Here is a 72,089-nt window from a genome sequence, read left to right on the forward strand (position 1 = left end):
CTAACTATTACACCCTTATTCTTCTAGTGCACAGAAAAGTATGTCACTTGAGTGAATTTTCACGCATTATTTGATAGAGAAATTATTTTTTGATTGGTTGAATGTGGTTATTTGCCAGTATATCTTAATGTGGGTATTTATTCAGTTTTTAGGATTTTAATTTGATGTTGGTGCTTAATTTATAGTTTTTGAAATTATTTGAAGGATACGTTTGGTGAATTCGGTTTTTAGGATGCTTTTAAGGTTAAAATAATGTTAACATGGTGATATTTCGGCATATCTAGACGTTTTTCAAGTGTCTGTAGTCATTGGTTTGGCGAACAAGTCACTCAAAGACAATGAATAAAAACATGTTGAGCAATATTTAGGTGATTCTTATGAAATACAAAACCTAACAGATCAATAAGAAGATATAAAGCTAGGCTAATTGATAAATGAATTTAACAACTTAATGTAAATAAAGCTTTCTTAAATCAAAGCTTGAGTGAGAATGTATTCATAAAGCAACAAGAGGGTTTTGAAGATAAAGCAACAATTCAATATATTTGCAAGCTTGATAAGATACTCTATGAATTAAAACAAGCTTTGAGAGTTTGGTTTGAGAAGTTGAAAGAGGCCTCAGAAATATGAGAGTTTAAGAACTCCACATCCGATGCTTATTCATTTCTCAGAGAGATAATACTTTAAGTACACTCTTAGGCTATGTATGATTAGGGCCCTAAAAAGATTATTCCGATAATCTATCTTTTAATCTGGTCATTACCTTTTTGATTCAGCAAGTAATAAAAGATTCTGGTAATTTTTTATTACTTAAGTAATATGACAGGTGATGGGGCGTTTGGTTTTGAGAATGTTTTATTACTAAAAATATAGGATTACCAATGAGATAGATTACTGAGAATGTTAATTACTTCACGTTTGGCTAGATTGGTGGGTATAAATAATTAATACGTTTGATTGGAGGAATAAAAGAATTATGAGAGAAACTTTTGCTGAATTGCACTTCCTTTTCAATATATTTGATAATCTAGCTAAAACACCATAGCTACAAAAAAATTAAAAGTTAACAATATAACCCTAACAACCCAAGATGCTTGACAGCCATTAACCACCACCGTCAGCCGTCACTAAAAGTCACCGGACAATGCACGACCAACTAGATATGGTTGACTGTGCGCTGATCTGACCAGAAACGGCCAGATCGGCACACAGCCAACTAGTCGTGCGTCGTTTCGACAATCATCTTAGGTGGCTGTGTGTTATGTAAATAGTTTTTAGTATAAAGGCATTACTGTTAAAAATTTTTATTACTTAAGGGTAAAATTGTAACAAAATTAGGATTAATTTTATGTAAAGTGAAGGGTATTTCTATCTCAAAAAATAATTTATCAGGGTATAGAAGTAATCTCAATCAGTTGGTCTATTTGTTATTTGGTTGACATACGAGGCCATTTCTATTCGAAATTTTTAATAATTAAGAGTAAAATTAGAGCAAATTTAGGATTACCCTAGTAATAAAAAAATAACACTCTTTCAATCAGTAATTGAACTACCCCCAGGTTTACGTATAATAACCACTATTGGTATTTGAAGATTACTAGAATTTTTTTTTTGCTTTACAACCAAACATGGTAATTCTCATATTAAAAGATATATTACCAGAATAATCTTTTATGAACCTGAACCAAACCCACCCATAAGATGTTATGTGATTATCGACTTAGAGGGTGTTATTTTAAGATTACTCTGGTAATCCTATTTTTGTTCCAATTTTACCTTTACTGAATAAAAATTTCAAACACAAATGCTCTCATTTTGATGTCAAATAACAAATAACCAAACTGTTGGATGATTTCTTTAACCTCGTTAATAAATTATTTGGGGCAAATAAAAACGAGAACGAGAACGATAGCGATAGCATGACAATAACGATAACGATAATAATAATATATTCATATATAATCTTGTAAATGACATTTCAATAAAATAATATCCAAGTATTTTGTAATTACTGCCAACCAAACAAATTAATTATTTAGACAACCCACATGAACTAAACACAATAATAATTTATACCCATTAATCTTTAAGGTTATCCATCTCACTAGTAATCGTATCTTTTTGGTAATAAAACATTGTCGGAACCAAATGCCCCATTAGTATATGTTGATGGTACCTTAATTACTAGAAATAAAAGCAAGATAGTAGGTAATGTAATCTAGTTATTAACTATGAGTTTTGCATTAGAAAAGATAGGCTCACTATTCTTCTTTCTAAATATAGAAGCATAAAAATTATAGTATACTCTACACTTGTTTCAAACTAAATATATTTCGTAAAATTGTTTAAAGAGTCCTTTAAACTTAACGGAATGGGTTAGATTGTGTTCTTTAAAGCTTTGACAGGATGATCAATAAACATCTAGACAACACCAAGCAACCAAAGCATAAAGTAAAGCAAACCAAGTATTTTTATATGGTTTGGCTAAAAACCATTTTAGCCTACATCTATGAGACCAAGTCTAGTTCAATCAAATCCACTATAACAACAAGCCAAATGTCAATATAAAGCTGAAATTAAATACATCAAAAAGTAAACACTCACTGTTTGCAAAATTTAACTCCACATTCTTGATTGAACAATTGCCCAGCTACGACCTGATTGGATCCAAGCAACCACTTGGATAGCTCAAGCTCTTCTTGAACTTGGACAACCGAAAATACCTTTCAGCTTATGAGCTTGAACTTCTTTCAAGCTTTAACAAAGGAACCACACTTCACAATACTCAACAACAAGATATTAGATTGCCAAGGAATTATCAACAAAATAGAACTTGACTGAATATACTATGTAAAATATTCAGAGAACAAAAGACGAAAATATTCAGGTTTGAGGAGCAAGGAAGAAGAAGATGATATTAAATATCAATTCTCAACGAATCTCAACAGTACATGTAGCCAACACCTTTTAACAACCTAATGGAACTCCCCTGCAAATCAGTGAATCACAGCAACACACCACACACAACAAAAGAATATGCACAAAATAGAGAAAATGGCAGATTGCATTAATTGGAACTGAGAGAACATAAACAGAAACAATTGAAATAACAGACAGATTCCCAGCAATTCGAGGAGCTAGGGACCTCCCAATCAGACCTACGAATATAATTCTTGATAACCCCTGCCTCCCTCTTTCCCTCCCTTTTATAAGCTAATTATTCTATCCCATAACTAATTGACAGCTACGTGTCCATTTCCATAAGAACCTTCCCATGCACTAACCACTCTCATTGCACACCTCACCATCCCTTAACAAACTCACACTCAACGTACCCTTACTCATATTCCTTCCCCTGCCCTTGGATTTATAGACCTTGCGTATGGGAGGTCTAACAATACCCCCACCCCCCGAAGTGCCACCTTGTCCCCAAGGTGGAATTGAGGAAATTGGCTGTTGATGACATCAAAAGACTCCCAGGTGGCATCGAAAATAGACAGATCCTGCCATCAGATGAGAACCTCTGTGGAACCATCCAAAAGAGTCTGCATATCTAGCACTTCCTCAGGCTGAACCTGAAGTTCCAGATCATCTGTGAGACAAGAAGGCAGAGGTTGTACAGGAACTAACCTATGCAGGGAGTGCTTCAACTGGGATACGTGAAAAACTGGGTGAATATGGGCTGTTGTGGGCAGTTCTAATTTGTATGCCACCTGACCAATTTTCTCCAAAACTCGGAAAGGGCCATAAAATTGGGGACTCATTTTTTCATTCAACCGTGTGGCGAGAGCTTTAAATTTATAAGGCTGAAGCCTAAGATATACATAGTCTCCTAGAGAAAACTGGATATCCCTTCGGTGGCGGTCTGCTTGGTCTTTCATGTGAACTTGTGCTACTTCCAAGTTATGTTTAAGGTCTTGAAGGATGGCATTTCGCTCACGGATCTGATGGTTTACTTCATCAACCTAAGAGGGGTAATCGGTGAACTTAAGGAGAGTCGAAGGGTCACTACCGTACAAGGCTTTAAAAGGGGTCATCTTAGTGGATCTATGATACGTCGTGTTGTACCGAAATTCAGCCCATGATAACCAGTTTGGCCATTGACGGGGCTGTGAGCTGCAGAAACAGCGAAGATATGCCTCTAAGCACCTATTCACCGCTTCGCTTTGGCCATCCGTTTGAGGGTGGTAAGTGGAGCTGAACTTCAAAGCTGTCCTTGATACTGTAAAAATCTCTTGCCAAAAATGACTCATGAAATTTCTGTCCCTGTCCGAAATGATGGTCTGAGGAAAACCATAAAGCTTCACTATCTCTTTTATGAACACTAACGCTACCTCCTTAGCGGTATAAGGGTGTGACAATAGTAAAAAATGGCCATATTTAGTCAATCGATCCACTACAACCAGAATGATGTCAAATCCGTTGGCCCTTGGAAGGCCTCCAATAAAGTCCATTGTCAAGTCATCAAATGCCTGAGTGGGAATAGGAAGTGGCTAAAGTAGCCCTGCTGGTTTCAAAGCCGAGTGTTTATTAACTTGACAGATGGTGCAAGTTTTAACAAAATCCTGGACATCCTTCTTCATGCCCACCCAATAAGCCACATTGGCAACCCTTTTGTATGTCTGAAAAAATCTAGAGTGGCCTCCTGAGTGACTGGAATGAAATTCAGTTAGTAACTTCTGAACAAACCGAGAATCTTTAGGCAAAACTAACCTGTCCTTGTACAAGAGGCAGCCTTGGCAGAGTTTATAGTTAGGTCGGCTGTTGGGTTCCAAAATCAACTCTTGGATCAACTGCTTAAGCTTGGGATCCTGGTGGGCTTCACTTGCCAAGTCCTCATACTCTGCAAACTAAATCTTCGACAATGAAGATAATTCTGGTTCCTCATCTCGTCGGGATAATGCATCGGCAAACTTATTCGTGGTTCCCGGCTAACACTGAATGTCAAACGAAAACCCTATCAATTTGGACAACCATTTTTGCTGTTCCGGGGTATTAATCCGCTGATCCTTGAGAAATTAAAGGCTTCTCTGATCTGTTTGAATGATAAACTTCCTACCCAATAAATAAGGACTTCATTTGTGCACAACGAAAACAACAGCCATTAACTCTCTTTCAGAGACTGATTTTTGTTTAGCTTGAGGGGAGAAAGCCTTACTTAAGTAAGCCATGGGTTGTTTTTGTTAAACCAATACAGCTCCCATACCGTGGCCTGAGGCATCTGTGTGTATTTCGAATGGAGAGTTGAAATCCGGAGCTGCCAGAACTGGGACTGAAGTCATAGCCTCCTTTAAGGCGTGAAAGGCCTACTGAGCCTCCTGATCCCAATTAAAACAGTTTTTCTTCAGTAGTCTCGTAAGTGGTTGGGCTATGCTGCCGTACCCCTTAACAATTCTGCGATAATACCCTGTTAATCTTAAAAATCTGCAAAGACTTTTCACATTGGTGGGTGTGGGCCAGGAAACCATAATAGCAATTTTTTGGGGGTCTGCCTCCACCCCATGAGCCAAAATTAAGTGCCCTAGGTATTCCAGCTTTTGTTGCCCGAATAAGCATTTTTTTTAAGTTCACCACCAGTTCATTGTCGTCCAAAATGTGAAAAGCTTGCCGAGGGTGTCGAATGTGGGATTCCAAGTCGGGACTGCATATTAGAATATCGTCAAAGAAAACCAGTACGAACTTACGCAGAACTTGCTTAAAAATGCTGTTCATAAGTGACTGAAATGTTGAAGGAGCGTTGGTCAAACCAAACGGCATCACCAAGAACTCGTAATGCCCCTCATGTGTTCGGAAGGCTGTTTTGGGAATGTCTTCGTCTTTGATCCTAATCTGATGATATCTTGACCGAAGGTCCAGCTTAGAGAAGATGGTTGCCCCTACCAATTCATCCAACAATTCCTCGATGGTGGGGATTGGAAACTTGTCGGGAACTGTTATTTCGTTGAGGGCCCTGTAATCCATGCAGAACCTCCAACTCCTATCCTTTTTCTTGACTAACAACACCGAGTTGGCAAACGGACTGGTACTTGGTCGGATGATACGGGCGGCTAACATTTCCTCCACCAATTTTTCAATTTCATTTTTCTGGAAGTAGGGATACTTGTAGGGTCTGATGTTAGGGGTTTGGGCACCTTTTTTAAGGTTTATGGCATGGTCATGGGTACGGTGTGGAGGAAGTTTGAAGGGCTGGTCAAAAAGGTTCTTAGACTCATCTAAGATTGCCTGAACTTGCGGACTGACATCTTCACTTGGGTTCATTAGCTTCCCTTCAATCGAACAACATTCCACCAGAAATCCTCCCCCAGTGCTATTGATGGACTGTAACATTGATTTCAGGGAGACAACTGACTTTACCAGAGACGGATCCCCTTGTAAACTGACTCTGACCCCATCCACTTCAAACCTCATGGTCAACTTCTGCCAATTGGCACATACGTACCCTAAGGAACTCAACCACTTAATGCCCAATATTACATCAGCTCCTCCCACCTGAAAAGGAAAGAAATCCTGCCTAATTTGAATCCCTTGCACATCCAGAGGAACCTGTCGGCATACCCCTACCCCTTTCACTATGACTCCATTACCCACCATCACCCCAAATCGTTTCCCCTTTTCCATCGCAATTCCCAGCCTCTCTACCAACTCTTGTGAAATAAAGTTGTGTGATGCTCCACTGTCAACCAACACCACTACATCAGTATTCCCAATTTGCCCTTTTACCTTCAAGGTGTGATCTGATGATATACCCACGATGGAGTTCATGGACAGAGCCAAGTCGTCACCTTCTGGGTTGGGATTTTCGTCATTTTCCAGTGGAGTTTCACCCTTCTCAGCTTCATCGTCCTCCAATGCCAACAGGATCTGCAATGATTTACTCCGATAGCGATGATTTGGGCTGAATTTTTCATCGTATCGAAAGCAAAGCCATCTTTCTCGTTTGTACTGGATATCGGCTTCAGACAACCGCCAAAAATTCCCTCCCGATCCCCCTCGGAAGCTCGCGACTCTAGTTTTCGGTGCTCTCTCTCTCCTATCGGGTGCGTGAGATGACGCGACTTGGCTGGATTCTGGTGGTTTTATTGAGTTGGGCCACCAAGTGGGTTGGGTCGGATCCAGGCTATTGGATATCCTTGCTGGGTTGGACCACCACGCGGACCGGGTTGGATCTGGCCTACTGGATACCCGTGTGTAATTCTCCTTGGCTACTTGGGCTCTAAAGGGTTTGGGCCGCCACTTATCCATTACCCAATTTTTTTCCTCCACACGATGGGCCTGCTCAATAACCTCTTGGAGGGAGTTGGGCCTCAACACTCTCAACTCCGCTCTAATTTCTTCCCTAAGCCCATTGATGAAAACTCCCATTAACAATTCTTCACCCAAATCTTTCAAAATTGCTGTAAGGGCTTCAAAGTCTTCCCTATATTCAGTCACGATGGAGTTTTGTTTCAGTGCCACCAGCGCCTCATGTGCAGACCCTTGGAACGACGATCGGAATCTCTGATGGTCCATATTTGTTAATAGCAAAGTAACGGTTTGCGCAAAAGGTCCATCCAAAAGGGTCTTCTCCACTGAAAATTGGAAGCTCCAGCTTCCGGGCTTTCCTCTCCTCTTTCCCACTTTCCCTGATTGTTTCTTGTCCTTGCTCTCGACCATCATCGGAACCCGTATTCTCGAAAGATGACTGGGACTTCTCTTTTTCGCAGTAACATTTCTCCTCCCTCTCATCTCTCAACCTCAACAATTCTCTCATCTCGGCCAAGTATTCTTTAAGGCTACCCACATTAGTCTTAACTGAACTCATATCCTCCTATACTAACTTCATCTCTTTTTCCATATTGTCCATCCTATTATCCATCTTCGATTTGACCATTCCCCAGCGTGAAATCTGTTGGCAACCTAGCTCTGATACCAAACTGATGGAACTCCCCTGCAAATCAGTGAATCACAGCAACACACCACACACAACAAAAGACTATGCACAAAATAGAGAAAATGACAGATTGCATTAATTGGAACTAAGAGAACATAAATAGAAACAATTTAAATAACAGACAAATTCCCAGCAATTCGAGGGGCTGGGGACCTCCCAATCAGACCTATGAATATAATTCTTGATATCCCCTGCCTCCCTCATTCCCTCCCTTTTATAAGCTAATTAGTCTATCCCATAACTAATGGACAGCTACGTGTCCATTTCCATAACAACCTCCCCACACCTCACCATCCCTTAACAAACTCACACTCAATGTACCCTTACTCCTATTCCTTCCCCTGCCCTTGGATTTATAGACCTTGCGTATGGGAGGTCTAACACAACCTCAATCACTTTTTAACAAACCCATCATGAAGAGAATGACACCTATCAATGAATGAAATATCTAAACGAGTAAAGTGAGAGAAACATCCGTACTGTGAAATATGATTAATAAAATGTTTACACATAAGAACAAATATGCACACATATTTGTTCAATACAATCAGATGAAAAATAAAATGTGAACACAAATAGCAATATGTGAAAACATGTGCAAACAATTAAAACAACCATGATTGTGCATAATCAACCAAAAGTGCAAACATCAGAATAAATGTGCACACAATCTTCATAAGTTGACAAAAACACTTACAATCTCCCCCATTTGTCAAACTTATGAACAAAGCACAATTTAAACGTTTTATCAACACAAACATCTCTCAACCTTTATCAACACCACAAACACAAAGATATGAGAGAAACACAAAACACACAAACATATCTCTAAGTAATATCAACATCACTAGCAAAAAGATATGAAAGCAACCCAAAGCAATATAAAGCAACCCAAAAAAAATTCAATTCAGAAGAAACATAACCAAGTTCAGTAGAAAACAATAAATAGTTCGACAACAACATAAATTTAAACACATAGAAAAATCCCTTTGAGTGAAAACTCCCCTTGAGAAATGCATTCTACCATTTTCAAGAAAATTTTAAAATCCTGAAACTGCTCCCCCTCTTTGTTCATAAGGTTTGAATCAAACCTTAATGATGACTTGATCTTCAGAGAGAAAACTTTGCTCTCATAGCTGGTCTCTTGATTCTTGTAGCTCTGTTAGAAACATAGCACTATTAAAGGGTAGAGTCAGGGACTGAAGCTTCACCAGGTTCAATGGGATCTGATGTAGGAGGAATTAGAGAGACAAGAGCTGGATGAGCTGGAGCAGGATCTTCTTCATGAGAGACTGGAGTAGACAGAGGATCATCCTTCTTCTTTTTCAACATGCCTTCAAGGTTGTCCATTCTTAAATGCAGTAGAGCCATGTGAGTTTCAAAACTGGACTGCAAATTACCCATCTGCTTGATCATCTGTTGATGCATGTCACCAACAATTTTTCTAGATTCTGCAAGTCACTAAACAGCTTGGATTTCCATGAGTTAGTCTTAAAAGAACTTGCAGGAGTTGATGATGGAACTGCCCTTGAAGTGGAAGGGGCTGACATAGACTGAGTTCTAAAAGAGGTTGAAGAAATCAATTTGAGCTTTAAGAAGGTCTCATTGGCATGCCTTTTTGGTTTATAAGGAGCAACAACCTAATAAATAAGGCAAGGGAATGGCAAGGCTTGAGAGGTACTTCGAGATTCAGCAGCATCTCTAATGTGATTATAAATCAAAGAGGCAAGATGTATTCTCTTACTAGTGCCTATACCAAAAATCAATTGACCCTTCTCTAACCTAACCGATGAATTGTGCAAAGAAGGAGACTAGTTGGTCAAGGTAATTTTGAACAAAACCTTGTAAAAAGGTGTCAAGGGATTCGGCTGAATGAACCCACACTAAGGCCAATTACTGATAGACTCTCTAGACAGAGAAAACACCATATAATACAAACTAAAGTTTGCAAATCATCTAGATTTCTACAAGAACCAACTCAAGCACATTTCCAACATCAACGTCAAAGTTAATCCAATTTCCCCTCACAAAAATCTGGTTGCAATGAGGTCCAGGTTTGTCAATTTCCTTACTAAAATTTGCATAGAACTCTTGAACAAGAGTGTGAGAATGAATCACAAGACCTTCAACAGACTACCCAACTTTTATTTGACAGCAAGGACAAAACCTCAGGAAAATCATCTCATTTGAAATGAGCTTCACAAATGATAGGTCTTGAAATAATGTGCTTCTTAAAATGAGAAAAAGCCTTAGAATAAACAAAAGTGGTATGTTTTACAAAACCTGAAGATGCAGACTTTTCAGCCACTTTCTTTTTCTTCTTTGCTTCAGATGGCTTCGAATGCTTTTTGGAGACTTTTGGTTTTACTTGAGAAGACTTCGAAAGTTTCTGTTTCTCGGCTGGTGGCTCTTCAGGTGAAGAGGACGTCGCATTTTGTGAATCAGCCAATGAAGGGGATTGCTCGTCTTGGTCAGACGAAGACAAAGAAGAATTGGGTTTATCTTCAGACGAATTTTGTTGAAGTCGAGCTCTGCGAGCAAGGCGTGATGCTTGTCTTTTAGAGAAGAACTTCCGGGATTCATGATGAAATCAACAATGTCAGATTGACAAGCAAAAGAGATTGAACCAACAATGAGCTTAAAATGGCACAGAGAAAAATTGGAAGAAAACGAATGTAAGCACATATAAAGAAACAAACCCTAGAAAAAATAGAAATTTCACTGAAGTGAGAAAACATTTAATCAGATGTGCACACATTATGACCAGATGTGAGCACACAGTTGAAATAATTTTGAAAATGTGAAGACATTCACAAGCATGTTAGCATATATATATAAACCTTGATTCTCAACAGTTATTGGGTTCTTGACAGTTTTTAAGCTGTCATTTAGCCCCTATTAAAAAAAGGAGGTTTTTAACTGTTAAGGATTTAGTCAAATTTTAATCAAATCCTTGATAATTTTTAAATTGTCAAGGATTTAGTTTTTATTTTTTAAATTTTAACCAAATTCTTGACAGTCTTAAAACTGTCAAGATTTATTTATTTATTTTTGTAATTAGTTTATTTTCTTAATTATTACCAATTAAATTATCGAATAGAACTTAATTAGTTTATTATTTAATCTCCATTGATAGCATCATGCATCACAATTTATTTTTTGTAATTAGTTTATTGATTATGATTAATTTGGAGAAAATCAACTTAAATTTCTCTATATATAATGTTACATATCTCTTTATACTAGATTATAACACTATTAGAAAAAACCCTTTCTTGACGGGTAATAATTGTCAAGAAGGGGGTTTCTTGACAATTCTTCACCCGTCATTAAAGCCAGTGTCAAGAAAGGGTGGTGACTATTTTTGAACTGTCAAGAAATTCTTGACAGTTATTACCCGTCAAGGATTTAACCGAATTTTAACCAGTCATTCACAATCTTTGAACTATCGAGATTTTAACCAAAACAAAAAAAATAATAATAATCAAATTTTATTAATAATAATTTTCTATCATTGATAGTCTTAAAATTGTCAAAGATTTTTTTCGTAAATATTTTTATTTTGTAATTTATTATCAATTAAATAATAGAATAATACAATGAAATTCTTCTTAATATTCCTCAACCAACAACAATTATCAAAATTCATAAATAAATTTAAATATTCAACAATCTTTGAATCATACTAATTAAGTAAACGAATTCAACAATAATAGTATATCATTCAACAAAAGTTTAATACATTTTTTTTCCCTCATTGACGCCTTGACATTAATGAAAACATCTATAACTAAAAAAAGTTTGATATATACATTGCCCATTCTCCTCTAACTTCATCGATCTCCGCATCTGGGTATATTTCTTTCCTCAAGAACGGTAAAAGATTAAACATAGATCCAAAAGCACACAATTCAGTGTTTTCCTCAAACATAGCAAACATAATGACATTATTATTTAATCAGAACTTAAACAATCTAAAGCAATACCAATCCAGCCTTAGCTTGGACTAAGCAACCATAGCTGAAACAGGTTGGTTTCAAATCGGGCAACCCCAGAATTCTACTAATTACTCTTCCAAGCCCAACCTAGGGAACTGCATTCCAATTTGAATATTTTCTTTATGTACAAATTAGGACAAGCTTTCTCCGGCCTTAACACATCATAATACAAAAATCAATCCATTAGGTGAAAAGGGATAAAACAGTTACGGACCAAGAGGGTGATGGGAAGAATAAGTATGATCTGAATGTGTAGTTTATAGATCACCATCACAGTCAACCAAAGTGTAAAGTTCCAAGACCATTAAGTTCAGAATGACAAAAGACATGCCTTTTTCAGTGCAAGGCCATCTCTCTCAGGAACAATTTCATGTATTGCAACCAACACTTCTACCGGAGTTAAAGGTGAACCCTGTCATAAACAATTATGAATTCTTAGCAATTGTCGATTCCAAGACAATAGAAAAGGTGAAATAGCATGTTATAATAAATAGCAATTTAAAACCCGCCATTAACAATTATGACCTCTTAGCAATTTTCCTGAAGGCAAAATGACGTGAAAACATTATAACATTTAATAATTCCGCACAAAGAAAAAACTACAAGATCACCAAAATGAACTAAAGCAAGCAAAAGAGAAATAGCGAGAAATCCAAAGCACATAAAATTGGCTTGGAACTCTCACTGCCACTATCGCATGACAGATCAAAGCAAGCAATTTGTTCACAATGTCCAAACATAAGTTAACTAAGCATCCATGCTTCTAATGGAAGTCAAGACACTCCTTACATATTGTCTAAAACTTTAGGCTGAATTTGAATCTGTGACTTAAATCAATCAAAATTTACCTCCTATCAGAAAATCAGCTAGAGTGGCTTTATTTTTCCTTTGAGAAGGATTACGTCACAAAGCAATGTGACAACCACTTATAATAAGTAGGCAAAAACAAGTGGATCCCTGAACGTCTTAACAATTCCAACAGAACCCAAACAGCAAATTATGAAGTCACATCAAGAGAATTCATGTACACCTGTAGTTTGCGAGCAAGTGCCATCTGGAACTTTTCTAATGGAAGGCCAACAAGGCGAGGGAAAATAGGTAGCACCTGAGATCATAAAATTATTAGACCTGTGATAGTATCATTGAATTTGACACCCGTAAATTAGAAACGAAACAATATTCAGTAATGCTACTTTATGCAATTAACATAAGTTATTCCAATGCAAATACAATCAAATTAGTAACATGGAAATCAGATCATATTAGAGACAACTAACAGATATCCTTCCATATTTCTCACTAAATGTCCTAGTGTTTTTTACTACCAAACTTCATAAATTACTACCAAATGTATCAATTTTAGTTTTCAGTTGACTAACACATTTAATCCAAGCTTAATATTTCAAAAATATTTTTTTCTTATAGTACACCAAATAGTCAATAGAACATATAGGATTCATTTGGTTGCCAATTGGGAATACTACTTTTAGTATTCCCAAAAAAGTTAAACAGTAAAATACCAAAAAACCAGAGTTTTTGGGAATACTACTCTCAATATTATTCAACTTTTTTAAACCCCTTAAATTTGTTAATTTAATTAAATACCCCTAAATATTTTTTTAAAAATTGCAAAAAACACCCCAGTCATCCACATTTACCAGATTCCGGCCACCACTACCGGAAAATGGCTGAAATCTGGTAGGATGGTGCACTACCGGCTGAATCTGGCCGGTAGTACGCTGATCTAGCCTTTTCCAGCCAGATCCACGGTAGATCTGGCCGGAAAAGGCCAGATCTTTGGCCGTAATAGTCTGTAACGACGGCCAACAAACGGTCGTCGTTGACCATCAACGACGACCGTTTGTTGGCCGTCGTTGACGAGCAAATACGGCCAGATCTAGCCGTAGATCTAGCCTTTGCCGGCCAGATCCACGGTGGATCTGGCCGAAAAAGGCCATATCGACGCACGACCGGCAAGATCTAGTCGGTCATGCGCCGATACGGCGACTCCGACCACCCTCCGGTGGTGGTGGCCGGCTGTCCGTATTTGAGGGTGGGTTGTGGGTGTTTTTGTTAACTTTTAATGTTTTATTATAGGGGGTATTTTGTAAAAAAATAAACATAAGGGGTATTTTATAATTTATATATCCTACATCGTAATACCCGCCGAATTCAACTTTTTTTTAACTTTTTTCAAAAAACTTTTTCCAAAAACCCAAAATTTTGAACCAAACGAAGCCATACTTTTCTTATAGGAATTACCATGAAATATGGAAGAAAAGTCAACAGAACATATAGTATAACCATACCATCAGATGTGTGATCTTCCACATAATCAAACAAACCAATAACAACTTCCACCAAATAAGTAGACATTATTGGTGATTCTTGGTATGAAACTGTTTTTTGATGCCCATCCACTTTCTCCTAACTTCAATATTAACAGTTTAGGACAATAGACTACATTAAGATGAAAACATGAACAGGAGAGAAGTACCTCAGAGAATATTTTATGGAAAGAACCAGAGAAATGAGTTTGATAAGCATATCTAAACCTCTCTGCACCACTAGTATATATAGTCTACATTCTCCGAGCCTCTACTTCACCCTTCCATTAATCATAAGGATAAAAAAAAAAATGATTCAGTTAATTTGAAAACCTTTAGTGTGACACAAGAATCAAAATGCATACATTTTGAAATCTTTAATATGTAAAAGTTAAGTGCCTCCTGTAAAAACACCGAACAATACTAAAGACAGACTGAAGATACCTAATGACTATAGAATCACAAACTAGAAGTGAAAGAATACATAAGTAAATGAAAAGAAAGAGAGGGAGAAAGAAGAAAAAGAGTAGTTACCATGTCATACTGAGCCCTCTTCTTAGAATCTTGCAGAATCTACAATATACCAGAATGAGCAAATCATCATAAAGAGAATTGGGGCTAGTTGGACCATGTCAGAACAAGATCAGTTATATTTTTAGTAGGAAGAACAGAAGTTAACAATCGTGATGCTAATGGACAGAGAAAGTACAACTATCAGACTATATAACATCAGAAGATAAAAATAAAAATAATTATTATTGTACTTCACAATCCAACCAAAGCTACAAACCTCATAAGCATCTCTTTGTTAGCATGTGATCGGGTTTACGCAGCGAAAAAATACAGTTTCGAAACAAATAAAGACCCGATGCTATGCATAATCCCAAATTTGGGTATAGATTATAATGTTTATAAATTTTGCATCACAACAATATGATAAATCCATACAAGGATTCAGAATGTTTATACACGTTTGGAGGCTCCTCCGAATATCTCTGATTACGCTCACGAACACTGTTCACTTGCTATTGTTCATCGACACTGTTTACCGGATACTGTTTATCAACACTGTTCATCGATACTATTCACATGATTCTTCGCTAATCGATTCAAAGTAGGATCGCACTCATGAAAATCCACATGAAGACAATCCGCAGAACCCTTGATTATTTTGCTAGAACAATCAAAAGGCTTCAAGAATAAAAAAAGAAGAAAAAGAAAATTTTTCTTTTCACTCAAGAGTGAAACGTGAGAGAGAGAGAGAGAGAGAGAGAGAGAGAGAGAGAGAGAGAGAGGGTGGCTAGGGTTTTTTATTGTTGAATAATTCTTATTTGTTTTGATTTTAAGTTGCACTTATATAGTGCAACAATTAAAACCCTATTCCACTTAGGAATAGCCATGGGCTCCAACCCTAGTTCACCCTTGCAACCAAACACACCCTTTATGGTATTTTAATTAATTAATTATTATTATAATTAAAATAAATTAATATATAATAATATATTAACATTTAATTATTAATAATAATAATTCATACATAGATACATATAATTAAATATAATCTCACTAATTTAATTTTAATATTAAAATTAAATACATGCAACAATCTCAGCAAATTTAATTGTACTGTGAGATTACCAAAATACCCTTTCATCCTGAAAGATGAAAATACCATTCTCACAAATTGATTCTTAAATTATCTTCTAAGTTTGTAACCCGTAGGCTCCTCATCATATCGGCAGCGTGTAGTATCGTGATTAACAGCAATTAATCGTCTCACTACATACAGACCAAGATTGGCCCCTAGTAAGGCATCATGGTCACCCGATAGATTCAGATTCAGCAAAACCGCAGCCTGTCAACGGTACAGTTACCTTTGTTAGAGTAGATGCCTTAGAGCCAATCAATTATTGTAGAATTGACTCTTTGTAATAATGTTCATTAATCAATAATAAAAGGCATTTTATTCTATATTGCGTAAATCATTATTATTGCAATATGTATTGATATATGTCCTTAGAATGGTAGAACCGTGACGAGGGTATCAAGTGTTTCAAATCTTGATAGTGAGAACCCCCCCCCCCCCCCCCCCCCCCCCCTATGAGCACATATGGTAGTATTCTAGAAACGTCGTAGCCCTAGTATTATTCTGAAGTAAGGGCCACGATAAACGGTAAGGCTATCATTGTGTTAAACGACCCTGTCGAAAGGCAGTGACTGATCTCACTTGTCAGGTTGTTTGGTGGCAACCTGGTGCAACACATGGGTGCTGCTGTAGGCAAATACACCGCAGCAAGTTCACTGGACTAACCCACCAGAGGATTCCATATGGATGGTAACCCCAGTGTCTATGGAACAAATCCTCTAACAAATGGTGGTGCATGTGATCCTTAGACTTGAGATCACCAGAGCGCCTTGTACAGCGATTGGTGTAGTTTGACACTAGCCTAATGCCGTTCTATTCAGAGCTATCAATACGGTAGTGATTGACTGCATCGAGGAGTGTATCAAGACTATGGTGGATAGACAGAGGATTCATCACCCCAGGTACGGGAGAGTTATCTCACGGCGCAATTCAGTATATGGCAATGACACTAAACTGTGGCCATAGTGGGATTGAGTTGTTGCTCTATCCAGTTTATAATACAGGTATTAGTCAGAAATTGAATACATAATTCGAGAGTAACGAAGGTTGACACTATTTCTGCTTCGTCTCGTCGAGATAATGCATGATGAAAGGATCAAATGTTACGGTAACCATATCGTGATAGGTAGCTACTTTGCTGAATCCGAATCATCAGCTGGTTATGATGCCTTGTAGAGGCCATCTTGGTCTGTGATTAGTGAGACGATAATTTGTGTTAATCGCGATATTATACACTACCGGTATGATGAGGAGCCTATGGGTCACACAATAGAAAATAATTTAGACTAGGAAGTAAAAATGGCGTTTTCGTCTTTTTAGGTGAAAGGTATTTTGGTAATTTCATAGTGCAATTAAATTTGTTGAGGTCGTAGCCTTTTATTTAATTGTTAGAAAGTTTAATAAGTGAAATTACAGTTAAATATGTATTAGCATATATTTAAATAAATTATCATTATTGTTAATGTTAATATATATATATATATATAATATATATATATATATATATATTAATATATTATATATATATATATATATATTATATATATTATATATATATATATATATATATCTAATTGGGAGTGTTTGGAAACATGGGGTGTTTGGGTTGGAGCCCAAGCCATTCAATGGGAATAGGGCAATTAAAAGATCACCATAAAAGAAAAAAGGTTTCATTGAAAAAGTTAGGAGATATTCATTCATTACTTTTCATTGAAAACAAAAAACCTCAGCCCAAATACTCTCTCCCACGGCACTTTTAGTTTTGATTGAAAAATCAAATACTCCTCATTTCTTCTTTGTTCTTAATGATATAAGAGGATCTAGCAACCCTCTTTAGTTCATTGCGATTATCTTCGTGTGGACTACATCGGTTCGATCCTATACTTGGGTCGGTAGCAAATACATTCGAGACAAAGTTAGAGGAGCCTCCAAACATGCGTATGATTCCTTAAACCTTGAAAAGATTTTTTTGTAGATTAATATATATATTGTATAAACTGTGATTTTTGTACCCGAATCTTGGTTCTAAGGAACGATCCAGTAGTTTATGTTTTTGTTTTCCGCTGCGTAACTAGGTCATTCACTAACAGTGGTATCAGAGCCTCGAGGATCAAATTTTACAATTTGTTGTATGAACTATAACATGTATGTGGTTGATATCATGTTATTTTTGAAAATCGGTAAAATCTGAAAAAACTACTTTGGATGAATGATTCAAATGATAAATTGGTTTAATAATGTTTGATGGACGTTATATGGTTGGTTGATGTCTTGGTTGAACGTGTGTGCGTTCGATTTGATTTGGATTTGTTATTACACAAAAACTACAAAAAACGCGAACTGATCATATGGGGATTTCCAGGTTTTGCCGCGACGATGTGCTGCTGCCCCAATATTGTGCTTTTCGTGAATGGACCGAAATGCATTTTTTTTTTTTTTTTAATAACCTATAAAGCCAATGATCATTCTGCACATTTTAAGAGGGTAATTAATAAAATAACTCACTCGATTCAAAAAATTGATTGTTTTTGAAATGAATGCTATGTATTGTTGTGATATTGCATGGTGCACGGTACATGAGCTTATGACTATGGTGAATGTTCTAAATTATTTTGGGTATGTATGGTTGTAAATTTATTAAATAAGGCCTGCGTGTCCTACCTTTTCCTCTTTCTCAATGTATATTCTCTTCTCATCTCATTCCCCGAATGTAAATCGAGGTTTCTAATGTTTTGATGTAAAATTAGTTTAAGATTAATTTTATTGTAAATTTAGAATGATGTTTTTGCAATGTACTTGAAGACGGAACAAAGGACTAGGCAACCATACTTGAAGACTCAAGATGTTTATTACAGGACTCTAGGTGACCCACCGATTCCTCTAGGCTCAAGGAAATCAGTTTTAGTTGGGCTTGTACCGGCACGTTTAATATGTGTTTAGAATGCAGCTAGGTTGAATGTTGAATAACATGCCAAACAATGTCATTCTAACAAAGATAATAATCTGGTGAGACATTAAATAACAAACCCTCAATTATAGTAATTAAGTCACGTAATGCTCCATCACCATGGTTTTAATCAAACCACTATTCGTTGAACCTTGTTCGCCAAAGCGAAGGGTACACTTCTACCAGTGGGAGGTTAAAATGCATTGGAGTTTTCCTTAATGGTGATGGGTCGGTTAAAATGACGGTTTTGCTTGTTTGCCAAAGCGAAGGTTGATAAACACGTCATAGGCATAGTAGAGCAATACACATATGTGTGTACGTGGTGACATGTAGTATCCACTCTACGATACTGAGAATCAAACTGAGGACAATGGTTGGAGCCATTGGATTGTGTGATGGCTTGTTGGCTTTTTCACATTTGAGGTTGATGTAGGAGCTATCAACTGGTGTGGATTAAGTTTGTTGGCCTACCTAATCAACTCATTTTGGCTTGTTGTCAAAGCGAAGGTTTGAAATGGGCAGGAGGGATCTCGGTCCACTAGGAAAGTCAACGGGCTTTCCCGAGTTAATAGTGAGGTTATTGACTTGAGTAAAATGTGGGAGCATCGTTTAATAAAGGACCATATTAAATAATAATGAACTTTATATAACTTTATTTTTTTGCAATGTTATATTCACCAAAATGAGCATTATAAACCTGCGACGATAATCGAGAAAGAAACAGGTTGAATGGATCCAATTTCTCAACTGGTATCATAATCTTTGGATTATACTTAAGTCAGAAAAGAAATTGTATATCCTTGAAAAGCCATATATGGCTGAGCTGATCCTGATCCTGTGCCACTTAGGAAGTAAATGATACTTATCAAAAGTTCCTTGATGATGCTGATAGCGTTCAATGCTTGATGTTAGCATCGATGAATCCTATGCTGCAAAAGTAGCATGAGAATAGGATGCTTCTTCCATTTTCTAACCTCAGGAGCTTTCGAAACAATGCTCGACATGAGAGGTACAAGGTGTCAAAAGCACTGTTTGGGAGTCATCTGATGAGGGAGCCCAAGTTGGTCCTCATGTGCTCAAGATGATCAAGCACATAGAGAGGCTTGAGAATTTGGGATGTGGCTTGAATGCAGAATTACAAAAGGATTTGATTCTGCATCCTTGCCTGACTCTTATGCTCGTTCTAATGAATTTCAATATGAACACGATGGAGAAAACCCTGTCAGAACTTTTAAACATGCTAAGGACTGCAGAGTAAGACTTGAAATAGTCCAAGCCTGTTTTACTAGTGCTACCAGCAAAGCAAAGGGTAATGGCAAGGGTAAGGCCAAGGCCAAACCCAAGCCCAAGCCCACACCAAGAATAGGTTACTCTTGGTCCTAAGAGTGGCATAGGGAAGGGCAAGCTAGTCTGCTCCTTTTGTGGCAAGCTGGCCACTAGAGGAAACACACAAGGCCCTTCGCAAGCAAGAAGAAGTCAGATGCTACAACTTCAGGTATTTTTATGATTGAGATTAATTTCTCTCCTCAACATCTTGGGTCATTGACACAGGATGTGGTACTCATATTTGTACTGATGTGTAGACTAAGGCAGAGTAGGGTGCTCGCTAAGGGAGAGGTGGACCTACGAGTTGGAAATGGAGCACATGCAGCTGCATTGGTTGTAGGGACTTAGTTTACCTTTGCTTGCAGGCTTGTTATTGGAACTATATAACTGTTATCACTACCTTCTATTCTAGAAATATTATTTCAGTATCCGCTTTAGTAAATAGGGGTATCATTTTGAGATATCTAATGGATTGTTGTCCTTTAGTTTGAATGGTATTCTGTTTGGATTGCAAGGTTATATAATGGATTATATGTTCTTGATTTAAACAATAAAGATATTCTCAATATTGAAACCAGAAAGCTAAACATAGCGATCAAAACCAGATATATCTCTAGCACTGTAGATGTGTCTGAATAAGACTCGTATTACAAAACTTCAAAGGGATAGTGTTTTGGACCCTTTTGACTTTCAGTCATTGAGGTATGCGAGTCATGCCTGTTAGGTAAGATGACCAAGTCTCCTTTCACAGGACAAGGTGAAAGGCTACTGAGTTGTTAGGCATCATCCATAGTGATGTATATGGTCCACTAACAGTTGAGCCCCGAGGGATATTCATACTTCATCACATTTACTGATGTTTCAATAGATATGGTTATGTCTTATGAGACAAATCTGAAGCCTTTGTAAATTCAAGGAATTCAGGAATGAAGTACAGAATATGTTGGGTAAAGTATTATAGCTCTTCGATCAGATCGAGGAGGTGAATACTTAAGCTTAGGGTTTTCAGAGCCTGAAGGAATGTGGGATAGTATCACAACTCACCCCTCCTTATACACCCAAACAATGATGAGTGCTAAAGGAGGAATAGGACCACTTGACATGGGTAGGTCCATGATGAGTTTTAGTGATTTACCTACATCGTTTAGGGTTATGCCCTAGAGACTGCGACTCACGTTTTGAACCGTGTGCCGTCAAAGTCTATAGATAGACTCCATATGAGTTATGGAGTGGGCGAAAGACCCAACTTGTCTTATCTAAGGATTTGGGGTTGCGAAGCTTATGTTAAGAAATTGACTTCGAACAAGCTGGGCCCAAAATCCTGTAAATGTATATTTGTGGGGTATCCAAACGAGACCAAAGGATACTATTTTTACCACCTAGAAGAGCGCAAAATTTTTGTTGCTCGATCTGGTGTCTTCCTAAAAAAGGAATATTTTCTAAGAAGTACTAGTGGGAGAAAAGTAGAACTCGATGAAGTTCTAGAACCATAAGATATACTAGATGAAGGATGGGATGATGTGCCACAGGAAGTGGTTGAGCATTATGAAAAGGTTACTCAACAACTTGTGGATCAAAGTGAACCACCTCAGGTAGCATAGGAGCTACGTAGATCTGAGAGAGTACGCCATGAGCCCGAGAGATACGGTTATCTTGTGACTCAACATGGTGATGTACTAGTCTACCAAGACGATAAACCCAGAACCTACGAAGACACTATATCGGATCCAGATTCTGTTAAATGACTTAAACCATGAAATCTAAGATGGACTCCATGTACCAGAACCAAGTATGGTCTTTGGTGGAACCACCTGAAGGGGTAAAACCCATAGGGTGTAAATAGGTCTTCAAGAAGAAGACTGGCGTGGATGGCAAGGTGCATACTTATAAAGCACGACTGGTTGCCAAATGTTTCAAACAAATTCATGGCATTGACTATGAAGAAACCTTTTCACCGTTTACCATGATTAAATCCATCCGGATGATGCTTGCAATTGCTGCATATCATGACTATGAGATTTGGCAAATGGATGTCAAAACAGCTTTCTTGAACAGAAACTTTGAGGAGGATGTATATATGACACAGCCTGATGGTTTCGTTCTTGATGGGCAAGCTGATAGGGTATGCAAGTTGCAGAGATCCATTTATGGACTTAAGCAAGCTTCAAGGAGTTGGAACATTCGTTTTGATAAAGCTGTTAAAGAATTCAGTTTTATCAAGAACGAAGATGAGCCTTGTGTTTACAAGAAAGTGAGTAGGAGCGCAGTGGCATTCTTAGTATTGTATGTTGATGAAATAATTCTGATCGGGAATGATATACCGAACTTGCAGTCGGTAAAGACTTGGTTATCCAAGTGCTTCTCCATGAAGGACTTAGGGGAAGCAGCCTACATCCTTGGTATAAAGATCTATCATGATAGATCGCGTAGGTTGCTTGGCCTAAGTCAGAGTGCATATCTTGACAAAGTACTGAGAACATTCAGTATGGAAGAATCCAAGAAGGGATTTCTTCCAATGTCACATGGTGTTTATCTCTCTAAGGAATTGTGTCCTAGAACACAAGATGAGAGAGATAAGATGAAGAGGATCCCATATGCATCAGCAATTGGATCCATCATGTATGCCATGTTATGTACTCGGATTGATGTCTCACGTGCTTTGAGCACTTGTAGTAGATATCAATCGAATCCAGATGGGCGTCACTGGATGGTTGTCAAGAATATTCTTAAGTACCTGAAAAGGACTAAGGATATGTTCTTGGTTTATGGAGGGGAAGATGAGCTCACTGTAAAAAGATACAGTGATGCTAGTTTCCAGATGAACAAAGATGATTATCGATCGCAATCAGGGTTTGTATTTTGTCTCAATGGCGGTACAGTGAGCTAAAAAAGCTCCAAGCAAAGCATTGTAGCGGACTCTACAATGGAGGCTGAGTATATTGCATTGTCAGATACGCCCAAGGAGGCAATCTGGATTAAGAAGTTCATTACTGAACTTGGTGTGGTTCCCACGATTGTTGATCCTATAGACATCTATTATGACAAAAATGGAGCAATTGCTCAAGCCAGGGAACCATGGTCTCATCAGAAGTCTAGACACATACTCAAACGATTCCATCTTATTGGAGAGATAGTTGAGAGGAAAGACGTGCAAATTAGTAAAGTGCATACTGACGACAATCTTGCAGATCCACTGACAAAGCCTCTATCATAGCAGAAGCATGAAAGGCACTTGAGATCATTTGATATTAAATACATGAATGATTGGCTATAGTGCAAGTGGGAGATTGTTAGAGTAGATGCCCTAGAGCCAATCAATTATTGTAGAATTGACTCTTTGTAATAATGTTCATTAATCAATAATAAAAGGCATTTTATTCTATATCGCGTAAATCATTATTATTGCAATATGTATTGATATATGTCCTTAGAATGGTAGAACCGTGACGAGGGTATCAAGTGTTTCAAATCTTGATAGTGAGAACCCTATGAGCACATATGGTGGCCATTCTAGAAACGTCCGTAGCCCCAGTATTATTCTGAAGTAAGGGCACAGATAATACGGTAAGGCTATCATAGTGTTGAACGACCCTGTCGAAAGGCAGTGACTGATCTCACTTGTCAAGGTTGTTTGGTGACAACCTGGTGCAACACATGGGTGTTTGTTGTAGGCGATTACACCACAGCAAGTTCACTGGACTGACCCACCAGAGGATTCCATATGGATGGTAACCCCAGTGTCTATGGAACAAATCCTCTAACGAATGGTGGTGCATGTGATCCTTAGACTTGAGATCACCGGAGCGCCTTGTGCAGCGATTGGTGTAGTTTGACACTAGCCTAATGCAATTCTATTCAGAGCTGTCAATACGGTGGTGATTAGCTGCATCGAGGAGTGTATCAAGACTATGGTGGATAGACAGAGGATTCATCACTCCTGGGTACGGGAGAAGTTATCTCACGACGCAATTCAGTATATGGCAATGACACTAAAATTGTGGCCACAGTAGGATTGAGTTGTTGCTCTATCCAGTTTATAATACAAGTCATTAGTCTAGAAACTAAATACATAATATCGAGAGTAACCGAAGGTTGACACTATTTCTATGTCTTAGTCTTGTCGAGATAACACATGATGAAAGAATCAAATTGTACGGTAACCATATCGTTGACAGGTAACTACTTTCCTGAATCCGAATATATCGGGTGGCCATGATGCCTTGCTAGGGGCCAATCTTGGTCTGTGTATTAGTGAGACGATTAATTGGTGTTAATCGCGATACTATACACTACCGATATGATAAGGAGTCTATGACTCACACATAGAAGATAATTTAAGACTTAGGAAGTAAGAAGGGCGTTTTCGTCTTTTTAGATGAAATGGTATTTTGGTAATTTCACAGTTCAATTAAATTTGCTGAGGTCGTAGCCTTTTATTTAATTTGTTAGAAAAGTTTAATAAGTGAAATTACATTTAAATATGTGTTAGCATATATTTAAATAAATTATCATTATTGTTAAATGTTAATATATATATATATATATTAAATATATATTAATGGATTTTAATTGAGATAATGATGAATTAAAATAAATATCTAATTGGGAGTGTTTGGAAACATGGGGTGTTTGGGTTGGAGCCCAAGCCAATTCCATATGGGAATAGGGCAATTAAAAGATCAATATAAAAGAAAAAAGGTTTCATTGAAAAAGTTAAGAGATTATTCATTCATTACTTTTTCATTGAAAACAAAACCCTCCAGCCCAAAATACTCTCTCCCACGCCACTTTTAGTTTTGATTGAAAAATCAAATACTCTTTATTTCTTCTTTGTTCTTAATACTAAAGAGGATCTAGCACATCCCTCTTTAGTTCATTGCGATTATCTTCGTGTGGACTACATCGGTTCGATCCTACACTTGAGTCGGTAGCAAATACATTCAGAGACAAAGTTGGAGGAGCCTCCAAACGTGAGTATGATTCCTTAAACCTTGAAAAGATTTTTCTGCAGATTTAATATATATATTGTATAAACTGTGATTTTTGTACCTGGATCTTGGTTCTAAGGAACGGTCCATGTAGTTTATGTTTTTGTTTTCCGCTACGTAACTGGGTCGTTCACTAACAACCTTACAGTCCAATCCTTTCATCATTTGTTATCTCATCGAGACTGGGGTACATAAATAATGTCAACCTTAGATATCCTCGACATGTTTGTATTCAGTTAATGGACCAATGACCGAAATAATATATTGGATTGAGCATCAACTCAATCTCATTGTGGCCACAGATTTAGTGTCATTGTCATTTACTGAATTACCCAGTGAGATAACTTATCTCGTACCCAGAAATGATGAATCCTTTGTCAATCCACCATAGCCTCGTCTCGATATACTTCTTATTGTAGTCAATCACTACCGAATTGATAGCTCTAAATAGAATTACGTTGGGCTAGTGTCAAACTACACTAATTGGTACACAAGGTGCTCCGGTGATCTCAAGTCTAAGGATCACATGCACCACTATCCGTTAGAGGATTTCTTCTATAGACACTGGGGTTACCATCCATATGGAATCCGCTTGTGGGTCTGTCCAGTGAACTTGTCTTTAGCAAACACCCATGTGTTGTACCAGGTTGTCGACAAACAACCTTGATAAGTGAGATCAGTCACTGCCTTTCGACAAGGTCATTCAACAGTATGATAACCTTATCGTATTATTTATGTCCATGGTTAGAATAATACTGGAGATATGGATATTTCTAGAATAGCCACCATATGTGATCATAGGGTTCTTACTATCAAAATTAAAACACTTGATACTCTAGTCACGGTTTTACCATTCTAAGGACATATATCATTACACATAACTATGATTTACACGATATAGAAGAATATGCCTTTTATTGATAAATAAACATTTATTACAGAGTCAATTTTACAATAATAGATTGGTTCTAGGGCACCTACTCCAACACTGTTATCTCTTGAAATTTACTCTTTGCAAAAGGATTATTCTTATTTGCATCTGGATGATACTTCTTGGCAAGCTGCACGATTTTGTGGATGCCAACATCTTAGACAATAACCATAAGAATAAAAGGTCTGTTAGATGATGGATAATCACATTAAACCAAGTGCAGACATGATTTCCCAATGGCATAAGTGGTTGAAAAATATCTGGCAACGCTGCTAACCTCAAATATCCCTAGATTCATAGTACTAGTAAAATTAGATGCATCTCCGGTGTACCTTCCCAAGTTCCATTAAGGATTCCACAAGCAAAACTATTCCTAAAAGTAAAAATAGTGCACATAGTTTTCACCCAAACACTAAAGCCACCTATTTTAAAGAGCTAAGGAAAAATTAAGCCACTGACCCCATAAAGAACAGCTAATAGTGATTGCAAGATGCCAGAAAAGAAAGAACAATCCATCAGAAGATTTTTTACACTACCGTAAGGGGTTTCTTATGATCATGATTAAAATGTAATTCCCTAACTTAAAAGCGTATTAAGTGCTCAAATACTCACGGCATGAAACGCCTTTTTTATCTCATCCTGGCTCGTATTTTTAGGAACACCAAGACCTTCGTAGTAGTCTCACTGATTGGAGTAGCAAGATCCTTGAAAATACATTACAATAGAACAATAAGAACCAAAAAAAATGTAGAATGCTCACCCAGAAAAAATGGTTAAGACATACAATAAAAACCTGTAGCATGCATACAGCGCTTCGCCAATAACATTCCCGTGGTTGCAAAATCGGCATGTTTCTGAATAACAAAGGGAACAGAAATCATCCTCATCTTTAATAGCATTTTAAGAAATTCTTCTACTTCTCTCCAACATAAAATCCAAAAAATAACCAAAATGCAACAGCTCCACGAAACCAAAGCTTTTCTCCCACCAAAATCAGTGTTTGACAATAATCAGTGTTGTAGAGAGCACCTTGAGCGATGAAGTTGAAATGAAAGAATTAAAAGTTAGAACCCTAAATTGAAAATATTATTGACAACAATAATCACCTTGAGCCGTGAAGTTGGATTTAGAATGAATCAGCGTTGTAGAGAGATTCTACGATTCAGTGGAAGAGCGAGAAAGAGAGATTTTGGGTAGAAGAGAAGGAAAATTTCCTGGTTTTTGGACGAAAGAATTTTGGGCGGTAGATAATTGGTTTTTGGGGGGAATCTCTTGGTTTTTTTATTTTATTGTATATTTTAATATCTTATAACCCTAAACCTTTGCCTTCATGAAAAAAATGGTGAAATGGGTGGGAAATTTGCGTTAGTGAAACTTCGACTTTTTGAGCGGTGGGAAACTTTTGCCTTAATGAAATTTTTTTTTTTTTTAAAACTTAATTCATGACAGTTAAAAACTGTTAAAGGATTGAGATTACAATTGTGAAGAAAAAAATTTGTATAATTTATTTTTGACTAAATCCTTGACAGTTAATAATTATTAAAAATCATCTAAAACGATCATGAATTATTTCAAATTCTTAACAGTTCATAAACTGTCAAGAATTACAATTCTTAACTGTTTTTTAGAACAGTTAAAAAAATCTATCAACTCATTCTGTCAAGAAAGAGGATTTTTCTAGTAGTGTAATAAATTTACATGAATGGAATTAATAAATAGCCTGAGATCTGTGGTTGGTACCTAAAACAATTCAGGGACATAAATATATGTAAACCAAAATAGTTGAAGCCTAGTAACCCTTAAGTCTGACCCCAACATGGAGAAGATAAGTAGGTTTCAAATATGACCCCAAAAAGTGAATTCTCAAGGCTTCCTCAAAGCAACAATGGTTCTACCTAGGGGTGTTATCGAGCCGAGCCGAGCCGAGTTTTCGGCTTAACGAGCTCGGCTCGTGAGAGAAGATAAATAAACGAGCCGAGTTCGAGTCGAGCCGAGCCGAGCCAGAAATTATGTGGCTTGGCTCGACTCGATAGTGGATTTAGTATATTTCGAGCCGGCTCGCGAGCCATCTCCAAATAATAATTTTTTTTTTCAATTTTTTTTACAAAATTTCGCTGGGTGCCTGCCCTTTTTCTTATTTCCCTTTAAATTTTTTTCCTTTCTTCTAAACAGTAATTTTTGTCTGCAAATTTTTTTTGTTTTTTTTTTTTGTTTGTCGTCTGCCCTTTTTTATTTCTTTTAAACTGTGATTTTTTTACTAAATTTCCCTTTCCTTCTAAGTTGTGAATGAAGTGTAATTGTTTAATTCTCAAAATTTTTACTGTTTCAATAAAAGAAGAGTAAAGAAAGAGAAAGAGGATGAGACGGTTTCAAAAAAAAAAAATGGTAAGAAACAAAATACACAGATGTAGAGAAGAGAGAGAAAATGAGGGCCCCAAAAAAGAAAAAGTAAAAAAAGAGGATGAAGGGGGGGGGGGGTGACAGGGTGTCAAAAAAAAAAAAAAACGTTAGTAAGAAACAAAATACATGGCACAAGGACTGAAGGAGCCGCACCGCCGCTTGCCATCTGTTCACTTTTATTGGGGTTTAAAATATGCAGTTTTATTTTTTTTAAAAAAAATTAAAACCCAAGAGCAGAGAACCCAACCCCCAGCATCTCAAAACCCCCTTTGAGAGACCACATGAAACACTCTCACAGCCATACCAGCTGAACGAAAACTGGGATCCATCATCAGACCAGCCAATAGAGAAGTCACACACCAGACCGCTAACACCAGCCACCTGCAAAGCACCCATCTGCTGTAAACACTCCAAGAACAAAAAGTCTAGTAGCCTCCAAGCCTTGCCTCCTTCTTCCTTGAAGAGAACCATACTACCACATGACACAACCAACAAAAAAAACATAATCCCAGAGCACTCACCAACAAAGCCGCTTGTCCCACCTTCCAACCACCAACAAAAAAGAAAAAACCAAAAACAAATCACACAGCCCACCCAAAAACAATGCCATCACCAGCACCAACCATTAACAAGGTTCCCTAGTGAGAAGAGAAAAGAGGAACCTCACAGAGAAGCAAAATGGCAACACACCAAACCCCAACGGCATCTTGACTTGTTTACCATATTTGAACCACACTTTGCTTGATTTGTTTGGTTTTGACTGCTCTCCCCTTCCTCCCATCTTCTTCTTCTTGTTTTCAGTCTGATTTGGTTTGGATTCGTTAGCGAATGGGTTTCGGTCGCGTTTTAGGGATTTTAATGTCGGGGTTTTTTTTGTTATTTTTGCAAACTTTTTGTTTTGAAAATTCCAGTTTAATCCCCATACTTTACAAAAACGCCTAAAACCCCCTAATAATTCGAGCCTGGCTCGGCTCACGAGCCTATTGAGCCGAGCCGAGGCAGGCTCGAACTCGACTCGTTCTCTCTAACGAATCGAGCCGAGTCGGCTCGATACCAGACGAGGCGAGCCGTTAACGAGCCGCACTCAAGCCGAGCCGAGCCGGCTCGCGAGCGGCTCGCCTCGTTGAACAGCCCTAGTTCTACCCTTTAAACACAGATACCTAATTGTACCATTAACTGAAAATTTTAAACCCCTGGCAAACCATGCTCAGCCACATAAAACATTTCTAAAGATTTTGAAAACTCCAAATCAGAAGAGTGATACTCATCAAGCTTACTATATAAGTTCAATTTTAGAAGCAACTAATTATAGTTTGTCGCATATGTCCTCAGATTGAATCCTCAATACAGGAAAACCAACAGATAACCACAACAGTGAAATAAAAGTTCTGAATTACAAAATTTGCCAACGAATAATAATCCAACCTTTCTTCGCATGATTTAACTCCATTCGGTAAACCCTTTATACAAAAGGAATGTAATCAAATCAAAACCAAAGCAGAACAAAAAAGATACACTTGTCAGAAAGCACTAAACAGAAAAATTAAATCCCCACCATTCCCTGTTTCCACTTGATTGTTGTAGTAGTAATTTTCATTGAACCTTCATCATCAAGGAAGGTGAAAGTCTTTGTAAGTTTCGAATCCTCAAAATAAGGATTGGGGTTGAAGTTCTGAAAAATCAAAAGAAACTTATAAAAACACATCAGTACATCTCCCAGTCGATAAAGAGCATGAACTGACATTGCTACTACTAAAGGTAAGTCTGAATAAAACGTCAGCTTTGAATTGCTCACAAAATCAAGAAGAATAGCATAAATAAACTTACAAATGTAATAAAGTATCCAAATTTGACATCTTTAAAATCCTCCACCTCCAAAGAGCTCAAGTGCCTACATATCTATCAAGGTAAAAAGGAGAGCAGACGGACAATTAAAATTTTTAAGCGGAAAAACAAATCAATTGAAGAAATAGACAACTACTTTTCCAGCATCATGGTTAAAAGTTGATGTGCTTAAATAAATCTAACAGTGTAATAGTAGTTCAATTTCTTAGGATAACAAAAATGGAAGCTGTAAAATAAATTACTGCAAAAATTCAACATCAATTCATAAGAGAGCAACATTCAAACCTTTTGATCCTCATTACTCAAAAGTTCATTGTTAGGATCCCACATTGAAAGGGAAAAGGGTGGGCATGTGATTTATAAAGGCTTGGGCACCCTCTCTTGGTAAGTCGGTTTTCCAAGGAGAGTTCTATTCAAGCCCATGAAAGACCCATGGCCCAGCCCAAATTGTTGAGTTATTGGAGTGGGTTCCTATCAAAGTGGTATTAGAGTGTAGTAACGATCGGAGTATGGTTAGAACAAGGATGGAAAACAGATTAGATATTGTGGAGAAGGACATGGGAACGATGAGGGACTGTTTGCTGGAAATCCAAGCTTGGATTAGACGCAAAGACGAGGAAGACGCTAGGAGAGCTAAAAGGGGTGGGTCGATAGAAATACTAGTGAACCCGAATCCAAACACAAGAGGAGGAGAATGAGGAACCTAACCCAAATACGAACAGTGAAAACACAATGACTAGACGAAGTCGACCAGAATTTGTTGGCCGAAAAATCGAAATGTCAGTATTCATGGGTGAGGATCCTTATAGGGGGTTATTTAGCATCGAACGATACTTTAATGTGTATCACGTGGCGGAGGAGGAACGATTGAACACGGTGGTGGTGTGTATGGAGGGAGACGCGATAAATTGGTTTCAATGGATGGAAATCCATGCTCCAATCACATCATGGCCTGTGTTTAAACTCTCTTTTCTTCATCGATTTGGTGGATCCCAAGAGGGAGGACCATATGAGGCACTGATGGGAATCCGGAAGACTGGCTCTGTGGAAGATTACCGCGTAAGTTAGAAGCAGTTTCTGCACCATTAAGAGATGAGAAAGAAGACATATTGTGGGCTGCTTTCCTAAATGGACTCAGGCTAGAAATTAAAACTGAAGTTAGATTGGGCCAGCCCAATTCACTAATCCAACTGATTGAATTGGCCTAGAAAATAGAAGAGAAAAATTGGGCCTTGGATGAATTGAAGAATGGGCTAAGTAAGGGTGTAAGGCCCGGAAGGGTAAATGGAGTTAATAGAATGGCTTGGACTCATAATAGTGGGTTGGGTAAGAGTTTGGGGCATCATGAAAACGGGTCAAGGAATTCATATATGTCTAAACTGATGACACCTTCATGTAACGCAAATGAAAACGCAAACCAAAACCCAAATTTCAGTGTGCAGACAGGCCGAAATTGGAACGATCGACATGTCCATGCTATTCCGAGCGACAGCCAACGCGGCAGCAACAGCTCCGCTCAATGACCACCGACCAATTTGAATTTCAAAAGGGAGTTTCCTTTCAAACAAATGACAGAACTCGAGATTCAGAGAAAAAGGGCGTATGGGATATGTTTTCGGTGTGATGCAAAGTTCTTTCCAAGCTATCGATGTAGGGACAAACAGTTCCACGTCATTCTGATTGATGAGAAGGATAACCAGGATGAGACGAACAATGGTGGGGGTGAGTTGGGTGAATCTGTCGCAGAATAACTTCAAGATGACTCGGAGCTCTCGATTAGTTATATTGTGGGTATTTTGGGTCCAAAAACTATGAAAGTGAAGGGTAAAATCAGAGGGGCTAAAGTGATAGTGTTGATTGATGTGGAGCCTCACATAATTTTATTAGCAAGGGTGTGATAGAAAAATTGGGGATATCAGTGATGCAGACATAGACTTTCGAGGTGAGAATTGGTAACGGTTATAGAGTGCGATGTGAGGGAGAATGTATGGAGGTGCAACTGGATATCCAAGGAGTTCCAATTATACACATTTTTTTCCCATTTGAGATGAACAGTGCGGATGTGGTTCTGGGTATTGCTTGGTTGGAAACTTTGGGGGAGACAACAGTTGATTAGAAAACACAAGTGATGAAGTTTAAGTTAGGAGACAGAGTTGTGAAGATTTTGGGTGATCCTGCCTTAAGCAAGACCCTAATTTCTTTAAAGGCTATGCTTAGGACGATCCAACGCGAGGGACATGGGTATTTTGTGGAGTTAGAATTTGAGGGGGACAATAGCATCTTACCAGTTCTGAATCGGTTTCAGTCAGTCTTTACTTCATTATCAAGATTACCATCGCCTAGTACCCAAGATCATTCCATTAGCCTCACTCCCGAATCCCAACCCCCAAACATTAGACCTTACCGCTATCCCTACTACCAAAAAAATGAAATAGAGAAATTGGTGGGTGAGATGTTAACTTCTGAATCATTAAACCCAGCCTTTGTAACGCCCCACTTGAGGTACGTAGTTGTTGTTTCTTCTTTCGCTCTTATGGTAAGATTGTTCGATTGAGTGTTGTGATGAATGTTTGCCCTGAAATTGGTTGAAAATAGAAGAAGTTTAATGTTTCAGTCTTCGCCGGGGTGAAGAAGAATCTTCGCCGCGGCGAAGAGGTGTTGAAGCCACGGGGAAGCTGCTGGACAGTTTCGCCGCGACGACAGAAGTTTCTTCGCCGCGGCGACAGCCCGTTTAAAATGTTGGTTGAGTTTTAGATATTTTCTTCCCTAAGGGCAATTTGACCTTTCTACCCCTAATTAGCAGGAAAAGTGGGGAGTTGTTTGTAAGGATTTTTCATGGAGTATATGTTGATATGGGGGTGAGTTTGTAATGAATCAAAGGATATAGATAGAATTCCCAAAGAAGAGTAAGGGCAAAATGGGAATGCTTTGGTATAAATTTCATTAAAAGGAATTAAGAGTAAGCAAACCCCTCATTCTTCTTCTCAAAAACGCAGCTCTCCATCCTTACTCCTCTCAACTTTTCTTTCTTTTGATCAAGGAGTTCCAAGGGGTTTTTGAAATGATTTGGGGTGGAAAATCAACCTAAGGCTTTCTAAGGTAAGGATTCCTATTTAAGTTGTGTGATTAGTGAGTTTTAGTTTATATTGAAGTTTGAGGGTTTTTGTTCTTTTGGTTATGAGTAGAGAAAAAGTCAAGCAAACCAAGTGAAAGGAAGAGTTGGTGAAGTCTCTCCATAACAAGGTAAGTAAACCCCAACCCAAGTTGAGATTTAAGAATTTTCTTGATTAGGGTTTTGATAGAAATGATGTATGTATGTGATATACATGTGATATGCCATGTATGGAGGTTTAAATAGAGATTTCTATGCTTTGTGAATGTTTAGACCTTGCAAATATGAGAAATGAGTTGTTGGGTTGGGAAAGGTAGTTTGAGATGAAATTGAAGGGGTATTGTGGATCCCTTTTTGGAAGTGCTTTCTTTGACAGGTTTTATGGTTATGTGTAGGGGTTTCTCCCCATTTTGGATGGTTAGAGAAAGATTTAGGATCATTGCTATAGTAGGGTTTTATAATGCACTTGAGTTGTTTGATGAAATGCCTAGTAGAGGTTTGAGTTGAGTAATGAACCTTAATTTTTTTTGCAACATTGCATGTTGGCATTTCATAGTGCATTAGTGGAGATGAACCACCCTATGTTATTATGTGCATTGAAAAGTGACCTAAGAAAGAGTAAGAAACCTTGTGTATACAATTACTCATGAGTAGAGATTGGTGAATGCAACTACTCTAGGGAAGAGAGATGAGAAAATGCTAGAATAGAGTGAATTAGAAGAGTAGTAGAGATGGGTTGATGCTTTGTGACATTACCCGATAGTTATGAGAATCGGGTTGGTGCTTTGTGATCACTACCCGGATAGCCCTTAGAGATGGGTCGATGCTTTGTGATCGTCACCGATAAGTATTAGACACAGATGGATGCTTTGTGACCACCACCCGTTAGTTAGGTTAATGCTTTGTGATCATCATCCGACATTTAGTAGAAGTGGGTTGATGCTTTGTGACATACCCGATAGTGACTAGAGACGGGTTAATGCTTGGTGATCGTTACCCAAAAGTCATGAGGAACGGGTAGGTGCTAGGTGATCTCCACCCGATAGTTAGGAAACCGAGTCGGCGCTTTGTGATCCCCACTCGATAGTCACTAAGAACGGGTTGGTACTGTGTGAATTCCACCCGATAGTCATAGAGAGTGAGATGGTGCTATGTGAACGCCATCCGGCCGCCTACCTCGGTAAGATGAGGCCATGATGTTATTAGAAACAGAAATAGTATAAGGAAAGAATTAAGAGTTATACATACGGGGAAGACAAAGAAGATAGAGGTTTTTACTTACTGAGCATTATTTTGTGCTCACCCCGTTATTTTCCTTTGTGGATGCAGGATCTAGGTGATGATGCAGTCGGAGGGGCGTCGGCAAGCGAAGAGAAATAGCTACACTGTTTCCCCTGTTTTGTCTTTTTAAACGAATTTTGTAAACAGTACTCTTTGTGTATAAAAGACATATGACTTATAATGAAAAGAAAGTTTTGGGCCCAAATTTTATATTGTTATTATGCATGCATTGTATTAGTTTTCAGCAGTTGTTACAGCCTTAGTCCCTTTTCCAGCCCAGTGTTACTGGTGAAAAAGAAAGACAGCGGATGAAGATTCTGTGTTGATTATAGGGCTCTAAATAAGATAACGGTTCCGAATAAGTTTCCTATTCTAGTGGTGGATGAATTATTTGATGAGTTAGGAGGAGCTTCAATTTTTTTCTAAGCTGGATTTGAAGTTGGGCTACCACTAGATTGAGTGAAGAATGAGGATACCAACAAAACAGCATTTAGAAAACACGAAGGGCATTATGAATTCTTAGTCATGCCTTTCGACTTAACCAATACCCCAGCCACTTTTCAAGCCTTGATGAATGACATATTTCGACCTTTCCTGCGACGGTTCATTTTGGTCTTCTTTGACGATATATTGGTTTACAGCCATACAAAAGAAGAACACATTCGTCACTTGGAGATCACCCTTAGCACACTTGAAGAACACCAATTGGTTGCCAACAAGAAGAAATGTTTCTTCGGCCAACAAAAATTAGACTACTTAGGGCATGTCATTTCGGAGGATGGGGTGGCGGTTGATTCTTCCAAAATCGACAGTGTGTTGTAGTGGCCAATTCCTAAGGATATCAGGGCATTACATGGATTTCTTGTTTAACTGGATACTACTGAAGGTTTGTCAAAGATTACGGGAAAATAGTCATTCCTCTTACATGTTTACTTAAGAAAGATGCATTTCAATGGAATCTTGAAGCCCAAAAAGCCTTTGATGAGCTTAAGCAGATCATGACATCAGTACCAATGTTGGCTATGCAAGATTTTGCTAAAGAATTTATCATCGAGACGGATGCCTCAGGGAGTGGGTTAGGGGTTGTTCTGATGCAGGAGGGTAAACTGTTAGCTTTTTTTAGCAAAGGGTTATCCACACAATCTAAGCTTAAATCAGTTTATGAACGCGAATTAATGGCTATCGTAATTGTGGTTCAGAAGTGGCAACATTACTTATTGGGGTGACTATTCATCATTAAAACAGACCAACGAAGCTTACATTTCCTAACAGATCAGCGGCTACTGAGTGAAGACCAATAGAAATGGGTTACTAAATTGATAGGCTTGAACTTTATCATCCAGTATAAACCAGGGACAGAGAATCGGGTAGCTGGTGCGTTATCTAGAAGAAGTGAACTGGTTGATTTCAATGGGCTGTCTGTGAGTTATTTTGCAGGGATTACAAAACTGGAGACTGCTATTCAACAAGATGACAACTTGCTTGGGATTGTCCAAAAGCTACTGTTGGATCCCTGTTAGTGTATATTAGTGTATGACCTAGAAACCATTCGTGTTGTCGGTTTCAGAGCATTTTGTCTTGTATCTATATATATCATAAATAATAGAAGAAAGAGTTCTTCAATTCATATATGTAAATTGCTTCCTTTATTCAGTCATGCATTTAAAATAAAGTATGTATATGAATTGTCCAGATGATTCATTTAATAGGTAAATGAATTATCGAAAAGGGTTCCCTACGGAAGCAATATAAATTTGGGCAACTATATTGTACAGTAGGCATACCGGATGCTTCCGAAAGATATCATGAGTTGATATAAGTACGGATGACGATGATAGTCATGTCACTAGGGCATTGGTATGGATTAATGGTTGGTGAACTGTTTTTCGAACGTGACCGAATAACGACAAATCACTTGGAAAAGCATGTAGTCAATGATTTATCGTTTGGTTATATCAGTGCACGATGTAGTCCTTTGACCTGAGACATTGTAGTCGGATCCGATATGGATGCGTATGGTTCATACGGTGTATAAGTACGAGACTAATCATGTTTCGTACAATAAAGCCTATTTGGTCATGCGTTGTTCATATGCGGAAACGAACGATGGTCAAGAGGGGATCCATTGACTCGGAAATATAGGATCGGGAGTACCGCTGACTCCATCCGGATTCGAGTTCCTAGACGAACATCGATAAATGTCGGAAAACTGAATCTCTGGCCAGAGTCTATTATTAGTCATACAAAAGTAAGTTTGTGATGACAAGTTCCGGACATATTGATCGACAATTCGGTAGAAGATCGAGTTTAGGATTTTGACGTTCCATGAATCCATACTCGATTAGGATATCTCAATGGAGGGACTTTACCTGCATGGTACGTATGATCTGAAATGGGTTCGATGAAGTATTTCTTCATCGTGGTTTAGGGACTATGGCACATTGCTAGATGTTTACCATAGTCGTTGGGCCTCCGGACAGGTTTCCGGATTCATCCAGAACCGGCTCACGGCTAATCCACGGTGGACCTACATGGTCACACCAATAGCCTTGGGAAGTTAGAGAAGGATGAGAGAGAGAAATGATTATCCGAAGAGGGCTAGCACCTTCCGAGGGTAATAACGGGATTTCTATAGTAATAGTTACATAGAAATCATTTGTGACATTTTAAGGGTTAAAATGGTCAAGCAATAATTAATTATATTTAATTATTATATCTTAAAGTGTTAAGATTAATGAGATGAACAAAAATAACCTTTTAATAGTTAAAGGGTAAAAAGGGGTAAATTTTTGGGTTGTTAATGTAAACTAGTTTAGTTTACATGGGCCCTTGAATAATATTGATTATTCAAAGGGTAGCATATTAAATTCGTGGGGTCCCTTTATAAAATAAGATTTTATTGGGCTTGGAAGTGAAAAATAAATAATTGCAATATTGCCCAAGTATATATAAGTGCAAAAGGTTGCATTTTTGTTCATTCTTGACTAGTTCACAAAAACACAAACCAAAACTCTCTCTCAAACCCAAGGCCACTCTCTAATCTCTCAAGGTGGTGTTAAAGTGTGGAGGTTTCATCCTTTTGAAGCTAATCTTCATCAATCCAAAGCAAAGGAGTAGGTATAATCTCTTTTCCAAGCTTTGTTTGAAAACCGGTTTTAGAATCCATGCTTTCATGCTTTCATTCTTCATCTCCACCACTCTTCATGCATGTTGATTCTTTCAATCCCAATGGCCATCCACCATTTAAATTAGTTAGGTACCATCTCTTGTATAATGACCGGCTGGTTTTACCAAAGAAAGGGGCTCACATTCAACTACTCCTACATGAGTTTCACTCGTCACCAGTTGGGGGCCACTCGGGTTTCTTTCGCACTTATAAAAGACTCAACAGTGTGGTGTATTGGGAAGGCATGAAACAAGATATCAAAGAGTATGTGGACTCTTGTTCGGTTTTTTAACAAAATAAGTACCAAGCTTTGAGTCTTGCCGGCTTATTGCAGCCTTTATATATTCCTAATCAGGTGTGGGAAGACATCTCCATGGACTTCATCACCGGACTTCCGAAAGCAAATAGCGTCGACACTGTTTTGGTGGTGGTTGACCGATTGACTTAGTGCAACCATTTCTTGGCACTTAAACATCCCTACACGGCCATGGATGTCGCCAACCTTTTCATTAAGGAGATTGTTCGGCTTCATGGGTTTCCTCAATTGATTTTCTCTGATCGCAACCAAATATTCATCAGTCACTTTTGGAAAGAATTGTTCAAACATTCGGGAACGCAACTTCAAATGAGTTCGGCCTACCATCCTCAAACATATGGCCAATCCAAAGTGGTAAATCGATGTGTAGAGTCATATCTACGCTGTTTTATGGGTAGTCAGCCTTTTCAATGGCCTAAATGGATCTTTTGGGCCGAGTTTTGGTTTAATACAACATTCAATGGCTCCACAAGTATGACCCCTTTAAAACACTTTATGGTCATGATCCTCTAACTCTTCTTAAGTTTTTCGATCATGGGTCAACTATCGATGAAGTGAACTGTCAATTGCAAGCTCGCAATGTCATCTTAGCTGAGTTACAGGAGAATCTCCTCAAAGCTCAGGGTCGAATGAAAAGCTATGCCAATGCAAAGAGGAGGGAAGTTCAACTGGAAGTGGGGGATTCAGTTTACCTTAAGTTACAACCTTACCGTCTTCGCTCTTTAGCTCGTCGGTACAATGAGAAACTAAGTCCCCGATTCTATGGCCCTTTTGAAGGTAAAGAAAGGATTGGAACAGTGGCCTTTTGTTTGAATCTACCCCCTACAACATGCATTCATGATGTTTTCCATGTGTCACAACTCAAGAAAACAAAGTACCCACCACCTACTGCCCAACCTTTCTCAGCGGCGCTAGATGAAGATCTTGTTTTGAGGGTCGAACCGGAGGATGTTTTACGTACGCGGAAACTTCTAAATGGTACTTTGGATGTCTTAATTAAATGGAAAGGTCTACCCACATATGAGAACACTTGGGAGGAATTCACCTCCATTGATCTCTAATTTCCTTTATTCCACCTTGGGGACAAGGTGGCTCTCTTTAGGGACGGTAATGATGAGACCCCTTTAGTGCAAGTCTTTAGCAAAAAGAATCAGAGAGTGAATAGAGGATAAATAGCATTTTATTGTGTATAAAGCAATGGACAGGTGGCATCCATAGATTGGATTAAAGAAATTATGTTAGAGTGGGATTTGTGCACAAAAAGAGTTGACAGGGAATGTTTGGGGATATTGAAAAAGTAAAACAGAATTTGGGTTGGGGAGGTACTGGCCCTCGAAGCCAGCTAGTTATCTTGGTTATCTTTTTCCTTTATTGTCTCTTATTGTCAATTTGCTTATTGTCAGTTGCTATTCATTTTTTGGATTATACTTTGTGTACCTTGTTGATGATTGAATTGGTGTTTATTTTTAATATTAATAGTAAGACAGTAGAGGTATTTTAGAAAGTCAAGTTGAGAGGATTTGTCTTGCGTTGGTTGTTAGGGTGATTAGGAATTCTAGGTATTTGGGGTGCATGTGTGGTTTTGCAGGTTGCGATAGAAGGAGGTTTCTATCAAAGTGGTATCAGAGCATGATCCCGTGCACGCGTGGCAGGCTGACCTTAGGCTCGGGCTGTTACCCCAAGGAAAGGGGATCTGCGAAGTCACCCAAGGGGTAAAGAGGCTGACATGGAGCCCACGTAGCAGGGCCTAGTGGGCCCCCTGAGGGGTTGAGAAGCAGAGTTGCTGACAGGCTTCTAAGCGAAGTAAGACCCAAAGGGAGGGCAGTAAAGGCCGATGAGAGCGGGGTAGCCGATGAGGGCGAGCACTCTTTGGAAAGAAGACCAAGGAGGGCGATAGGTCTCGAAGCGTGGGGGGGAATGTTAGGATCCCACATTGAAAGGGAAAAGGGTGGGCATGTGAGTTATAAAGGCTTGGGCACCCTCCCTTGGCAAGCTGGTTTTCTAAGGAAAGTTCTACCTAAGTACATGAAAGACCCATGACCCAGCCCAAATTGTTGAGTTATTGGAGTGGGTTCATATCATTCACCAAGAGCAGGATGACAAATAAACTACATAAAGGGAGAAACAAGTCAACAACAAAAAGCTTTTGATCATAATAGTTCATGAATTATAGTTTTCCCCATGTAAACAAATAAGAACAAACTACTCACAGTAGTTAACCAGAAGTCAGGAATGGATTTAATGATGTCATTCTGCTTATCATAGACTGTGTTGATGCGTGATTTTGACACCAACTAAATGCACGTGGGAAATGCTGAGCTGACTCAAAAGACACATGTGTACGGGGGTATTGAACTGAATAGAAGATGAAAACAGTGTTTAAAGTGGTTCAGATGCTTAAGTAAGCAAATCCTACGTCCACTAGTATCATATTAATATATGAGGTCGGGTCACGTTCAGCGAGCTGACTTACAAGAGATTACAAGAGAAAGAGAAAGAGTATATATATGCTATTACAGAGAGAAATTAGCTAATCCCACAAACGGGAGAGGAACCCTCTATTTATAGTGGGATGAGTTTAGGTAATCATTACTAAATCAGGGAGTGGGTCAGATTGCCATGCAAATCCTTCCTTGTGTCCTGTTGTTCACCTGCTCGAGTGATTTACTCGACGTTTGCAGGGATTGGACACGTAGATCATCTCCAGCCTTTCACCAGCCTGGCGTACACCCACTGCACTGGCAGGAGCATGCCGCTTACGTCAGCGTGCGACGTGGCTACGTCTGAACGGCTGCAGGACTTACCTAAGCTCTGACCGCTTACGCTGACAGGGTTCTACGTCAGCCCTACTTTTCTAGGCATAACAGAAGTCCCCTAGTTTTTAAGGTTTGAGAATCGAACCTTGGAAACTACATATTATGCCTTGATTTGATGCGTTTGACGAGATACTGGTCGATCCGACCTAGCTGCAAAGAGGTCAAAGAAACGTTTCCATGCAGGCGACCTGAAATGACTTAGTCTAAGGGTCAGCGATCTATTCTTAGATCATATTTAGTGCCATAACGATGATTATGGTCTTTATCCGAAGTTCACGACCTTATTCCACTTAGCGGAATTTTTGCCGAAGGCAAAGAATCACGTCACTTCGCAACTGACATAAGACAAGATCGAAAAGTCACGTCGCTTCGCAACTGACATAAGACGAAGAGTGTTCTATATAATGACCTCTTCAGATGTTATCCGTTGCACTTTTGTAGCTGATACATTTGATGAAATATCTTTTGCTCTGATAGATGTGTCCTGTGCGCAATAAATGCCAACCATGCACATTAAATACGAGTCATGCTGAAACGACATTCCCTATCAGAGCATTAAATGCGAAAGTGGGCGCATTTAATGTGGAGGAGGGAAACGTGCCGTTGCTTGAGTGTTTCAACGAAAGAGAACGACGATTTGGTTTCTCGAAGCGTGGCGGTCACTCTTCTTCATTGATTTGCGACATGTGGTCACGATCAACGATCATATGCATTTTCTGCCCAAACGTCATTTGACTTTGAGAAACCAAAGCACCACTTCCTTCACTACAAAACCCCAAGCTCACTTCAAGTAATGCCATAATACTCACCTTCTCAGAGAGAGTAAAAATTTTTGTGAGCCTTGGTCCTTTGTCTATCAGGCTGGTGCGCGCTTGATATTCGAAGCAGGAGGATTCATCTTCTCATTCCAAGAGGTAAGGATGGTTTCTCTGCCACTTTTATTATTATTTCTTGTTTTCGATAGTCGTCGTGCAATGATAGTCTGGCAGTAGTTGATCGGAGATGAAATATTCTCCTTGGGTTTGAGCCATTTGATGGTGGCTCTAAAAGTATTCTTGTTAGGGTTCTTCTAGGGTTTAAGGGAGGAAGCTTTTTACTTTCTCCTCCATGTCATCATATGAAATAGTGTACGAGGATTGAATGATTCCTTGCATGTCACTTTTTTCAAACCACAGTAGAATGGACTCCCCAACGACCAGAATTGAGGAGGGGACCAGCTCGCCTGTGCAGGATGCTCATGCGGGTCTCCCTCAAGAGATCCTGTTGATGATTACTGTCGAGGACATTCAAAAGGTGGTAGACCAATACGCTCTCAGTGTGGAGGTCTTCCAAGATAGGATACACACAGCTCGGAGTCTGCCACAAGGGATGGCTGTGATCTCCGAGAACATTTTCAAGAGTGGAAGGTTAATCCCTTTCCATCCTTTTGTCAGGTTGGTCCTCAATCATTTTAGGATTGCATCGCTACAGCTAATGCCGAACGCATATATGATAGTAGTGGCTATGTATATTGCCTGCGGCAAAAACGGATTAGGCGAGCTAACCGCGGAGGAGCTCGGTTGCTTGTACATCCTGAAGAAGAGTAAGGACAAGGACTCTTTCTACCTCTCTAAGCGCTCTACGATAGAAGCGGGAATACATAGTTACCCCAGTAATGTAAGGGCATACAAGACGAAGTTCTTTTTCTTTTGATACAATGACATTTGCCACTTTCTGGAGCCGAGTAGGTTCTCCTTTCTTTTGAGGTCGCGAATTTCCCTTTTGTTCTTCGCTAATGAGCTCTTTATTTCTTCACAGTTAACAAAACGACTAGGTTATCGCTCCTCGAGGATCCAGACAGGATCACTACCTTCGATTTTTTGCCCAAAGAGAGTCGCAACGCAAGGCTGCTCGTGACAACCGCAAATTTGTGAAAGTACAGTTTCTTCAACCCCGAAGCGACCTTAGAGACCCCATCGAGTAAGCTTCTTAACCTTAGCCTGCTTTTTGATTTTTCCATAGCGAACTGTTTTGCTAACGATATTCGCATGCAGCAACCATGCCTCCTAAGGTGCCTAGATCACCAAGACCAAGGCAATTCACCTTCCCTTAAGTAAGCGCCACCGGATCGGCTAGAGCAGCTCCCAACGGTCCCCTCATTGGAAGGACACCGACAGGTGCTCCAGTACGACCTGCTAGGGTTCCCCAGCCTTCGGCTGTTTAGCCGAAGCACAAGACCATGGCCCAAAAATCCAAGAAGCGAAAGCAACAGCAACTACGGACCGAAGAGTCAGAGTCCAAACCAGAGGGCCTGGGTGTTCAGCCCGAGAGGTCGCAGCCTTACCAAGCGTTTCCCTCGGGAGGGCCTTCCAGGGGTGTAACCGATATCTCCATTGCTCCGAGGGAATCGTGAACAAGGCAGAGCGAAGCCGTGGACCCTGGGAGGAGACCGGGCAAGGAACCAGTGGGCGATACAATTCTTGCTGCAGGTATGGGCACGAACACACCCGTGTTGGACTCGATGAGGCAACTTCTGGATCATCTACTGCCAGTGGTTTACCCTGCTAGAGTACGGGCTCGCGGAGGCTTTTGAGAAGTTTGTGGCTTCCAACCCTATGGACCTGATGTCCATATCCCTTCAGCACCTGAGCTAGGTAGAACGAGCTGTCCTCGGCAAGGACTTTACATTTATTCTTTTCAGTAGCAAGGAAACTAACTTGTTACTATTTTCGTTCGCAGGCTTTGCTCTCCATGCACTTGTCCCTACAAAAGGTCCAGTTGGGAGCTGTCGAGGGGATGGCACGCTGAGAGAAGAGAATGCGCGGCTTAAGCGGGACTTAGAAGCTGCTAAAGCAGAGAAAGACTTATCCACCGTTTCAGCGAACTAGTACTTAAATGAAAGGAATGCTACTCTTTGCACGGTGGACTATCAGAAGGTTGAGCTAGAGAAGCATGGAGAGGAGGTAAAGAAGCTCTAGAGGATGGTGGCCAGACTCACCAGGGAGGCTGGCGAGAAAGAGCAGAAGCTGCAAACGACCTCCCAGCGGGCCTTATGAGTAGAGCGAAAAAGGGCAGAGCTATGGGAGGCCATAGAAAAGCAAAGGTAGGTGCTTGAGGCCGAACTCCAAATTAGCCAGGGCCGAGTCACTTCGTTGACCGAAAAGATGCAGCGACAAGAATTGGAGATCAAGAAGAAGGTTGCTGAATGGGCAATTCAGTCCATCTATGCCCTATGGCCGAAGAATCCCGAAATGGATCTGTCTGACCTCCTAAAGGAATACCAGGACATCCTCAAATCCATGGCGCGAATTGACGATGAGGATGCAGCGGAGGCCGCCCGAAGACCTGACCTGGAAGAGCATCTGGAGTATGTTCCAGAGGAGCCCGCGACCGGCTAGGTAGTCTACGATCAGCCTGGGGACGATGAGGTCGCGCCTCCAGGAATTGGGGATGAAGGCCAATGATTGCTTTTACTTTTTGTACTGCCTTTCCCATGCTCGCTTTTTGTACTCCTTTTTTATTTTATAAATAAAGACATGGCTTCCTTAATCTGTTATGAATACTTATAATTTTCGTACTTTATGTTACATATAAGATCGCATTCTAATTGTTTACAATAACATCGATACAAATTTATGCGAACAGAATTATACACATGGAAAGATAATTGCAAAAGGACGTCTTTTATTTACAAGGACTAAGAAAAGTAACATCTTTACGAGAAGAAACTGAGTTCGGAATTACTAATAATATGGTCGGAGATGTTCAACATTCTAAGCTCGCGGTACTTTGGAACCATTCAGCCTTTTGAGATGATAAGTCCCCAGTCTTATCACTTTGGCGATGCGGTATAGGCCCTCCCAGTTCGGTCCTAAAACTCCCGCGCTCGGTTCTTTAGTACCGAGAAGAACTTCCTTCAAAATGAGGTCGCTGATCTGGAAGTCTCTTCTTCTAACCTTAGAGTCGAAGAACCTTTTCGCGCGTTACCAGTAGGCTGCAATTCTTAGCTGAGCCTTGCTACGATATTCTTCAACTACATCCAGACTTGCGCGCATAAGCGCCTCATCGTCTGTCTCGTTGAACAGGTCCCTCCAAAGTGAACCGGTTCCTACCTCCACAAGGATCATTGCTTCGCAGCCATATGGTAGCGAAAAAGGAGTTTCTAAGGTGGAAGTTCTTAGAGTTGTCCTGTATGCCCACAGAACTTCAGGAAGGTCATCGGCCCAATTTCCCTTGGCTGCGCCAAGTTTGGCCTTTAGAGTGTGCTTGATGGTGTTGTTGACAGCTTCAATTTGACCATTTGCCTGCGGTCTTGCGATTGAGGCAAATTTCTTATGGATACCCAGCTTGTCGCAAAACTGCTTGAACTCCTCATTGTCGAACTGCTTCCCGTTATCAGAGATAAGGGTATGAGGAATCCCATAGTGGCACAAAATATTTTTGAAGACGAAGTCCTTGAGCTTTTTGGTAGTGATCGCGGCCAATGGCTCTACTTCGACCCACTTGGTGAAGTAGTCTACCGCGACCACCGCATACTTAACTCCCCCTCTACCAACTGGCATGGGTCTGATGAGATCGATTCCCCACATGGAGAATGGCCAGGGGCTGGACATGGTTACCAGCTGGTGGGAAGGAGCTCACGGTACATTTGCAAACCGCTGGCACTTGTCACACATTTTAACAAAGTTGTAGGTGTCTTCTTGAATCAGGGGCCAGTAATACCCTTGACGAACAACCTTGTTGGTGAGGGATCGTGTGGCCATGTGATTACCACAGATTCCTTCATGTATCTCCCTTATGATATAGTCTGCTTTTTCATCGGTTACACATCAGAGAAGAGGGGCGCTAAACCCTCGCTTGTACAACTGATCTTCTATAAGTGTGTAACGAGTAGCTCTTGTTCGCAGGGTTCTTGCCTCGACCTTGTTGTTAGGCAAGATCCCATCACGGAGATACTGAATGATAGGGGTCATCCAAGAGACTGATTCAGTTACATTCACGGCCTGTTCGGGCAAATTGATACTGGGGGCCTCTATGAATCGAATAGGAATGTTCTCTGGTGCGTCCGAGTCCAGCGATGAGGCTATCTTTGCTAAGGCATCCGCGACAGAATTGCTATCCCTAGGAATCTACATGATCGTGAAGTGCTTAAACGGCTCGAGTGCGGCCTTAGCTTTCTTCAAATAGCCGATTATGTTTTCTTCCTTGGCTTGATATTCCTCCAAAATCTGGTTGACAACCAGCATGGAGTCGTTGTGGATGCTGATCACGGTTGATCCCATTTCTCTTGCCAACCACAATCCAGCGAGCAGAGCTTCATACTCGGCCTCATTGTTGGTCGCTTTGAACCCTAAATAGAGAATGCCATGAATGTGAATCCTTTCGAGACTTAGGAAGAGAAGGCCTGCCCTGGCCCTTTTCCTGTTCGATGATCCATCGACGTATAGGCTCTAGGTTGACAGGTTCTAAACAGTTTCCTGGGTGACTTTGCTGGCTTGTTGCTCGAATTCCTTTATTGGGTGATATGAGAATTCTAAGATGAATTCGGCAACAGCCTGCCCTTTGATAGTTGCCTTCAGTCTATACTGCAGATCGAACTGACTTAGTTCCATGGCCCACTTGAGCAATTTACTCGATGCCACTGGCTTCTAGAGGACTTGCTTGAGCGGGTAACTGGTCATTACATGATTGTGTAGGCGTGGAAGTAAGGTCTTAACTTTCTGGAGGTGATCAGCAGGGCATAAGCCAATCACTCCATTTTCGGATACCACATCTCGGCATCCAATAGACGCTTGCTCGCGTAATAAACTAGCCATTGAACCTTGCTCTCTTCCCGAACTAAAGCTTCACTGAACGCGTACTGAGAGACGAACAGATACCATAGGAGAATTTCTTATGAGAGAGGCTTGGATAGAAGAGGTGGCTGTCCGAGGTGCTCTTTGATGCTTTGGAATGCTTGTTCGCACTCGGGAGTCCACTCAGACTTTTTATTGGCTCTGAGTATATTGAAGAATGGCAAGCAGCGATCTGTTGCCCTCGATACGAAGCGACTGAGTACCGCTATTCAGCCACTGAGACTCTGAACCTGTTTTCAGTTGGTCGGGCTTTTCATGTCAAGGAGAGCTCGGATTTTCTCGAGGTTGATCTCTATTCCCCTCTCGTTAACCATGTACTCTAGAAATTTTCCTGAGGATACTCCGAATGAGCATTTGAAAGGATTGAGCTTTATTCTGTACTTCCGGAGGATATCGAACATCTCAGCGAGATACGCTATGTGATCTGAAGTGACATGCGACTTAACTAGCATGTCATCAACATAGACTTCCATCGACTTCCCGATCTACTTGGAAAACATTCGGTTAACCAGCCGCTAGTAAGTTGGTCCAGCGTTTTTTAGGCCGAAGGGCATAAGCCTATAGCAATACAGCCTCCGATCCGTAACAAATGAGGTATACTCTTCGTCTGGTGCATACATCAGAATTTGATTGTATCTTGAATATGTGTCCATAAAACTTAGCAGCTCGTGCCTGGAGGTGGAATCAATGAGCTGGTCGATCTTGGGTAGGGGAAAGCTATCTTTTGGGCAAGCTTTGTTAAGGTCGGTGAAGTCAACACAAGTCCGCCACTTGCCATTGGGCTTCTTTACTAGAACCGGATTAGCAACCCAGCTCAAGTAGAGAGCTTCCCGGATAGACCCATTCTGAAGGAGATTATCTATCTCGATTTTCAAGGCAGCATATCGTTCTGGATCCATCGCTCTTCTTTTCTGGCGGACCGGATTGGTTTCACTATCGATGTTCAAGGCATGGCAAATGAAGTTCGGGCTGATCCCGACCATATCGGCATGCGTACATGCGAACACATCAATATTTTCTCTGAGGAAGCTGGATAGGTCAGTAGCGAGCTGAGGGTTGAGATTGTTTCCAATCCTCAACACTCAGCTCGGCTCGACTCGTTCTGGTCGACTGACACTTTCGATAGATCCTTAACTGGCCCATTGGAAAGGCATTCCTAGATAAGAGGATCCATATTATCCTCAGTTGGGCCAGGCTGTGGTTCGATCCGACTGATCATCATTGCCTGTTCGGGAATGCCACGCGGGATGTCTTTCCCTTTGCACGCCATCTGCACTGCCCTTACATAGCAGTCGCAAGACGCACGCTGAGATCCGCCTACTTCCCCTATCCCCGTCAGGGTGGGGAACTTCATCTTGAGATGGTAGATCGAAGTGACTGCCTTGAAGTTTCTTAGTAGAGGTCGCCCTAGGATGCCATTGAAAGCGGAGGGGCAATCCACTACCAAGAATTCAGTGACCCTGGTCACCTCGTCGAAGTCACCCAGCATGATTGGAAGCAAGATCATTCCCTTGGGGATCAGGTGATCCCTTGTAAAACCATATAGGGGGATAGAGGCAGGCTTCAGGTCGGCCTCATCCAATTTCAATCTTTCGAAAGCTCGCTGGAACAGGATGTTCATAGCGCTTCCATTATCCACCAACATTTTGTGGACGTCACAGCGCCCTATTTAGGGTGTGATGACGAGAGCATCATCATGAGGATGATGCAATTGGACTGCGTCTTTTTCGAAGAAGGTTATTTCCTCCTCTCTGCGAACCTTTGATGGTCGCTGCGTCGTGTTCATCACACGGATAGGGTCGTGATGGGCTGCGCGAGCATATCTTTCTTGGGCACCTCGCGAATTCCCTCTGAGGTGTGGTCCCCTAAAGATTATCCCCATGCTCCAGATACCCTTGCGATCACGACGCTTCTTGCCCGGTTCCTCTCGATTTTTCTCCCTTACGGGAGGAGAGTCATCAATATACTCTTTGAAATGCCCTTGCTTGATAAGGTCTTTTTCGATTGCTTGCTTGAGAGCTCAGCACTCATCGGTGTAATGCCCATTGTCCCGATGATAACGACAGTACTTTTTACTGTTTCTAGCTGAAGGGGGATTTTTCATGGGCTCAGGTTCTCCGAGTAGTCCGGCCTCTTTTGACTTGTCAAGAATGGCTGAGACAGATGCATTCAAAGGGGTATATTGACTCTTGTCGCGATCCCGACGAGGAACTGGAGCATAAGACTTCTTGGGCTCAAACCGCTACTTTTTTCCTTTTCGCTAATCACATTAGCCCATCGGTGATTAGCCCTCCTATTTTCCCCCCGACCTGGCGCACTGCCCAAAGGACCGGGGTCGTGGCGGTGGAGCGTCGCCACGGAGTTCTCAATACGGAGGTATTTCTCCGTAAGGTTGTAGAAGCGGGTGAGGAAAACATTGTCCTCTGACGACAGCTCTTTCCATAGATCTATCTGTGGATGAACTCTTGCTATGATGAGAGTCCGAATGGACACTTTAGGAGTATGAGCTACTTTATGAAGTTCCCTATGGAACCTATCGATGTAAGATTGGAAGGATCCATCCCTCTCTTGCCTTATGTTGCTGAGGTAGCTCAAAGGCATTGAAAACTTCCTGTTCGCTTGGAAGTGTCTTAGGAATGTCGAGCTCATCTGATTCCACGAGCTGATCGATCCCGTCGGGAGCGACCTGAACCATCGCTTGGCATGAGATATTAGAGTTACTGCTAAGTAACGGCATTTTGCCAAGTCAGAAACTTGGTGAAGTTCCATCAGGTCGTTAAATTCGTACAAATGATCTTGCGGATTAGAATTCCCATCGAACACCCGCATATCGGGCATTCTGAATCTGGATGGGAAAGGGACGGCTAACACAGCCGGAGAAAAGGGAGATGCCTCTGCGACCTGCCCTCGCTCATTTTGCTGAGCCTTTAGCTGATCCAGAGCTCGTTGTAGTTCCTCAATCTGAGGCAGCGGAGCCATCTAGGGATTGCTTTCCCCAACGCAAGTTCAACCCTTGCGATTGCAGTTGAGGAAAGTCTGAAGGTCGGATTCCTCCTTACCTTGATCGGCAGTTCTGACCACTTTTGACACACGCTGGCTAGAGTCGTGTGATGGCGCTGAATGGTCTGGGGAACCTTCCCAACCTCTACGGTGGTGCGAACCGACCCGCAGACGGTGGGAACTTCCCACACGATGATGATCGGAGTTGTCATTTTGGCGATAATGGGAATCTCCCTACCTTGTACTTTTATGGGAGTGCTCGTGCGACGTGGCACGGGACAGCTCGGGCCGTGACATGTCACCGAGTCTGTGTACCACGGGTATTCTACCAGGGGTGAGGTCGGTGTTCGCTAGTCCCTCGGAGCCTCTAGGCCCATTGTTCTCCACATGTTTTCCCTTCCTTTGACGCGTTGCAGTAAGCGCGGCACGGGCTATCGCCCTTTTTCTGAGCTTTCATGTGACTTGCAGGCATTTTTGGCGGTGGCACCGAATCATTTGATTCGGGCGACGCGACCCAATCCAAGCGGTCCAGCCTTTGGTTGACCGTTTGGAGAGTATTATTGAACCTCTCCAAGTAGCTCATGACGGCTGGATCAAGCTGTGAGCTTGAAGGGATATCCCCCACAAAATTTTGCGGGACTAGGGGCACTTCGAAAGAAGTGTCCTCTTGTACCTATGGGATCTCTTCCTCACCATGATGAGGTCACTTAGATTCGAATTGGTGAGTCATTTGATGTTGGACCGATTAGTCAGAGATTCTCTTGATGAAGGACAAATACTAAATCAGGCTCTCCTTCTAACGCCAAACTGTTGATGCGTGATTTTGACACCAACTAAACGCACGTGAGAAATGTTGAGCTCACTTAGAAGACACACGTGTACAGGGGTATTGAACTGAATAGAGGATGAAGAATAGTGTTTAAAGTGGTTCAGATGCTTAAGTAAGCAAATCCTATATAAGGTCAGGTCGCGTTCAGCGAGCTGACTTACAAGAGATTACAGGAGAAAGAGAAAGAGTATATATATGCTATTCCAAAGATAAATTAGCTAATCCCACAAACGGGAGAGGAACCCTCTATTTATAGTGGGATGAGTTGAGGTAATCATTACTAAATCAAGGAGTGGGTCAGATTGCCATGCAAATCCTTCCTTGCGTCCCTTTATTCAGCTGCTCGAGTGATTTACTCGACGTTTACAGGGATTGGACACGTGGATCGTCTCTAGCCTTTCACCAGCCTGGCGCACACCCACTGCACTAGCAGGAGCATGCCGCTTGCGTCAACGTGCAACGTGGCTGCGTTTGAATGGCTGCAGGACTTACCTAAGCTCTGACCGCTTACGCTGACAGGGTTCTGCGTCAGTCCTACTTTTCTAGGCATAACAGACTGGCTTGCGTATCTCACTATACTTCTGCTCCACTTCTAAAACTTTCTCACTTGCTCTTCATTAATCTAGGTAATTAACAAAAAAGGGAAAAATTTATGAGATTAAATTTGATTACAAATTTTGTGAGTGAATATTTTTATACTCAAATGCACTCCTACAGACATGAATGTTATCTATGTCCATACTACATGTAATACTAATATCAAGAGTAAAGCTCATTCGCCGCCTGAGTAATAAGTTGATTCTATCATCTAATCAGAGATTATGGTTTCATCTATTAAGAGTAAACTCATTACGTCTCTGACTAAATGAATTTATACTTCCTATTAAAAGCAATGTTTTAAAACCCAACCCGGGGTGAAACCCGGTAAATTTTCTGGGTCCCGGGTTGACCGGTTGATAAAAAATTTTAAAACTCAACAAATACACCCCTAAAAATTACCTACAAGTCCCTACATGTTTGAACCTTATCAAACACACCCCAAATGAAAATCGACCGGTGATTGATCGGCAGCGGCGATACCCTAGATGCAACCCCAATCGTCCCCTGAGCCCATTTCTGTTAAAATCTACCCATGATCTGGCCAAAATGGGTTCCATTTTGGCCAGATCTCACCAACGCTAGCGTGGGTATTCCAGGCCAGATCTCATTCATGCCGGCGCCGACAAACCTTCCCATCACCCAGGAATTACTCCTCTGTTCCTCCCGACCAAAACCCACCTCACCCTACCCCCGTTAGCCTCACCAATCGCCGAAAAAATCCCATTGTGTTTGTTCGATTTCCGGTCGATTTACTCACCAGAAATCAATGCCGTCACCACCATTGCATTCCTCGGAACTTAGTCTTCAAAAGCCCTACCCTTCCAGCCGTCGATTGCTCGCTGATCATCCTCCCAAATCTTAGGGTTTTGGGGTGAATCGAAAAAGTTAAACCCGGCTTGTTGAAGCTGCCGAGTCCTGGTTCAACCGGCCGGGCCGGGTCGGGTTTTAAAACAATGATTAAAAGTAAACGTTCATCCATGCTACAGTAATGTTCATTACTTCCTCTAACTAGTTGTCATTTCCTTCGTTTTCCTCTACTTAAATAAGTTTTATTTAGAAGAATACTTCCCTTAGATGTATAGGAACGGATCTCATATATATTAGAAGAATACTTCCCTTAGTTGTATAGGAACAGGTCTCATATATATTTAATTCCCTATTTTACTTTTACTTCCTTATTCCTTCTTGAATCATATTTGAACTTCGATTATATCTCTCTAGGAATATATCTCATAGATTGTTTATTTAGTGTGTGCAGTAAGAGGATATTTACATGTTTGACCCTGAGGAAATTTGGGCACAACATAACCACATGAGATTTTGATCTCAATGCTGATGAAAAATATGTTTACTGCATATTCCAGTAGCTTCTATTTTCTGTGTGTTTTTCTCTAATCTTCTTCTTATCGTACTAACCAAATTGCATACAATGATGGCATCTTTCACTCTTTTACATAAGTTGAAGCCCATTATTTTAGAGACTGTTATCACGTCTTGATTTCGGCTATGTATTTTAACTTTAAATATGCGCTTTCATTATTTCAGCGGAAAATTCCAAAAAAAAAAAATTGTGCGATTTAAAAAAACAAATTAATTAATATTTTAACAATATTTTAATCTATTTTCTACAAAATATAAATTCATAACTATGTCAGTTAGGGGTGGGATAATCCGGTTAACCTAACCAGTTTATCCAAACCGAAAACCGGACCGGTTTCTGTTAAAAACCGGACCAGTTTCTGTTAAAAACCGAATGTAAACCGAACTGAATTTTCGGTTCGGTTACCGGTTAACCGGTTTTCAAATTATCCTTTAATCCTTAAAATTCTTCAATGTTTCATTTAAGTCCCTAAATTCAAATATTTATTATTTTATATATAATAATTTTTTTGCTTTTATATTTAGGGTAAAACCGGTTTAAAAACCGGTTTTCGGTTAACCGGTTTGAAAAAATTTTTAAACCGAACTAGTTTGTAAGAAAACCTAATTTTCGATTCAGTTTTCGGATTATTTATCCCACCCCTAATGTCAGTTTGTTTGTACATGCAAACTAGCCTTTGGGTGTGGAGACATCTTGAGACTTTCACCAAAAGGTCAAAGCCATAGCCATTCATTGTTGCCGTCTCAAAATCCTAATGAACATATCCAAACAATGATAATATTGCATATATCCATTGCCTATATATAACCATTACTATTTTTCATGCACATATCATTCGCTCGCAAAGAGATCTCCAAGCAGTAGTGCTCAACTTAATACAAGCAAACAATGGCGGTGGTACCTGAGCTGATTTTAGGCTCTGGTGATGGAACGATGCTGATGATTGGGATGGGAACTATGGTGGATCCTCCAGTTGATAAAGAAACAACGAAAGTCGCCATCATTGAGGCAATAAAAGCAGGCTACCGTCATTTTGACACTGCATTCATATACCAATAGCAGAGGCTTTGCGTCTTGGCCTCATAAAATCTAGAGTCGAGCTCTTCATCGCTTCTAAGCTATGGTGCAGCTTTGCTAAGAAGGATCTTGTTTCTCAAGATGAGTTTGAGGTATTGCATATCATTTCTTTTTACCTTTTTAACGTTAAGATTTTCAAAATGCAAACGTTTGTATTTTTTTTTTTAATAACTCAGAAATCAATTAACTTACTTGATTAACAAGTTTTATGATAATCTGGGATCCTTTAACCAATCTAATTAGTTATCTTGTTTGTTTGCATGTAGGAATCTTCAATTGGATTATCTTGACTTATACCTAGTACATTGGCCATTTAAAATAAACCTAGAAGTGTGTCAATATCCCATACCAAAGGAAAAGTTATTGCCCTTAGACATGAAAGTCTGGGAAGGCATGGAAGAATGTAAAAATCTTGGCCTCACAAAGGCCATTGGCGTAAGCAACTTCGCTTCCAAGAAGCTTGAGGAGCTCTTATCCATTGCCAATATTCCTCCCGCTGTCAACTAAGTAATTAATATACATTTACTTATGAACAGTTTATTATAGTTTTATTAGCTCTAATGGGTACTTTCTTCTTTCTTGATTTTGTTTTATAGGTTGAGATGAACCCAATGTGGTAGCAGAAGAAGCTGAGTGAGTTTTGTAAGACAAAGGGTATTCACGTAACAGCCTATTCTCTTCTGGGTGCACATAACACCAAATGGGGAGATAATAGGATTGTAGAATGTGATGTGCAAGAAGAGATTGCCAAGGCTAAAGGAAAAACCATTGTGTAAGTTTTAAAGGGGTTACCAAGTGATTAAAACTTATACGGAATGGATTGTTTGTTCAATTTAGTACAAATGAGTTGAGAATAACTGAATTAAAACATACATAAAACCAAGTAAAGAACACGTTCATTTTTACATAGTTTGGCATCAAGCCTACATCCGTGGGACCATATCCAGAGGAAACAAATTCACTATAAAATACTTATGAGTTCAAATACAAAGCAAGATAACCATAGTAGTAAAACACTCCCTGTTTTCTACTCAACAATTCTATCTTCTTTGGTTAAACTTCAAGCCATCACAGCAAGCTTCATGTACACAACAATGTCATGTTGAAGAAGAGTTCCTCTCAAGGTTCAACGATGAAGATAGGATAGTAACTTGCACTCAAGCTTTTTTTCACAAAGAAACCAACATTAGATCTTACACAAGGATAAGTGATGAAAGTAATTTTAAGCCTACCAAAGCATAGTAAGAAACCTTAGCAAAAACTATAACCTCAGAGAATATTCAGAGAGGCAAAACAATGTAATTAGGTTTCTAGTGAAACAAAAACAAAACGGGAGAATATAAAGTGATCAACACATTAAAGGTTGGGGCACAAAAAAGTTAAATTTTAACTTTTATGTCTTTCTTTTTGCACAAGACATTTTGGGACCACAGACAAAAGAAATATTTTTTTTCTTACACATTGAATAAACAAGAGACAAGTGCAGAAAATCATAATCTAATTTACAGTTGTGTAACTACAGCTGGTGTTCAGCCTTGATTCTAATATGAAAATCAGGGATCTTCAGCCTTGATTCTTGTATTAAAATCAGGGATTTTTTATTTCTTTCTTTTTTAGTTTGTCCAAAACTTGTATAAATAGCTGGTCTGTTTCTAGCCATAATCATCACATAATAAAGCATTTGTTGTTCTCTCAAAAATCTACATGGTATCAGAGCAAAGTTGTTGAAACCTCTCTACCATCTCTTGTCTCAGTTCTTCCTACTGAAATCTCTCAGCTCTTCCTGTTGAAACCTCTCTCAACCTGTTGAAAGCTCTTCTCTCAGCCTAAATACCGTTATTTCAATCTGCCATGACAAAATACAGAATGGCAATTGATAAAGAAGTAACTAGCGAGAACATCTCTGAAGTCACAACTGGTCAAAGAATTACTTGTTCAAACAGCAACCATGAAGTTTCTGAGTCCAGCAGTCATAGTGGATCTGATGGCTCAGGTTTTCCCATTACAGGGCACAAACTAAATGGAAAAAACTACATCCAATAGTCTAATTCAATGATGATGTTTGTAAGAGGCCAAGGAAATGATGATTATCTTACTGGAACAATAGTTCAACCAACTGAGGATGCTCCGATATTCAAAAGGTGGAAAGCAGCAAACAGCACAGTTATGTCATGGCTGATCAACTCCATGAATACCGATATTGGGGATGATTTCCTACTCTATGAAACTACGCAAGAAATCTAGGAAGCAGCCAAGCAAACATACTCAGATAAAGAAGATACTGCAGAATCCTTTGAGATAGAAGGAATACTTCATGATTTGCATCGAGGGGATTTACTAGTCACTCAGTACTACAGCCGTCTCAATCACTATTGGCAGCGGCTTGACTTACATGAGACCCACGAGCAGAACTATAGTGCTGATGCAACAAGTTTCAAAAAGATTGTGGAAAAGAAACAAATATACAAATTCTTATTAGGCCTAAATAAGAATCTTGATGAAATTCGAGGTAGAATTTTGGGAACTAAACCTCTACCAAACATCCGAGAGGTAGTTTTAGAGGTCCACCGAGAAGAAAGTCAAAAGAAGGTTATGTTAGGTACTCAAAACAATCAACAGATTACTGAGGGATCTGCTCTTGTTGTAAGGGAACAATTTTCCTCATCCAATGACAACTGTCAAAGGAGAGGAAGACCCTGGTGCGATCATTGCAAAAAACCAGGTCACACCAAGGATACCTGCTGGAAAATTCATGGCAAACCAAAAAATTGGAAACCTAGGGAAAGTCGTGGCCACCATGTTTCAGTTGAGGATAAACCAACATATCTAAACCCAAGTCCATTCAGCAAGGAACAATTGGAAATTCTACAAAAATTGATCACTCAATCCACACAAGGTTCATCATCTTCCAATTCCAATTCTGTCCTAGGATCTGGATCTTTGGCCTAAAAAGGATCTAGATTTGGGGAAGACGATTGGCAGTGTTGATATATGTTCGGGCCTTTATATCCTCAAGACCACTGATTTTCCTAAAAAACAACCTCAGTCCACAGGTGGTGAAAAATTATCTTTTTCTGTTTGTGTTCCAAATAATGAGAATAGTGTTATGTTATGGCATTATCGATTGGGTCATCCTAATTTCATGTATCTCAAAAAACTTTTCCCATCGTTATTTAAGAATAATTCCAAGAATTTTCAGTGTGAAATATGTCAATTATCTAAACAAGTTCACAACTCTTACCCAACTCGGTTTTATAAACCATTTTACCCTTTTTCAATGATTCATAGTGATGTCTAGGGACCATCTAGAATAAGAAATGTTACTGGCACTAGATGGTTTATTTCATTCATTGATGATCACACTAGAATTTCTTAGGTATTCTTAATGAAAGACGAATCTGAAGTAAGTCAAATTTTCAAAAACTTTCATACCATGATTCAAAGACAATTCCATGTCAAAATACAAGTTTTGAAAACCGACAATGCAAAGGATTATTTCAATTCTTTTCTAGGTAATTACTTGTTAAAAGAAGGAATACTTCATCAAAGTTCATGCATTGATACCCCACAACAAAATGGGGTAGCTAAAAGAAAAAATAGGCACTTGTTAGAAGTTGCAAGATCACTCATGTTCTCCACCAGTGTTCCAAAAATTTTTTGGGGAGAAGTTGTTCTCACTGCCACTTATCTCATAAATAGAATGCCTTCTCGTGTGTTAAATTTCCAAACTCCTTGTCAAATCCTACTCAAATCATATCCTCATACTCAGCTAATTTCCACTCTTCCACCAAAAGTGTTTGGTTGTATGGCCTTTGTTTATAATAAACAACCAAACCAAAGTAAACTTGATCCAAGGGCTATTAAGTGCATCTTTCTAGGGTATTCATCGAGTCAAAAAGGATACAAGTGTTACTCCCCCATCACAAGAAAATCTACAACACAATGGATGTAAAATTTTTTGAAAACTAGCCATATTATCCCAAAAATGATATTCGGGGGGAGAATAGAATCCAAGAATACCAATTTTGGGAAACAAAACCTATCGAGACACCTATAGCTCCCATAGCCGAGATACCAATAAGAATACCTGAATCTGAAATGCTCATTATCAATTCTGAGTCTAATCCTTCTGAAGCCAAGTCAAGTACTCCAACTCCACTCATTTCTCAACCAACTCAACCTCAAACTGTGGAAAACAACGAGCTCATTGTCTATTCCAAGAAAAAGAAGGAAAATCAAGAAGATATAGAGGACCAAACACATCCCAAACTAGTCCATGAAGATGAACTGAATCCAAATCCAAAGGAAACACCTTCAGGTAACACTAATAACGATCTCATTGAGTCTGATCAGGTAGAGAATAATGATCTTGATTTACCTATTGCAAAAAGAAAAGCAATGTTAGAGTAGATGCCCTAGAGCCAATCAATTATTGTAGAATTGACTCTTTGTAATAATGTTCATTAATCAATAAAAGGCATTTTATACTATATCGCGTAAATCATTATTATTGCAATATGTATTGATATATGTCCTTAGAATGGTAGAGCCGTGACGAGGGTATCAAGTGTTTCAAATCTTGATAGTGAGAACCCTATGAGCACATATGGTGGCCATTCTAGAAACGTCCGTAGCCCCAGTATTATTCTGAACTAAGGGCACAGATAATACGGTAAGGCTATCATAGTGTTGAACGACCCTGTCGAAAGGCAGTGACTGATCTCACTTGTCAAGGTTGTTTGGTGACAACCTGGTGCAACACATGGGTGTTTGTTGTAGGCGATTACACCACAGCAAGTTCACTGGACTGACCCACCAGAGGATTCCATATGGATGGTAACCCCAGTGTCTATGGAACAAATCCTCTAACGAATGGTGGTGCATGTGATCCTTAGACTTGAGATCACCGGAGCGCCTTGTGCACCGATTGGTGTAGTTTGACACTAGCCTAATGCAGTTCTTTTCAGAGCTGTCAATACGGTGGTGATTGGCTACATCGAGGAGTGTATCAAGACTATGGTGGATTGACAGAGGATTCATCACTCCCGAGTACGGGAGAAGTTATCTCACAGCGTAATTCAGTATATGGCGATGACACTAAAACTATGGCTACAGTGGGATTGAGTTGTTGCTCTATCCGAATTATAATACAGGTCATTGGTCTAGAAACTGAATACATAATATCGAGAGTAACCGAAGGTTGACACTATTTCTATGTCTTCGTCTCGTAGAGATAACGTATGATGAAAGGATCGTATTGTACGGTAACCATATCGTTGACAGGTAGCTATTTTGCTGAATCCGAATCTATCGGGTGGCCATGATGCCTTGTTAGGGGCCAATCTTGATCTGTGTATAAGTGAGACGATTAATTGGTGTTAATCGTGATACTATACACTACCGGTATGATGAGGGGTCTATGGGTCACACACATAGAAGATAATTTAAGACTCAAGAAGAAACAAGGGCGTTTTCGTCTTTTTGGGCGAAAGGGTATTTTGGTAATTTCACAGTGCAATTAAATTTTCTGAGGCCGTAGCCTTTATTTAATTTGTTAGAAAAATTAAATAATTGAAATTCCATTTAAATATATGTTCGCATATATTCAAATAAATTATCATTATTGTTAAATGTTAATATATATATTAAATATATATATTAATTGATTTTAATTGAGATAATGATGGATTAAATTAAAAAATATCTAAATGGGAGTGTTTGGCAAATTTTGGGGTGTTTGGGTTGGAGCCCAAGCCCATTCCATATGGGAATAGGGCAACTAAAATAACAACTATAAAACAAAAAGGTTTTAGTTGAAAAGGTGGATGTGTGTTATTTTATTATTTTCATTCTTCATTTGAAAAGAGAGAAACCTCCAACCTCAAAACTCTCCCACGCCACTTTTACTGTTCCATTGAAAAACAAACACCTTTTGTTTTTCTTCTTGATTTCTTAAGGCCAAGGAGGATCTAGCAAATCCCTCCTTGGTTCTTGTTGATTGTCTTCGTGTGGACCTCTACGGTTCGATCCTACACTTGGATCGGTAGCAAACACGTTCAGAGACAATATTGGTGGAGCCTCCAAACGTGGGTATGGTTTCTTAAACCTTGAAATGATTTTTGCATATTTGATTATTTTAATGTAAACTATGATTTTTGTACCCGGATCTTGGTTCTAAGGAACGATCCATAGAGTTTATGTTTTTTGTTTTCCGCTGTGTAACTGGGTCGTTTACTAACAAGCAACTAGATCATGCACAAGCCACCCAATCTATAACTTCATCTCTTACAAAAATTTGTCAATAAGATATCGTGCATTTGTTGCCAATCTTACTGATATTTAGATTCCGGACAATGTTCAAGAAGCACTACAAGTACCTAAGTGGAGAGCTTCCATTGAAGATGAAGTCAAAGCTTTAGAAAAGAATGACACATGGGAACTTACGGTAATCCCAGAAGGGAAGAATCCAGTGGGATTCAAGTGGATTTTCACAATAAAATACAAAGCAGACGGAAGTATTGACAGGTTTAAAGCATGACTTGTAGCAAAGGGCTTCACTTAGTCCTATGGAATTGACTACCAAGAGACTTTTGCACCTGTTGCGAAATTGAACACAATCAGAGTCTTGTTATCCCTGGCTGCAAACCGTGACTGGTGTCTTCATCAACTAGATATCAAGAATTTTTTTTTCTTAATGGTGACCTAGAAGAAAAAGTTTATATGCAAAATTCCCTCAGGATTGGAGACTCAAGCTAATATTAACAAGGTATGCAGACTCAGAAAATCTCTTTATGGGCTTAAACAGTCCCCTCGAACTTGGTTTGACCGTTTTACCAAGACTGTGAAAAAAGTTGGGTATTCACAATGTCAATCTAATCATACCTTATTCGTAAGATAATCTGTTGGGGGAGCATTAGCCATCATCATTGTATATGTAGATGATATAATTTTGACAGGAGATCATGAGGAGGAAATAAGTAATCTCAAGAAATTCCTTGCTAAAGAGTTTGAAATCAAAGACTTGGGAAATCTTAAATACTTCCTTGGAATGGAAATTGCTCGATCAAAGAAGGAAATTGTTGTCTCGTAGCGAAAATATGTCCTTGATTTATTGAAGGAAACTGGCATGCTTGGCTATAAACCTATGTATTATACTACAAAGGTGGGAGTTGCAAAAGGAAGTGCTCCAGTTGACAAAGGAAGATATCAAAGAATTGTTGGAAAACTTATCTATCTTTCTCACACTAGGCCTGATATCAGTTTTTCAGTCGGCATGGTTAGTCAATTCATGAATAATCCAACTGAGGAACACATGGAAGCTGTTTATCGAATTCTAAGATATCTAAAAATGACTCCAATAAGGTGATTGTATTTCAAGAAAACACAAAAAAGAGATGTGGAGATATTTACCGATGTTGATTGGGTTGGGTCCATAACTGACCGAAGATCAACTTCAAGGTATTACACGTTTGTATGGGGAAATTTGGTTACCTAGCGTACCAAGAAACAACCAGTGGTAGCAAGAAGCAGTTCAGAAGCAGAATTTAGAGTTATGGCACAAGGAATATGTGAAGGAATTTGGTTAAAAAGACTTTTACAGGAACTGCAAATTCAGTTAGAAGATCCTATGAAGATGTTCTGTGATAATTAAGCTGCCATAAGCATTGCAAAGAACCCAGTCCATCACGATCGAACAAAACATGTGGAAATCGATCGACATTTTATTAAAGAGAAGATAGAAGAAAGAATCATCTCAATGGTTTACACTCCAACTACTTTCCAGACAATCGACATCCTTACTAAGGCTCTTCCTAGAATGAGTTTTAAAGATTTGAGATACAAGCTAGGTATGACTGATAACTATAACCCAGCTTCAGGGGGAGTGTAGAAAATTAGAATCTAATTTACAACTGTGTAACTATAGCTGGTGTTCAGCCTTGATTCTAGTATGAAAATCAGGCATCTTCAGCCTTGATTCTTGAATTAAAATCAAGGATTTTTTATTTCTTTCTTTTTTAGTTTGTCCTAAACTTGTATAAATAGCTTGTCTGTTTCCAGCCATAATCATCACAGAATAAAGCACTTGTTGTTCTCTCAAAAATCTACAACAAGTGTAAAGAATAAGACAGAAAATCAATCAAGGAATAATTATGTCCAGAAGTGAAAACAAATACGTGAAGTGTGATTTGAGGAAAAATATGTGTCAGAACCGTTGTGAACACACATAGGCAAAAGTACTCACACTTGTGAAGGTGGTTACCTTTAAAAGTGTGTGAATAATGGATCATAAGATGAAAAAAACACTAACAATCTCCCCCTTTGTCACTTATGATCAAAGCACATTTCAAAGACAGCATGCTGGAAAAACATTACTAAGGAGGAAAACAATAAAAGCAATAATGAAGCATAAAATCACTCCCCCTCAACAAAAGATCTCCCCCTAAGTAACACACAACAAGAAGAGAGTTACCAAGAATTTCCAAAGGAGGGCAGATCAATATGACAATCAAGAGGATCTGCATAACAAGGGAGAGATTAGCAAAAATACAACCAACCAAACAGATCATTAGCAAAAACAGGAAGCATAAAAAAAAAAAAAAAAAAAAAAAAAAAAACTAACACGTTCTGCATATAAAGTTTCTGCGTATGAAAAGAAACAAAATAAAAAAAATGTGATCACATAGAGACAGTAGGGATCATACTAAAAACCAGTCAATGTCAATAAAGATAAAAAGTTTTGTAAAAAAAATGAGAGTCCAGCAGCTCAGCTCAAACAGCTCAGCAATAGCAACATCATCTCTCTCTCTTTGATCATAAGAGATCAACTTTTGAGACGAGAGGATCTCCTGGGGGACTTTCTGCCAACAGTTTTGACCCGAGTTCCAGATGTACGAGCTGAAGGAGGATCAACTGTAGAGGTGAACGCAGGAGCAAGGGTGGCCATACTACAGGCATCCTCTACAATCTAAGAACCAACAGGAGGAGTCACATTGTCAGGTTTTTTTTCTTTGTTTGAGGGATCAATTTCAAGAGCAACGACAAAGGTAGAAGTTCCTTTTGCACTTTGCTCAGCAGCAGCTTCAGACTCGGGTTTATCTACAGCACTTTCTTCATCAATTTCTGCAATGTCTTCGAAAAGGACTGGATTTTGACCTTCAAGAACAGTATCTCTATCGGCAGTGTTGGCATTCAAATCAGCTTGAGGTTTAGCAAGGACATAAGTCTCTTTAGCAAGAGTAGAGCCAACAGGGCCATCCTTGGAACCACTTGAACTTCCTTTACTCAGAAGTTTAGCTCTGGTTTCTTTAAGGACTGTTTCAAAAGAGTCAACTCGAGCCATCAAGGAGGTGTGAAAAGAGTCTACTTTCTAATCAAGAGCCTGCAACAACTCAAACACTTTTGACTGCCAAGCACTAGATTTTTACAGAAAGGGCTTGAGAGGATGAAGGGACATCCACAGCAGGGGCAACAGGCTTGAGGGTTTTAGAAGAGATACTTCTAATTTTGAGGAACTGATAATTTTCAATAATTATTTACCCTAAAGCCAACTCCTACAATCATTTTGATACATGATTTTTATATTAGAAATGAGTTTCATAGGAAACAATTAGGATGTAAAATGAAAGAAAACTAAAGAACCGTAAGCACTTGGATTTGTTGCCCTTCATCTTTTGAATACGAGCATCCAACTTCTTCGGATCCCATTTCTCTTCTGTACTTTTTCTATTTTCTACTTCTTCAAAATGATTATCCTAATTTATAATAGCTAGAATTAGAATATAATAATGCAACAAAAAAGTGTAGAAACAATACCATGAGAAAATTTAAAATCATATTATTGCATAAAAAGAGGTTTCAAACAAAAATTTACCTCCACATCATTGAATTGGGAAGAAGAGTTATCTGATTCTTTAAGATTGCACTCTTCCATGTTTGGTACTATGATGCAACACGATTCCTATTGCTGCAAGGGGACGAGTCAAATAGGAATGGCTAAAATCCACAATGACCAGATAATGAACCATTATTACTTACAAACAAACAAAAGTAAAATTTCAGAAATAATTTCCAGAATACTGTTACGATAACAACAACAGCTGGAACATAAGTTAAACAAACACAATATAATGTATTATGGAATGTAGATCCAAGGGCAAATTAATTTAGAAACAAATTGTACACCACCACCTTGGAAAAAATCATATGTGCCGTAATATGCTGAAAAGAACCTAGCAAACCAATTTCAGAAAGAATTTCCAGGGCATATTTTCAAAAATTTATTACCGAACCAGCTTGTGAGCGACTGATTTCCACCCCAAGGAAGTATCTCAAGATGCCTAAATCCTTGATTCTGAATTTGGCATTGAGATATCGCTTGACTTCATCAATGGCTGCAAGATTGTTACCCGTTAGTAGTATGTCATCAACATACACTAATAAGATCACCAAACCGGTCCCATGAGTCTTAGTGAATAACGAGTAGTCATTTTTGGACTGTAGGAAACCATACACTAACAGTGTAGTGGTAAACTTGTGATGCCATTGTCTGGAAGCCTGTTTCAAACCGTATAAGGATTTCAATAGTTTGCAGACCTTATTTGTGGTTTCAAGTTGATTATTCAAACCTGGAAGAACCTTTATATATATTTCCTCATTCAAATCTCCTTGAAGGAAGGCATTATATACATCCATTTGAAAGAGACCCCAATCATTCATGGCTGCAAGTACTAAAATGGTCCTAACTGTAACCATTTTAGCTACCGGAGAAAAAGTCTCGGTGTAATCAATACCTTCTTGCTGCGTATACCCCTTTGCAACTAATCGAGCCTTATATCTTTCAATGCTACCATTTGACTTAAGTTTCACTTTATAACCCCATTTACACCCAATGGCCTACTTTCCAGGTGGAAGAGAAACTAATTGTCATGTTTCATTTGATTCTAATGCCTAAAGTGTTGTATCCATAGCATTCCTCCAATTCTGGTCAATTATGGCTTCTTTAAAGGTTTGTGGTTCAGTTATGTGAGATATGGCAGAAAGCAGACTTTGATATCTAGGCAAAAAATGCTCATATGAAATAAAATTAGAAATTGGGTGTTGTGATTTAGAAGGGACAGCATAATCTTTTTGCCAAACGGGTGGTTTAGATAGTCTTGTGGACCATCAGATAGTGTTTGGAATAGGCTGTATAGGTTTTGTTGCTGGAGAATCTATGGAATTTTCAGAAATAGAAACTGGATGTGGAGCTACCATTGGATTGTCAAAAACTAAAAAATATGATTCATCATGAAATTGTGTAGTAGAAGGGAATAATGGTGATGCATGAGATGTGATGTTATGGTTAGCATATGGAAAAATAGTCTCATGAAATGTGACATCCTTACTCACAAAAAACCTTTGAGATTGAATGTCAAATACTTTGTAACCCTTTTGGAAGGCAGAATAGCCTAAAAAAATGCAAGGAACTGCTCTTGGACCAAACTTGTCTACTTGGGGCAATATATTGGCATAACAAAGGCAACCAAAGACTCTAAGATGGGAAAGTGTGGCAGGTGTTTTAAACAACATTTCAAATGGTGACTTACCCTGTAACAGTGGAGTAGGAATTCTATTTAGAATATAAGTGGCAGTCAAAATACATTCCCCCCAAAAAGTGATTGGAACATGAGATTGGAATCGTAAAGCTCTAGCTATAATCATGATGTGTCTATGCTTTCTTTCTACAGTTCTGTTTTGTTGAGGTGTGTAAGGACATGAACTCTCATGAATAATTCCATTGGAATTCAAAAAAAATTGTGAAGTCATTACTGAAGAATTTAATACCATTATCTGTCCTAATCTTTTTGATGTTGACAGAAAACTGATTATTAACAATGGAAACAAAGTTTTTGAATATATGTAATGTATCCGACTTAACAGTCATAAGATATGTCCAAGTGGCACGAGAAAAGTCATCCACAAGAGTTAAAAAATATTTGAAACCATTATGAGTAAATTCCTTGTAAGGACCCCATATATCAATATGTACCAAATCAAAAATTGTATAAGTGACAGAGAGACTGATAGGAAAAGGCTTTCTACATTGTTTAGCTAAAGGGCAAACCTTACAACGAGGAAGTGATTCCTTTACAAACGAATTATGTAAGGAAGTGTTAGTAAATGATCCATATATGCAGCGGAAACAAAAAAATATAATACAAGGATCGTTTACATGAACCAAGATCAAGGGTATAATTTTACAATTTATATTAAAGTAAAATCTACACAAAAAGGTTAATCATGAGTTAAGAGAATCTTACGCACGTTTGGAGGCTCCACCACGTTTGTCTTTGAACGTTTTGCTGCCAACCCAAGCGTAGGATCGAACCCACGTAGTCCACACGAAAATAATCACAAAAGAACCAAAGAGGGATTTGCTAGATCCTCTTTGGCTTTAAGATTAAGAAGAACGGAAATCAAATTGAATTGATTTTAAGCAAAAAGTGTTTCTGCCGTGGGAGAGAATGAGAGGGGTTGCTGTGTGTTTTTATTTTAAAGAGAAATCAATTACCTTTCAATTAACACACACTTTTCTTTTATAGTAAATCAAGTTGCCCTATTCCCATATGGAATAGGCTTGGGCTCNTGCATGACACAATATTAAAAGGACCCCTCGTCTTAATCAATTTCATAAAGTTGTTAAAAGATTTTCACACTTCCAATTTCGCACAAGTACTCTTGCAAAACTACCTAATAACCCACCATGCCTTATTTCTTACTAAAACATCTCTAAAAAGTTTCAATTCTTACATATTACCCCCTAGATTCACATAAATAAAATTAAGTAAAACCCACAAAGAAAATACGGAGTATTACACTAAAGCTTGAATTTCTATACCCATAGCATTCCTCCAATTCTGGTCAGTTATGGCTTCTTTAAAGGTTTGTGGTTCAGATATGTGAAATATGGCAGAAAGTAGGCTTTTATATGTGGGCAACAAACTCTCATATGAAATGAAATTAGAAATTGGGTATTGTGATTTAGAAGGGATGACTTGATCTTTTTTCCAAATGGATGGTTTAGATGGTCTTGTAGACCTTCAGATAGTGTTTGGAATAGGTTATGTAGGTGAAACTCCTATTATGGGACTAGTATCTGAATCTATTGTTAGAGAATCTATGGAATTGTTAGAAATAGAAACTGGATGTGGAGCTGCCATTGAATTGTCAGAAACTAAAAAATTTGGTTCATCATGAAATTTTGTGGTAGCAAGGAATAATGTTGATGTCATGAGATGTGATGATATGGTCAGCATATGGAAAAATAGTCTCATGAAATGTGACATCCCTACTAACAAAAAACTTTTTAGATTAAATGTCAAATACTTTGTAACTCTTTTGGAAGGCAGGATAGCCTAAAAAAATTGCAAGAAACTGCTCTTGTACTAAACTTGTCTATATGGGGTAGTATATTTGCATAACAAAGGCAACCAACGACTCTAAGATGAGAAAGTGTGAGAGGTTTTTCAAACAACATTTCAAATGGGGACTTACTCTATAAAAGTGGAGTAGGAATTTTGTTTAGAATATAAATGGTAGTTAAAATACATTCCCCCAAAAAATTGATTGGAACATGAGATTGGAATTGTAAAGCTCTAGCTATAGTCATGATGTGTCTATGCTTTCTTTCTACAATTCCATTTTGTTGAGGTGTGTAAGGACATGAACTCTCATGAATAATTCCATTGGAATTCAGAAAATTTGTGAAGGTAGTACTGAAGAGCTCAGTACCATTATATGTCCTAATCTTTTTATGTTGATGGAAAACTGATTATTAACCATGGAAACAAAGTTTTTGAATATATGTAATGTATCCAACTTAACAGTCATAAGATATGTCACGAGAAAAGTCATCCACAAGAGTTAAAAAATATTTGAAACCATTATGAGTGGATTCCTTGTAAGGAACCCATATATCAATATGTACTAGATCAAAAATTGTATAAGTGATAGAGAGACTTGTAGGAAAAGGTTTTCTGCATTGTTTAGCTAAAGGGAAAACCTTACAAAAAGGAAGTGATTCCTTTACAAACGAATTATGTAAGGAAGAAATCAACTTTATTCTCGAAATAGATACATGACCTAGCCTATTATTCCATATGGTATTGGAAAGAACACCACAAACAGTCATGGGTTTATTGAAATCTGAATTATGTTTTTGAATCAGATAATACAATCCATGGTACTCTTTACTAATCGTTATTGTTGATCCATTCTATAGGTCCTAAAACAAACAGAGTTTTGGAAAAAAAGAAACATGTACATTGTTATCTTTGCAAAATTTTGACATAGATAACAGATTGTATCTAAATTGTGGTATGAATAGGACTCTATGTAGTTTAAGTTGTGAAGAGAGGCAAACATCACTAGTATGGGTTATTGGGAGAGATATACCATTTGGTGACTTAATAGTAGGACTGGTGGAAGAATTATAAGGGTGCACATTATCCAGGTAATGAAAATCAGATGTCATATGATTATTAGCTCCCATATCTAATATCCACACATTATGTAAAATAGAAACCATAAAAGAAGGAGGAGTACCTACGACATTGGTAGCAATGCCAGGAGCACCTTGTACAACATTAGCAGTAAGTGAAGGTCCATCCTCGCCCAATAGCTTCCAAATTTCTTGATATTGAGCTGGAGAAAAAATCGAAGTAGTCACTGGTGCATTCCTGGTCAAACTTGAAGATAACTCCTCAATTGTGTGTTTAGTATTATTTGCAATAGGTGTTCTATGGTTGAAATGCTTATTGTTTCTGATCCTCTGGCGGTTCTCCAGATAGCCATGAATTTTCTGACAAAAATCAATGGTATGATTTGTTAGATGACAAAATTCACATTCCATCGCCTTGTTCTTAGAGTGTTGACTGTTACTTCATGGATTCCCTTGATTCTTGGAAATACTGTGTGTATGCAGCAGTGTCTGATTGAGAGGTGAGGAACTAGTGATGCCCCTCTGTTTCTCTTCTTAATTGAGCATGCCATAAGCAACATTCAAATTGATGAAGGACAAGAACATGTGATAGATGGGACCATAGAAAAATATTCATCCCAAAGGAGCTTCAATTGCATATAATAAACTGAAATTGATGAAAAACCTTGTTGTATTGTAGCAATGTCTTTCATGATTGAATGGATGCGGGAACCATTGATCGTGTCAGATATCTTTTGCAAATCTTGCCAAACAGTTGCAACATTGGTTCCATAGATGACTCGACCCACAAGATCTTTAGAAATGCAATTCATTATCCAAGACATGACAATGGCGTTACAATGATCCCACTGTTGTGTCTGAATCGGATCAAGAGGTTGTGGGAGTGTTGCATTGATAAACCCTAACTTGTTCTTTGCAAGGAGTGTGATTTTCATCTCTCAACTCCAAATACTGTAATTGTCACTTCCTATTAAAGTTTGGCTAACGATTTGGCTCCCCGATGTCTCGAAAGGGTGCATGTACAACAGATTGTTGTAATCGACAACCGATTGTTGTAATTGATAACCATGGACACAACTTGAAGATTCTCAAAGGTGTTCGACACAAAACGATCTTCAAGAAAGATTTTGAAGAATTTGAGTCAACTAAGTGATCTCAAATGAAATTAGAGCTAATTTAGTCTCAATTTTGGAAGAAAAGAAATTGTGGAATTTGGATTGAATTAAACCCAAGATCAATTGCTCTGATACCATGTTAGAAGCTACGAGACAGAGAATGTGAATTGGGAAAACTTTATTCAATCAACTCAACTCAGTAGTTACAACTACTACAACTCTCTTAAATAACCAATTACAACCAATTACAATATGCACTTGGACTTCAGTAGTAACAAAAACTAATATAACTAATATCGAACTTGTGAGGGCCGATTCCAGGTAAGAATTAGAACCGAAATCTGGGCACCCATTGGTTTCGGTTCTACCCTAAAATAATGTCCACCCCTAGTAACCACTTGTGGTGATGTGTCCAGTGACATCGTAAAGATTGACATGAGCTGATCTAAGCAACCCCACCAAAAAGAGGTAGAGTATTAAGCCATAAGAATCAAACTTGATTAAAATTATCGTATCCAGAAACTACTCTTAATAGTGATTGTAGTGTTCACTCACGATAGAAATAAAATTAAAAATAAATAACAATCCACTATCTCAAATGATATATCATCTAAGATAGTGGATTGTTTGAATTGTAATATTATTGACTTATATTAATTATTAGATTATTATAGTATATCATTAGGTTTTATGAAAGAGTTGATTTTTTTTTTTTTTTTTTTTTATCGGGGTGTCTGGGTTAGCTTACGCTTACCTCGAATAATCCTTGGGGTACATTGAATACCCTATAAACCCAATTGGTCAAATAAATCATAAATGTGATAAGTGGTTACTTAGTATGTAAGTAGGTCATAAATGTGATATGTGATCACTTAGTGGAACTCGAACACTAGATCTTTAGGTAAACTAAAAATCTTCTCATCCAATCACAAGTCAAATGGTTAAGTTCTTGACACTCTATTAATGGACTAAAGAAGCCCATCTGGAATAATAAAGAGAATGGAATGCTAACTTTTTTAAAATGCCAAGAGTGTCTACGTGTAGAATCAAAGAATCTTCAAAAACTGCTTTTGATCAACGTCACTGGTAATTTACCTTTTATTTTATTATTTTTTTAAGCATGAATTCAACTGCTTTTAATATCAACGTCTGCCACATTTCATTTGTCAACCCCCCACTCACATTTGAAATTCTAAATAAATCAACATGGTTATTTAATTTTCCCCAAAATTGGTTTTATTTAAAAAAGTTTTTATAAATTCTAGGGAAAGTTTAGGCGGTCCTGCCAATTTTCTTTTCTGCATTTTAAGGGTTCGTTCCATATAGAATTTATTTAACAATTTTTTGTTTTTAAAACAAAAGATATAATAAATTGAATTATTTTACAAAAACAGTTTTGCAATACAGTCTTGAAAATTAGTGTAAATTAAAAATATTTAAAAAATGTTGTGTGTGATTTTGCCATCAAACTCAAGAATTGCGAGGTTATAGCTCAATCCAAAACTAATTCGACTTAATCGATTGCCAACCTAGCATAAGCTCGTCAAGATGTAGCTCGACCTGGCACAAGCTAGTCGCGACCAATCCCTGGAGTTATTCAACCAGCTCACAGATAACTGCAGATCTCGGATATCTCGAAAGGCATCAGAACGACCGCAATCTTGGTGCAATCTCAATGCTCAATTGCTTGAATATCGGAGTTGCATTTCAATCTTAATTGTAATCCCTTTATTTTCGTTCTTTCCTTTATATAAAATCTATATATAAACCCCCTCCAACAATGAGAAAGGGGTTACTAAATTATTTTAGAATTATTATTGTAAGTTCTCACAACAAATAGAAAAAACTGTGGACATAAGCTCAAGAGTATAACTCGCCAAGCCACTTTAAAGACTCATTATGTCATTTACTTTATTACATTTTTCATTCATACATTGTTGATTGTCTTTAATCATACACCCATCGGTTCCAATTCCATCAAGGTCAATCGGATCACTCTAGTTGGTATATTTTTCCCATCAACAAAAAAGATGTTATTAGATATTTATTTTTCTACGTTTATAAAATTAACCATATTATAATGGGGTCAAAATGTCAAATAAAGATTTAATAATCTTTAAAAACTTAAGAGCTCATGTGCTTATTAATAAAAAATTTCTAATCCCATGTGATAAAATATGTTATAATAAAAAATTAAAGACTAATTCATAATCTCTATGCCGACATTTGGATACATAATGTTTTAATATAGGATGATGCTATATTAACAAAAAGATAGATCATCTTTAAGATTACTAAGAATTTTTAAAAAATGTGTTTGGTTGATTCGAATAAATTGGTAAATAATATGTTTGATTGGGAGGATAAATGGATGGGTGTTTTATATTAGATCTGGTCGATCGTGCGTCTTTCCGGTATTAGTGGTGGTTGTTGGCTAGAGTGCTTTAGTTAATTTTTAAATTTTTATTATGAGAGAGTGTGTTTAGCTAACTTAACAAATATAGGAGATTAAAAACAAATCTAATTTTGAGTTGAATAAAATAAGATAATAAAAAACAAATTCTTCCCTCTTTTTATTTTCAATAGAAACAAATCTAATTTGATTCGGATTAATTTTTAGAATAATAATCTAAATAAATAAATAAATAAATACATATTCTATTTTTTAATTTACATGGAATAATCGAAAAATGATTCAAAAGAATAAAAGACATAAAGGCCTCATCATCAGTAGGAAGCCAATAAC

The 72,089-nt window shown here is 38.8% G+C and overlaps 2 protein-coding genes and 1 pseudogene across 2 annotated transcripts; 2 read left to right on the forward strand and 1 right to left on the reverse strand.

Annotated features, from left to right (window-relative positions):
• Positions 1–28,236: 28,236 nt before the first annotated feature.
• Positions 28,237–51,927, reverse strand: LOC116135835 (NAP1-related protein 2-like). The gene is made up of 9 exons (XM_031421549.1): positions 51,920–51,927; positions 51,245–51,303; positions 40,423–40,478; positions 40,298–40,320; positions 30,623–30,650; positions 30,320–30,391; positions 30,048–30,164; positions 29,938–29,952; positions 28,237–28,311 (listed from the first exon to the last, which is right to left on the reverse strand). Exons 1-9 carry the CDS (start codon positions 51,925–51,927, stop codon positions 28,237–28,239), a joined length of 453 nt encoding a protein of 150 aa, XP_031277409.1.
• A 1,633-nt stretch (positions 51,928–53,560) lies between these two features.
• LOC116135836 lies at positions 53,561–54,525 on the forward strand (annotated as a pseudogene).
• A 1,090-nt stretch (positions 54,526–55,615) lies between these two features.
• On the forward strand, positions 55,616–56,698 carry LOC116135837. Its single transcript, XM_031421550.1, has 3 exons — positions 55,616–55,742; positions 55,821–55,912; positions 55,994–56,698. The coding sequence occupies exons 1-3, from the start codon at positions 55,616–55,618 to the stop codon at positions 56,696–56,698; spliced, it is 924 nt and encodes a 307-aa protein (XP_031277410.1).
• Positions 56,699–72,089: the final 15,391 nt, after the last annotated feature.

This window comes from Pistacia vera, unplaced genomic scaffold, assembly GCF_008641045.1.
Source record: "Pistacia vera cultivar Batoury unplaced genomic scaffold, PisVer_v2 Contig303, whole genome shotgun sequence".
Classification (NCBI taxonomy): domain Eukaryota; kingdom Viridiplantae; phylum Streptophyta; class Magnoliopsida; order Sapindales; family Anacardiaceae; genus Pistacia; species Pistacia vera.

Coding starts and splice junctions, on each gene's coding strand:
- LOC116135837 (XM_031421550.1), top strand. CDS start 55,616: ATGGCAATTGATAAAGAAGTAACTAGCGAGAACATCTCTGAAGTCACA. Junction 55,743..55,820: donor TAGTGGATCTGATGGCTCAG/GTTTTCCCATTA, acceptor TGTTTGTAAGAG/GCCAAGGAAATGATGATTAT. Junction 55,913..55,993: donor GGAAAGCAGCAAACAGCACA/GTTATGTCATGG, acceptor CAAGAAATCTAG/GAAGCAGCCAAGCAAACATA.
- LOC116135835 (XM_031421549.1), bottom strand. Junction 40,479..51,244: donor TGAGATACGCAAGCCAGTCT/GTTATGCCTAGA, acceptor GCATCAACACAG/TCTATGATAAGCAGAATGAC. Junction 30,165..30,319: donor TTGGATACTTTATTACATTT/GTAAGTTTATTT, acceptor TTGATTTTTCAG/AACTTCAACCCCAATCCTTA.